At 39.7% G+C, this 72089-nt stretch overlaps 3 protein-coding genes across 11 annotated transcripts in view; 2 read left to right on the forward strand and 1 right to left on the reverse strand.

Moving 5' to 3' along the window:
• Window positions 1-23804: 23804 nt before the first annotated feature.
• On the forward strand, window positions 23805-36467 carry LOC100588561 (spindlin-2B). Of its 9 annotated transcripts, none has more exons than XM_012498737.2 (3): window positions 34217-34915; window positions 35523-35749; window positions 36053-36467. In XM_012498737.2, the coding sequence occupies exons 2-3, from the start codon at window positions 35525-35527 to the stop codon at window positions 36299-36301; spliced, it is 474 nt and encodes a 157-aa protein (XP_012354191.1). In that variant the 5' UTR covers window positions 34217-34915; window positions 35523-35524; the 3' UTR covers window positions 36302-36467. The 9 variants fall into 9 exon arrangements, with proteins under 9 accessions (XP_030663134.1, XP_012354191.1, XP_012354192.1 ...); XM_012498738.2 differs by having other exon boundaries at window positions 34217-34860; XM_030807275.1 differs by lacking the exon at window positions 34217-34915 and adding an exon at window positions 34928-35072 and having other exon boundaries at window positions 35520-35749.
• Window positions 28681-34769, reverse strand: LOC101176053. Its single transcript, XM_004092572.2, has 2 exons — window positions 34194-34769; window positions 28681-29263 (listed from the first exon to the last, which is right to left on the reverse strand). Exons 1-2 carry the CDS (start codon window positions 34761-34763, stop codon window positions 29153-29155), a joined length of 681 nt encoding a protein of 226 aa, XP_004092620.2. The 5' UTR covers window positions 34764-34769; the 3' UTR covers window positions 28681-29152.
• A 35596-nt stretch (window positions 36468-72063) lies between the features above and the next one.
• The window catches only part of LOC100598964 (spindlin-2-like), a 2296-nt gene continuing 2270 nt past the window's right edge, over window positions 72064-72089 (forward strand). The window contains 1 exon segment of the mRNA XM_012498586.2: window positions 72064-72089. This exon segment is cut by the window's right edge and continues 222 nt beyond it. Within this exon segment, the coding sequence (XP_012354040.1) occupies window positions 72084-72089 (6 nt within the window). The 5' untranslated portion in view covers window positions 72064-72083.

The raw sequence follows: 72089 nt of genomic DNA on the forward strand, positions 1-72089 counted from the left end.
TAGGGTGGGTGTGTATTACAGTGCACTCTTTCAGTTTTTCTGTCTGCAGGTGGCTTGTGTTCATCAGCTCAGTTAAACTGTCTGCCTTATCACAAGGACAGAAGGCTTTCTGTATCCCAGGTTCTTGTCTTAGTGTATCAGAAAAATCGGATTCCACATGGGCTTGGAGAAGGAGTGCATAGTTTTATTGAGTGAAGGTAGCTCTCAGCAGAAGGATGGAAAGCCAGAGGGTGGATGGAGTGGGAAGGTGGTGTTTCTCTGGGGACAGGCCGCTCAGAGGCTGTACTCTCCTCTGACCACCCCCAGCTGAATTCCACATCATCCCACTGTTGATGGCCTGTCGGTGGTTGCTGGTGCCTGTTGGTGTGCTCTTCCATTACTCTGCTTCTCTCAACAACCAGCCACCTGTGTGTTCTTCCACTTTTGTGTTCCTCTCAACATCCAGCCACTTGTGTCTGCTAGAGTCTTGGGATTTTTTATAGGCACAGGATGGAGGGCATGGCAGGCCAAGGTGGTCTTGGAAAATGCAACATTTGGGTGTGAAAACAGGAGTGCCTGTCCTCACCTAGGTCTGCAGGCACAGGCCCAAAGGTGGAGCCCTTGCCAGGGACCCCACATTTTTCTACCCAGCCCTTCCCTGTCCCCCTCCCATATTACCATCATACATGCTCAGCTTGAAGAACTTAATATGAATTTCTTAACAGATGTATGGTCAAATTAACAAATGGAAAACGAAACAAATGCTGTGGAATTCTGATGATTTCCTGGTAAATATTAGGTATAATAACTATTTTAGCCTGAAACTTGTGGGCGATAGGGGCTCAAAGGATGGTAATGGCAAGATGTGATTGTCAATTTAAGGCTAAATAAGGCCAGAAGAAAACAGAATCTGAACAATATACCTGACCTTAAAACCCTTATGATTTGGAGAAGGCACAAGCTTGGATCAGTAAAAACAGTTGGGAAAAATAGTCCCTCAGTGATCAGTGTTTAAGGGACATTCTGTGGGTACTGCATAGTTTCTAGATGTCATGGTACTAGGAGATAAACTTTGTAAGACAACATTAAAGTCCTTCCTGTAGGTGCCCAATGGGCCTATTATAAAATTCTTTCTGCATCACCTTAATTCCCAAAAAAGGTACATAGATTAGGACTCCAGATTCCAGTTGGAGACAGTGACCCTCAACAAAATGTATTCATAAAGCTGTTTTAGTAGAGAAGATCTCTGTGTGTTTATAAGTAAAATATGAACTTTGATGTGATGGACGTTTAATGTGCTAGTATAGCCCTGGTAGTTACCATTATGGGATGAGACCATTTAAAATTGTGAATATGAAATGGTAAGTGTAAAGAAGGCTGGTCCAATTCCCTGTAAAAGGCTTTCATAAATGGACCTCAAACAGAATATGCCAATGCACCAACAATTTGAAATAATTTAGAAATAAACAAGTTTGAAAGAGGTACATTGATATAGCCTAGTCAAAGAAATATGAGCAAATATGCATTTTGCAGTGGCATTTCCGGGACTGTATTAAAGAAACATGCATTTTGTAAAAATAATAACAATGCTTAGATTGACTTTCAAAATAATAAGCTAAAATTGTTGTGGACATTATAGATTACCTCACTAGTTTCCATTTTAATCCTTTTTATATTTTATAGTACTCACACCATTTTTGTGAAATTAACACCATCCCCAAATTCGGGTTGGGCATTCGTTATCATAAGCATAATAGCCATATGGATCTACTCTGTGTATGTGATTGATTCTGAAATGTGTACATAAAATGGAAATAAAATAATTGGGCATAGCATTTTCTTTAGCCAAACTATGAGGGCAGGCAAATAACTTATGATGGTCTAATTAAAAAAAAAAAGCAAAATAATTTTGATTGAAAGTTGCTTTAAAAAAAAACTGGGGTGGAGCCAAGACGGCCAAATAGGAAGAGCTCCAGTCTACAGCTCCCAGCGTGAGCGATGCTGAAGAGGGGTGATTTCTGCATTTCCAACTGAGGTACTGGGTTCATCTCACTGGGGAGTGTCAGACAGTGGGTGCAGAACAGTGGGTGCAGTGCAACGTGTGAGCTGAAGCAGGGCAAGGCATCACTTTGCCTGGGAAGCACAAGGGGTCAGGGAATTCCCTTTCCTAGTCAAAGAAAGGGGTGACATATGGCACCTTGAAAATCAGGTCACTCCCACCATAATACTGCACTTTTTCAAGGGTGTTAGCAAAGTGCACACCAGGAGATTATATCCTGCACCTGGCTTGGAGGGTCCTACGCCCACGGAGCCTTGCTCATTGCTCACACAGCAGTCTGCGATCAAACTCCAAGGCGGCAGCAAGGCTGGGGAAGGGGCGCCCGCCATTGCCGAGGCTTGAGTACGTAAACAAAGTGGCCAGGAAGCCCAAACTGGGGGGAGCCCACCACAGCTAAAGGAGGCCTGCCTGCCTTTCTAGACTTCACCTCCGGGGGCAGGGCATAGCCAAAAAAAAGGCAGCAGAAACCTCTGCAGACTTAAATGTCCCTGTCTGACAGCTTTGAAGAGAGTAGTGGTTCTCCCAGCATGCAGCTGGAGATCTGAGAATGGGCAGACTGCCCCCTCAAGGACCCTGAGAAGCCTAACTGGGAGGCACCCCCCAGTAGCAGCACACTGACACCTCACACGGCCAGGTACTCCTCTGAGACAAAACTTCCAGAGGAATGATCAGGCAGTAACATTTGCTGTTCACCAATATCCACTGTTCTGCAGCCTCTGCTGCTGATACCCAGGCAAACAGGATCTGGAGTGGACTTCCAGTAAACTCTAACAGACCTGCAGCTAAGGATCCTAACTGTTAGAAGGAAAACTAACAAACAGAAAGGACACCCACACCAAAACCCCATCTATACGTCACCATCATCAAAGACCAAAGGTAGATAAAACCACAAAGATGGGGAAAAAACAGAGCAGAAAAACTGGAAACTCTAAAAATCAGACGACTTCTCCTCCTCCAAAGAAACGCAGCTCCTCACCAGCAACGGAACAAAGCTGGACAGAGAATGACTTTGAAGAGTTGAGAGAAGAAGGCTTCAGATGATCAAACTACTCTGAGCTAAAGGAGGAAGTTCAAACCCATGGCAACGAAGTTAAAAACCTTGAAAAAAGATTAGATGAATGAATGGCTAACTAGAATAACCAATGCAGAGAAGTCCTTAAAGGACCTTATGGACCTGAAAACCATGGCACGAGAACTACGTGACAAATGCACAAGCCTCAGTAGCCGATTCGATCAACTGGAAGAAAGTGATGGAAGACCAAATGAATGAAATGAAGTGAGAAGAGAAGTTTAGAGAAAAAAGAATAAAAAGACATGAACAAAGCCTCCAAGAAACATGGGACTATGTGAAAAGACCAAATCTACATCTGATTGGTGTACCTGAAAGTGATGGGGAGAATAGAACCAAGTTGGAAAACACTCTGCAGAATATTATCCAGGAGAACTTCCACAATCTAGCAAGGCAGGCCAACATTCAAATTCAGGAAATATAGAGAACGCCACAAAGATACTCCTCGAGAAGAGCAACTCCAAGACACATAATTGTCAGATTCACCAAAGTTGAAATGAAGGAAAAAATGTTAAGGGCAGCCAGAGAGAAAGGTCGGGTTACCCACAAAGGGAAGCCCATCAGACTAATAGCTAATCTCTCAGCAGAAACTCTACAAGCCAGAAGAGAGTGGGGGCCAATAAACAACATTCTTAAAGAAAAGAATTTTCAACCCAGAATTTCATATCCAGCCAAACTATACTTCATAAGTGAAGGAGAAATAAAATACTTTACAGACAAGCAAATGCTGAGAGATTTTGTCACCACCAGGCCTGCCCTAAAAGAGCTCCTGAAGGAAGCACTAAACATGGAAAGGAACAACCGGTACCAGCCACTGCAAAAACATGCCAAATTGTAAAGACCATCAAGGCTAGGAAGAAACTGCATCAACTAACGAGCAAAATAACCAGCTACACATCATAATGACAGGATCAAATTCACACATAACAATATTAATCTTAAATGTAAATGGGTTAAATGCTCCAATTAAAAGACACAGACTGGCAAATTGGATAAAGAGTCACGACCCATCAGTGTGCTGTATACAGGAGACCCATCTCACATGCAGAGACACATATAGGCTCAAAATAAACGGATGGAGGAAGATCTACCAAGCAAATGGAAAACTAAAAAAGGCAGGGGTTGCAATCCTAGTCTCTGATAAAACAGACTTTAAGCCAACAAAGATCAAAAGAGACAAAGAAGGCCATTACATAATGGTAAAGGGATCAATTCAACAAGAAGAGCTAACTATCCTAAATATATATGCACCCAATACAGGAGCACCCAGATTCATAAAGCAAGTCCTTAGAGACCTACAAAGAGACTTAGACCCCCACACAATAATAATGGGAGGCTTTAACACCTCACTGTCAACATTAGACAGATCAACAAGACACAAAGTTAACAAAGATATCCAGGAACTGAACTCAGCTCTGCACCAAGTGGACCTAATAGACATCTACAGAACTGTCCACCCCAAATCAACAGAATATATATTCTTTTCAGCATCACATCACACCTATTCCAAAATTGACCACATAGTGGGAAGTAAAGTACTCCTCAGCAAATGCAAAAGAACAGAAATTATAACAAACTGTCTCTCAGATGACAGTGCAAACAAACTAGAACTCAGGATTAAGAAACTCACCCAAAACAGCTCAACTACATGGAAACTGGAAAACCTGCTCCTGAATGACTACAGGGTACATAACAAAATGAAGGCAGAAATAAAGATGTTCTTTGAAACCAATGAGAAAAAAGACACAACATACCGGAATCTCTGGGACACATTCAAAGCAGTGTGTAGAGGGAAATTTATAGCACTAAATGCCCAGAAGAGAAAGCAGGAAAGATCTAAAATTGACACCCTAACATCCAACCCAAATGTCCAGCAATGACAGACTGGATTAAGAAAATGTGGCACATATACACCATGGAATACTATGCAGCCATAAAAAATGATGAGTTCATGTCCTTTGTAGGGACATGGATGAAACTGGAAATCATCATTCTCAGTAAACTATCACAAGGACAAAAAACCAAACACCACATGTTCTCACTCATAGGTGGGAATTGAACAATGAGAACACATGGACAGAAGAAGGGGAACATCACACTCTGGGGACTGTTGTGGGGTGGGGGGAGGGGGGAGGGATAGCATTAGGAGATACACCTAATGCTAAATAACTAGTTAATAGGTGCAGCACACCAACATGGCACATGGATACATATGAAACAAACCTGCACATTGTGCACATGTACCCTAAAACATAAAGTACGATAATAGAAAAAAAAAAACTAGAGAAGCAAGAGCAAACACATTCAAAAGCTAGCAGAAGGCAAGAAATAACTAAGATCAGAGCAGAACTGAAAGAAATAGAGACACAAAATACCCTTCAAAAAATCAATGAATCCAGGGGCTGGTTTTTTAAAAAGATCAACAAAATTGATAGACTGCTAGCAAGACTATTAAAGAAAAGAGAGAAGAATCAAATAGATGCAATAAAAAATGATAAAGGGGATATCATCACCGATCCCACAGAAATACAAACTACTATCAGATAATACTATAAACACCTCTACACAAATAAACTAGAAAATCTAGAAGAAATGGATAAATTCCTGGACACATACACCCTCCCAAGACTAAACCAGGAAGAAGTTGAATCTCTGAATGGACCAATAACAGGCTCTGAAATTGAGGCAATAATTAATAGCTTACAAACCAAAATAAGTCCAGGACCAGATGGATTCACAGCCGAATTCTACCAGAGGTACAAGGAGGAGCTGGTACCATACCTTCTGAAACTATTCCAATCAATAGAAAAAGAGGGAATCCTCCCTAACTCATTTTATGAAGCCAGCATCATCCTGATACCAAAGCTTGGCAGAGACACAACAAAAAAAACAGAATTTTAGACCAATATCCTTAATGAACATCGATGCAAAAATCCTAAATAAAATACTGGCAAACCGAAGCCAATAGCACATCAAAAGGCTTATCCACCATGTACAAGTGGGCTTCATCCCTGGGATGCAATGCTGGTTCAACATACGCAAATCAATAAACATAATCCAGCATATAAACAGCAACAATGACAAAAATCACATGATTATCTCAATAGATGCAGAAAAGGCCTTTGACAAAATTCAACAACACTTCATGCCAAAGATTCTCAATACATTAGGTATTGATGGGACGTATCTCAAAATAATAAGAGCTATCTATGACAAACTCACAGCCAATATCATACTGAATGGGCAAAAGATGGAAGCATTCCCTTTGAAAACCGGCACAAGACAGGGATGCCCTCTCTCACCACTCCTATTCAACTAGTGTTAGAAGTTCTCGCCAGGGCAATCAGGCAGGAGAAGGAAATAAAGGGTATTCAATTAGGAAAAGAGGAAGTCAAATTGTCCCTGTTTGCAGATGACATGATTGTATATCTAGAAAACCCCATGGTCTCAGCCCAAAATCTCCTTAAGATGATGAGCAACTTCAGCAAAGTCTCAGGATACAAAATCGATGTGCAAAAATCACAAGCATTCTTATACCAATTAGACAAACAGAGAGCCAAATCCTGAGTGAACTCCCATTCACAATTGCTTCAAAGAGAATAAAATATCTAGGAATCCAACTTGCAAGGGATGTGAAGGACCTCTTCAAGGAGAACTACAAACCACTGCTCAATGAAATGAAAGAGGATACAAACAAATGGAAGAACATTCCATGCTCATAGGTAGGAAGAATCAATATCGTGAAAATGGCCATACTGCCCAAGGTATTTTATACATTCAATGCCATCCCCATCAGGCTACCAATGACTTTCTTCACAGAATTAGAAAAAACTACTTTAAAGTTCATATGGAACCAAAAAGATCCCACATCACCAAGTCAATCCTAAGCCAAAAGAACAAAGCTGGAGGCATCATGCTACCTGACTTTAAAGTATACTACAAGGCTACAGTAACCAAAACAGCATGGTACTGGTACCAAAACAGAGATACAGACTAATGGAACAGAACGGAGCCCTCAGAAATAATGCAACACATCTACAACTATGTGATCTTTGACAAACCTGACAAAAACAAGAAATGGGGAAAGGATTCTCTATTTAATAAATGGTACTGGCAAAACTGGCTAGCCATATGTAGAAAGGTGAAACTGGACCCCTTCCTTATACCTTATACAAAAATTAATTCAAGATGGATTAAAGACTTACATTTTAGACCTAAAACCATAAAAACCCTAGAAGAAAACCTAGGCAATACCATTCAGGACATAGGCATGGGCAAGGACTTCATGTCTAAAACACCAAAAGCAATGGCAACAGAAGCCAAAATTGACAAATGGGATCTCATTAAACTCAAGAGCTTCTGCACAGCAAAAGAAAATACCATCAGAGTGAACAGGCAACCTACAGAATGGGAGAAGATTTTTGCAATCTACTCATCTGACAAAGGGCTAATATTCAGAATCTACAATGAACTCAAACAAATTTACAAGAAAAAAAAACCCCATCAAAAAGTGGGTGAAGGATATGAACAGACACTTCTCAAAAGAAGACATTTATGCAGCCAACAGACACATGAGAAAATGCTCATCATCACTGGCCATCAGAGAAATGCAAATGAAAACCACAATGAGATACCATCTCACACCAGTTAGAATGGTGATCATTGAAAAGTCAGGAAACAACAGGTGCTGGAGAGGATGTGGAGAAATAGGAACACTTTTGCACTGTTGATGGGATTGTAAACTAGTCCAACCATTGTGGAAGTAAGTGTGGTGATTCCTCAGGGATCTAGAACTAGAAATACCATTTTGCCCAGCCATCCCATTACTGGATATATGCCCAAATGATTATAAATCATGCTGCTATAAAGACACATGCACATGTATGTTTATTGCGGCACTATTCACAATCGCAAAGACTTGGAACCAACCCAAATGTCCAACAAAGATAGACTGGATTAAGAAAATGTGGCACATATACACCATGGAATACTATGCAGCCATAAAAAATGATGAGTTCATGTCCTTTGTAGGACATGGATGAAGCTGGAAACCATCATTCTCAGCAAACTATCACAGGGACAGAAAACCAAAGACCCTATGTTGTCACTCATAGGTGGGAATTGAACAACAAGAACACTTGGACACAGGAAGAGGAACATCACACACCGGGGCCTGTTGTGGGGTGGGGGAGGGGGAAGGATAGCATTAGGAGATATACCTAATGTTAAATGATGAGTTAATGGGTGCAGCACACCAACATGGCACATGGATACATATGTAACTAACCTGCACAGTGTACACATATACCCTAAAACTTAAAGTATAATAAAAAAAAGAAAGAAGTCGAAGAGAAAAAATATAAAATAAACTGAGCAAGATGGCTTAGTAGAACCCTCCAGCAATTATCCTCCTACCCCCTGCAGAACACCAAAATAAACAACTATTCATGCAAAAAGTACCTTTGTAAGAACCAAAATGTCAGGTTATTGATCACAGTACTTGGTTTTAACATAAATATAAGAAAAAATGCATTCAAGAGGATAGAAAGGACAGTTTCACATTATCTACATGACCCCTCTTCCAATCTAAAACAGGGCAGCCAGAAGAATCTGTGTGTTGGGAGAGAAAGAGTGAAGTTAGTGTGGACATTGCATTGGAACTCAGTGCCACCCTGTCACAGTGGAACACAACACCAGGCAAACTTCTACTGGTGCCCATGGAGGGAGCATTTAGACCAGCCCTGGACCAGAAGGGAATCTGATACTCCAGTGGGAAAAACCCAGGTCCTGGCCCACCTTGCCATTGCCTGAGTAAAGTAGCTCAGGGCCTCGAAAATTTGAGTGGTAACCAGGCCATCATGACTACAGTCATTGGGTGCATTCTGCTGGCCTCAGATGCTGTGGAATGGAAGTTAGATTCAGCACGACACCAGCTGCAGTTTGTGTGGAGGACCTGTGTGATCCCTCTCCCAATTCCAGGTAGCGCAGCTCAGAGAGAGACTCTTTCCACTTGAGCAAAGGAGAAATAAAAGTACAAGGGACTTGGTCTTGCAACCGGGTATCAGCTCAGCCACAGTAAAATAAAGCACCAGATCAAATACTGAAGCTTCCAATTCCAGAATTTTGTTCCTGTACATCATTATTAGACCCACCCTGAGGAAGAAGGCAATCTACTGCCCTGGTGGGATAGACCAAGTTCTGGCTGGATTCACCATCTACAGACTAAAATGTATTTGGACACTGAATAAACATCAGCAGTAGCCAAACAGTGGCAGCTGTGGGCCTTCGGTGAGGCCCAGTACTAGTGTTGGTCTGGAAAGCCCTGGGCTTCAAGTGCAACCCAGCATGGTGACAGCTGCAGTGGCTATAGGAGTGCCTGTGTCACCTCTCCCCCAACTCCAGGAAGCCCAGCACAGAGAGATTCCAACTGATCAGCAGAAAGAGAGGTAACAGAGCAAGAGACTTTGCTTGGAAAGCCAGGGAATTCTCTCTTATCTTTTCCAAGTCCACAAAGGCTGTGTATCTAGGAGACTGCAAGAGTTGCAGCATACCAGGCCTCAGGCTGCCACCTAGTGCTGAAATGGCTACAGTCACCACAGGCTTAGGTAACTTAATACTGTATCCTCTGAATTCTTGGAAAACCATTTCAAGAAGGTTGAGTATGAACAAGGCCAGACTGCAAAGACTGAAATAAATACATAACTCTTCAATGTCCAGATATTGAAGAATATCCACAAGCATTAAGAACATCCAGGAGACATGATATCACTAAATGAACTAAATAAGACACTAGAAACCAATCCTGAAGTGGCAGAGATATAGGACCTCTCAGAGGCAGAATTCAAAATAGCTATTTTGTGGAAGCTCAATGAACTGCAAGATAACACAGAGAAGGTATTCAGAATTCCATCGGAGATTTTACCATAGAAGCTGAAATCATTTTAAAACATCAAACAGATATCTTAGAGCTGAAAAATTCAATTGACAGAATGAAAAATGCATGTGTGTCAATAACATAGTTGATCAAACAGAAGAAAGAATTAGTAAGCTCAAAGATGTGATATGTCAAAACACACTGCCAGAGGATGAAAAAGAATGAAATATGAGAAGGAAGTGAATTGCTCCTGCAAGACCCAGGAGACAGCTCAAATACTGTGAGTGCCCAAACTGTGAAAGTGAGAAAGGGGGATCATGCACCCCTGAACACACACCCTTACAGAGGAACCTGAAGGTCTAGATCACGGGAGAAGGATTTGACCTTGCCTGGAGCTGAGTAAATTTAGAGAGCCGAGTGAAATACAGGGGTAGAGGAGAAGCAGGAAAAGCCCTGTGGGCTCTCTGGGTCCCCAGGGAAGCTATGTCTGACTTGTCTCACAGGTTTCCTTGGGGAGGGCTGCCAGAGGAACTGGGAAAAGACCACAGTAGAAGGAAACCTCCAGCTGAACTTTGTAACAGTTCCAACTGAACCCAAAGTCTCCTGGCCAGAACTCGGGGGACGATGTGAATCTCGTGTGCAGACTCACAGGCAGGGAGCCCTGGTTTTTTCTCAGCCTGAAGGCTGGTAGTAGCCTGGAGCAAGTTCTCAGCCCAGCACGCCCCACTGCCTGGAAACAAACTCAGTGCTGTTGGGGCATGGTGGGAGTGAGACTATCCTTTTTGGTTGCCTGGGAGCTGGATGAGGCCTCTAACTGCCAGCTTCCCCAACTTCCTTGATAACCTGCATGACACAGCAGAGGCAGCCATAATCCTCCTGGGAAAATAACTCATTGACTGGGAATCACACCCCCATCTGCCACAGCAGCCACAGCAAGCTCCACCCAAGGAGAGTCTCACCTCAGACACACCTAACCCTGCCCCACTAGATGGTCCTTCCCTACCCACCTTGGTAGCTGAAGACAAAGGGCATATTCTCTTGGGAGTACTAGGGCCTCACCTACCACCTGATCCTCCATATCTCTTTAAAGTGTCACCTCGTGGCAGGAGGCCAACCAGCACAAAACTAGTGCATCAAACCACCACAACTAAAGACCCTCACAGAGTCCATTTAACTCTCCTGCCATCCCCACAGGAGCAGGTGCTGGTATCCATGGATGAGAAACCTGAAGATAGTAAAGATAGTATACATCACAGGACTCTGGGAAGACACCCCCCAGTACAAGCCTGGAGCCTGGTAGCTCTGCTGGGTGGCTAGACCCAGAAGAGAAAAACGATCACTACGGTTCAGCTCTCAGGAAGCCACAGCCCCAGGAAAAAGAGGAGAGTACTACATAAAAGGAATACCACCTGAGACAAAAAAAAAAATCGGAACAGCAACCTTGAGTCCCAGATCTTCCCTCAGACATAGCCTTAACCAAATGAGAAGAAATTTTTTTAAAAAAATCTGGAAATATAACAAAACAAGGTTGTTTAACACCCCCAAAAACATCACACTAGCTCACCAGCAATGGATCCAAACCAAGAAATTCCTGAATTGTCTGAAAACAATTTAAGAAAGTTGATTTTTAAGCTAATCAATGAGGCACTAGAGAAAGTTGATGTCCAACTTAAAAAAATAAAAATAAAAAGATACAACAAGGCCAGGCATGGTAGCTTATAACCGTAATCCCAACACTTTGGGAGGCCAAGGTGGGCAGATCACCTGAGGTCAGGAGCTCGAGATCAGCCTGGCCAACATGGTGAAACCCTGTCTCTACTAAACATGCAAAAAAAAAAAAATCACCAGGCATGGTCATGGGCACCTGTAGTCCCAGCTACTCAGGAGGCTGAGGCAAGAGAATTGCTTGAACTGGGGAGTGGAGGTTGCAGTGAGCCGAGATCATGTCACTGCACTCCAGCCTGGGTGACAGAGTGAGACTGTCAAAAAAAAAGATACAACATATGAGGGGAGAAATCTTCAGTGAAATAGATAGCATAAATAAAAATAATGACAACTTCAGGAAATAAAGGACACACTTAGGGAAATGCAAAATGTACTAGAAATTGTCAGCAATAAAATAGAACAAGCAGAAGAAGGAACTTCAGAGCTCAAAGACAAGGTTTTGCTTTAATTCAATCCAACAAGGACAAAGAAGAAAAATTTTTAAATGAACAAAGCTTCCAAGAAGTTTGGGATTATCTTAACCCAACCTAAGAATAATTGGAGTTCCTCAGGAAGAAGAGAAATCTAAAAGTTTGGAAAACATATTTGGGGGAATATTCAAGTAAAACATCCCTGGCATTGCTAGAGACCTAGACATCCAAATACAAGAAGCTAAAAGAACACCTGGGAAATTCATCTCAAAAAGATCATTGCCTAGGCAAATTGTCATCAGGTTATCTGAGGTCAAGACAAAGGTAAGAATCTTAAGAGTTGTGAGGCAAAAGTACAAGGTAACCTATAAAGGAAAACAGATTAACAGAAAATTTCTCAGCAGAAACCCTAAGAGCTAGAAGGAATTGGGGCCCGATCTTCAGCCTCATTAAACAAAACAATTATAAGCCAAGAATTTTGTATCCAGCAAAACTAAGATTCATAATTGAAGAAAAGACACTGTTTTTTAGACAAACAAATGCTGAGAGAATTTGCCAATACCAAGACAGCACTACAAGAACTACTAAGGGGAGACTGAAATCTTGAAACAATCCTGGAAACACATCAAAACAAAACCACTTTAAAGCATAAATCTCACAGAACCCATAAAATTAAAATACAATTTAAAAAAGGTATACAGGCAACAAATAATACAATGAATGGAATAGTATCTCACATCTCAATACTAACGTTGAATATAAATGGCCTAAATGTTCCACTTCAAAGATACAGAATTGCAGAATGAATAAGAATTCACCAAGCAAGTATCTGCTGCCTTCGAGAGACTCACCTAACACACAAGGACTCACATAAACTTAAGATAAAGGCATGGAAAAAGATATTCTATGCAAATAGACACCAAAAGCAAGCAGGTGTAGCTATTCTTATAACAGAGAAAACAAACTTTAAATCAAGAGCAGTTTAAAAAGACAAACAGTGACATTATATAATAATAAAAGGCCTTGAGCAACAGGGAAATATCACAATCCTAAATATATATGCACCTAACACTGGAGCTTCCATATTTATAAAATAATTACTACCAGACCTTAAAAATAAGATAGACAGCAAGACAATAATAGTGGGAGATTTCAAAAGTCCACTGACAGCACTAGACAGGTCATCAAGACAGAGGTCAGCAGAGAAATAATGGACTTAAACTATATCCTGGAACAAACGGACTTAACAGATATTTACGAAACATTCTGCCCAACAGCTGCAGAATATACATTCTATTCATCAGCACATGGAAAATTCTATATAATAGGCTATATGGTAGGCCACAAAAGAAGTCTCAACAAATTCTTAAAAATTGAAATTACATCAAGTGCTCTCTCAGACTAGAGTGGAATAAAACTAGAAATCAACTCCAAAAGAAATCTTCAAAACCATGAAAATATATGGAAATCAAATAACCTGCTCCTGAACGATCATTGGGTAAACAATGAAATCAAGATGCAAATTAAAATATTCTGTGAACTGAATGATAATAGTGAAACAACCTGTAAATTTCTGGGATACAGCAAAAGTGGTGCTAAGAGGAAAGCTGATAGCATTAAACTACGTCAAAAAGTGTGAAAGAGCACAAATAGACAATGTTCCTAAGGTCACACCTCAAGGAACTAGAGAAACAAAAACAAACCAAACCAAACACAGCAGAAGAAAAGAAATAACCAAGATCAGAGCAGAATGAAATGTAATTGAATTAAACAAAACATTACAAAAGAAAAATGAAACAAAAAGCTGGTTCTTTTAAAAGATAAATAAAACTGATAAACCACTGGCAACATTAACCCAGAAAAGAAGAGAGAATATCCAAATAAGCTCAATTAGAAATGAAATGGGGGATATTACAACCGACACCACAGAAATACCAAAGATCATTCAAGGCTGCTATGAACTTGTGCATAAACTAGAAAACCTAGAGGAGATGAATAAATGCCTGAAAAGATATAACCCTTGTAGCTTAAATCAGGAAGAATTAGAAACCCTGAACAGACCAATAACAAGCAGCAAGATTGAAATGGCAATTTGAAAATTACCAACAAGAAAAAAAGTTCAGGATGGGACAAATTCACAGCTGAATTCTATCAGACATTGAAAGAACATAGGTACCAATCCTATTGACACTATTCCACAAGATAGAGAGAATACTTCCTAAATCATTCTGTGAAGTGAGTATCACCCTAACCCAAAAACCAGGAAAAGACATAACCAAGAGAGGAAACTACAGACCAATATCCCTGATTAATATAGATGCAAAAATCCTTAACAAAATGCTAGCTAACCAAGTCCAACAGCATATCAAAAACATAATCCAACATGATCAAGTGGGCTTCATACTAGGGAAGCAGGGATGGTTTAGCATAAGCAAGTCAATAAATGTGATACACCCCATAAACAGAATTAAAAACAAAAATCACATGATTATCTCAATAGATGAAGAAAAAGCATTTGACAAAAGCCAGCAGTGCTTTATGATTGAAATCCTCAGCAAAATCAGCATACAAGAGACCTACCTGAATGTAATAAAAGCCATCTATGGCAAACACACAGCCAACATTATACTGAATGGGGAAAAGTTGAAAGCATTTCCTCTGAGAACTGGAACAAGACAAGGATGCCCACTCTCACCACTTCTGTTCAACATAGTACTGGAAGTCCTAGCAAGAGCAATCAGACAAGACAAAGAAATAAATGCCATCCATATTGGTAAAGAGGGAGTCAAACTGCCACTATTTGCTGATGATATTATCAGATACCTAGAAAACCCTAAAAACTTTCAAAAAGCTCCAAGAACTGATAAATGAATTCAGCAAAGTTTCAGGATACAAAATTAATGTACACAAATCAGTAGCTCTGCTATACACCAACAGTGACCAAGCTGAGAATCAAATCAAGAACTCAATCCCTTTCACAATAGCCACAAAGTAAATAAAATACTTACAAATATACATAACTAAGGGGGTGAAAGACCTTTACAAGGAAAACTACAAAACACTGCTGAAAAAAGTCACAGATAACACAAACAAATGGAAACACATCCCATCCTCATGGATGGGGAAAATCAATATTGTGAAAAAGACCATACTGTCAAAAGCAACCTACAAATGTAATGCAATTCTCATCAAAACGACACCATCATTCTTCACAGAACTAGAAAAACAACCCTAAAATTCATATGGAACCAAAAAAAGAGCCTGCATAACCAAAAGAAGACTAAGCAAAAAAAAAAAAAAAAAAATCTGGAGACACCACATTACCCAACTTCAAACTACACTATAAGGCCATAGTCACCAAAACAGCATGATACTGGTATAAAAACAGGCACATAGACCAATGGAACAGAATAGAGAACCCAGAAATAAACCCAAATGCCTACAGCCAACTGATCTTCAACAAAGCAAACAAAAACATAAAATGGGGAAAGGACAGCCTATTCAACAAATGGTGCTGGCATAATTGGCAAGCCACATGTAGGAGAATGAAACTAGATCCTCATCTCTCACTTTATACAAAAATCAAGTCAAGGTGTATCAAGGACTTAAATCCAAGACCTGAAACTGCAAAAATTACAGAAGATAATATTGGAGAAATCCTTCTAGACATTGGCTTAGGCAAAGACTTCATGACCAAGAACCCAAAAGTGAATGCAACTGAAACAAAGATAAATAAGTGGGACTTAATTAAACTAAAATGCTTCTGCACAACAAAAGGAACAGTCATCAGAGTAAACAGGCAATGCACAGATTGGGAGAAAATATTTGCAATCTATCCATCCAACAGAGGACTAATATCCGGAATCTCCTGGGAACTCAAACAAATTAGCAAGAAAAAACAAATAATCTCATCAAAAAGCGGGGTAAGGACATAAATACACAATTCTCAAAAGAAGATATACAAATGGCCAACAAACAAAAAATGATCAACATCACCAATGATCAGGGAAATGCTAAACAAAACCACAATGTAATACCACCTTACCCCCCCCCCAAAGAATGGTCATAATCAAAAAATCAAAAGCTAATAGATGCTGGCATGGATGTGGTGAAAAGGGAACACTTCTACACTGCTGGTGGGAATGTAAACTAGTACAACCACTAGAAAAAACAGTGTGGAGATTCCTTAGGGAACTAAAAGTAGAACTAACATTTGATCCAGCAATCCCACCACTGGGTACCTACCCAGAGAAAAAGTCATTACGCAAAAAGATATCTGCACATGCATGTTTATAGCAGCACAATTCGCAATTGCAAAAATGTGGAACCAGCCCAAATGTTCATCAATCAATGAGTGGATAAAGAAATTGTGGTGTGTGTGTGTGTGTGTGTGTGTGTATACACACATACATATACATACATATATATAGTAGAATATATATATATAGTGGAATATATATAGTGGAATACTACTCAGTCATAAAAAGGAATGAATTAACGGCATTTGCAGCAACGTGGATGGAATTGGAGACTATCATTCTAAGTGAAGTAACTCAGGAATAAAAAACCCAAACATTGTATGTTCTCACTCATAAGTGGGAGCTAAGCTCTGAGGATGCAAAGGCATCAGAATGATACAACGGACTTTGGGAACCCTTGGAAAGGATGAGAGGGAGGGCTGAGGGATAAACGACTGAAAATTGGGTTCAGTGTATACTGCTCTGGTGATAGGTGCACCAAAATCTCACAGATCACCACTAAAGAACTTACTCATGTAACCAAATACCACCTGTTCCCCCAAAAACCAATGGAAATTTTAAAAATTATTTTAAAAAAAATGAAGTGTGCTTATGAGATCCAGAAAATTGCCTCAAGTGGGGGGAAAAAAAACACAGTTACTTGCTTCAAAGAGGATGTAGAGAGATCAGGGTAGAATGTTTATTCAAATAAATAATAACAAAAAAAGTTTCAAACCTCGAGAAAAAATATAAATATCCAAATACAAGAATGTTAAAGAACACCAAGAAGACTCAAACTAAATAAGATGACTGCAAGGCATATAATAATCAAGCTCACAAAGGTCAAGGACAAATAAAGGATCCTAAAGTCAGCAAAAGAAAAAAACCAAATAACATGTAAAGGACCTCTGATAACATCTGTCAGCAGACTTCTTAGCAGAAACCTTACAAGCCAGTAAAGAATAGGATGACATATTGAAAGTGCAGAAGGAAAAAACTGAAAGCTGAGAATACTGCCAGCAAAGTTATCTTTAACTTGAGAATATCCAGCAAAGTTATCCTTAAAACATGAAGTACAGATAGACTTTCACAGAGAAAAGCTGATGAAATTCATCACCAGATCTGTCTTTCAAGTAATACTGTGTTCTTCAATCTGAAAGGAAATGACACAAAAAGGCAAGAAATCATCTGGAGATCTAAGACTCACTGATAAATGTAGACACATAGACAAATTTGGAATATTATAGTACTGTACTTGTATATAAACCACTTATATCTTTACTGTGAAGACAAAAAGACAAAGCTATCAAAAATAATAACAGGCTAGGCATGGTAGCTTATGCCTATAATCCTAGCATTTTGGGAAACCAAGATGAGTCAATCACCTGAGGTCAGGAGTTCAAGACCAGCCCAGGCAACATGGAGAAACCCCCTCTCTACCAAAAATAAAAAAAAAAAGCTTAGCATGGTGGTGCATTCCTATGGTTCTAGCTACTCAGGAGGCTGAGGTAAAAGGATCACTTGAGCCTGGGGGGCAGAGGTTGCAGTGAGCCAAGATTATGTCACTGTACTCCAACTTGGGTGATAGAGTGAGATCCTATCTCAATAATAATAATAATAATAATAATAATAATAATACAAGCAATTTTAAGAGACAGACAATATAAAAAGATATATAGAAACAACAAAAAGTCATAAGGGGGGATGGAGTTAAAGTGTAGCATTTTTTCAGTTTTCTCGTTTTTTCTCCATCATCATCAGAGTTGTCTTTAGTTTAAAACAATTTGTTAGAATAGTCTTGCAAGTCTCCTTGTATCCATGAAGCAAAAGCCTGTAACAAATATACAAAAAAATATAAAGCAAGGAATTAAGATATACTACCAGAAAAAAATCACTTATACACAAAGGACAGAAATAAAGAAAAAAAGGACTTAGAAAACAAGCAGGAAGCAAATAACACAATGAAAGTTGTAAGTCCTTACCTATCCATAGTAATATTGGCAGTAAATGGAATAAATGATCTACTCAAAAGACCTAGAGTGGCTGAATGAATCAAAAAATAAGACCCAAAGTAGATTCTGTGTACAAAAAACTAATTTTACTGATAAAGACATACAACAGACCTAAAATTAAGGAATGGAAAAAAGATATTCTATGCAAATGGAAACCAAAAAAGAGTAGGAATAACTATACTTATATCAGATAAAGTAGATGTCAAGCCAAAAACTGTAAAAAGAAACAAAGAAGGTCATTATATAATGATAAAGGGGTCAATTCAGCAGAGGATATAATAATTGTAAATATATATGTACCCAGCACCAGTGCATGGCGATATATTTAAAAATATTAGTACAACTAAAGAGAGAGGTAGATCACAAAACGATAACAAGTGTGGACTATAACACCCCACTTTCAACATGGTAAAGATCATCTAGACAAAAAAATTAACAAAGAAATGTCAGACTTAATCTGCACCATAAACTTGGAGGACCTATTACACACTCATAAAGCATTTCATCCAAAAGGAGCAGAATACACATTCTTCTCCTCAGCACATGGAACATTCTCCAAGACAGTCCATATGTTAGGCCACAGAATAAATCTCAACAAATTTTTAAAAAATTAAAATTATATCAAGTATCTTTTCTAACTACAATGGAATAAAACAATAGGAATAAATAACCAGAATGTGAAAACTATACAAATACATGAATATTAAACAACATGCTTCTGAATGACTAATGGGTCAAGGAAGAAATTAAGAAGGAAATTTTTAAAGTTTCTTGAAACAAATGAAAATGAAAGCACAACATACTAAAACCTATAGGACACAGCAAAAGCAATACTAAGAGGAAAGATTGTAGCAATAAATGCCTAAGTCAAAAAAGCATAAAAACTTCAAATAAACAACCTAAAAATGCACCTTAAAGTAGAAAATGAAGAACAAATCAAACCTTGAATTAGTAGAAGGAAAGAAATAATAAAAATCAGAGCAGAAATAAAATTGAAACTGAAAGACAATTCAAAAGATCAATTAAACAAAAAGCTGGCTTTTTGAAAACATGACAAAAATCTACAAACCTTCAGCTAGATTAAGAGAAGACTCAAATAAATAAAATGACAGATGAAAAATTAGACTGGGGTGTGGGGAGCAAGGGAAGGGAGAGCATTAGGACAAATAGCTAATGCATGTGGAACTTAAAACCTAGATGATGGGTTGACAGGTACAGCAAACCACCATGACACACATATACCTATGTAACAAACCTACACGTTCTGCAGTTGTATCCTGGAAGTTAAAGTAACATTAAAAAAAAAGAAAAAGAAAAATGAGACATTACAAGTAATAACACAGAAAATAAAAAAAACATTACATATGATTACGAGCAGTGCCAATACATTTAAAAACCTAGAAGAAATGGGTAAATTCCTAGACACATACAACCTACCAAGATTGAACCATAAAGAAATAGAAAACCTGAACGGACCAATAATAGGTAATGAGATAGCAATGGTAATAAAATATCTCCCATCAATGAAAAGCCCATGATCTTGTGGCTGCACTGCTGAATTCTACCAAAAATTTAAGGAAGAACTAATACAAATCCTACTCAAACCATTCCAAAAAATCAAATAGGAGGGAATGCTTCCAAACTCATTCTGGAAGGCCAGCCTTATTCAGATGCCATAACCAAAGACACCCCAAAAAAGAAAATTATAGGCCAATATTACCAATAAATATACATGCAAAAATCCTCAACTGAATCCAACAACAAATTTCAAAGATCATTCACATGATCAAGTAGGATTAATCTTAGGGATGCAATGATGATTCAACATACACAAATCAATAAATGTGATATATCACATAAATAGAATAAAATGCCAAAACCATATGGGCATTTCAATAGATGCCAAAAAACATCAATGAAATTTAACATCATTTCATGAAAAAAACTCTCAACAAAATGGATATAGAAGGAGCATATCTCAAAAGAATAGAGGTCATATATGACAAACACAGCTAGCATCATATTAAATGGGAAAAAAACCTGAAAGCCTTTTGTCTATGACCTGGAACAAGACAAAATGACTGCTTTTACCACACACAAAAAAATTAGTTTCATGGGGTACATGTGTGGGCTTGTTACATAAATACACCGCATAATGCTGGGGTTTGGGCTTCTACTGAACCCATCACCCAAATAGCTAACACAGTACTCAGTAGGTAGTTTTTCAATCATTCTTCTCTTCCTCCCTCTTTTTGGAAATCCTAGTGTCTATTATTTACATCTTTATGCCCATATGCACCCATTTTTTGCCTCCCATTTATAAGTGAGAACATGCAGTATTTGATTTTCTTTTCCTGCATTCATTCACGTAGGATAATAGCCTTCAGCTGCATCCATGATACTGAAAAGGGCATGATTTTATTCTTTTTTGTGGCTGTGTAGTATTCCATGGTGCTTTCACCACTTTTTTTTTTTTTTTTTGAGACGGAGTCTCGCTCTGTCGCCCAGGCTGGATGGAGTGCTGTGGCACGAGCTCGGCTCACTGCAAGCTCTGCCTCCTGGGTTCATGCCATTCTCCTGCTTCAGCCTCCCGAGTAGCTGGGACTACAGGCATCTGCCACCACGCCCAGCTAATTTTTTTTTTTTTTTTTTTTTTTTTTTTGTAGAGATGGGGTTTCACTGTGTTAGCCAGCTTTCACCACTTTTATTCAACATAGTACTGGAAATTCTAACAAGAGCAATTAGGTAAGAGAAAGAAACAACACCCAAATTGGGAAGGAAGAAGTTAAATTCTCTTTATTTGCAGATAATATGATTTTATATTTAGAAAAAATCTAAAGACCCCACCAAAAATGAACTGGAACTAAGAAACTGATTTTATTTATAAAATCAACATACAAAAATCAGTAGCACAAATGCCAACTGTGAAAAATGTAAAAAAGAAATCAAGAAAGCAATCTTTTTTACAATGACTACAAAATATAGAAAACCTAGAAATAAACTAAACCAAAGAAATGAAAGATGTCTGCAATAAAAATTATAAAACATTGATAAAAATAAAGACAACACAAAAATAGAAAAATATCCATGTTCATGACTTGGACTAATTAATATTGCTAAAATGTCCATACTACTCCAAGTTATCTACATACACATAAACACAATCTCTGTCAAAATACCAAAGACATTCTTTAGGGAAACAGAAAATAAACAGTCCTAAAATTCACATGGAGCTACAAAAGGATTAGAACGGCCAAAGCAATCCTGAAGAAAAAGAACTAAGCTGGGGCATCAAATTACCTGACTTCAAATTATACTATAAACCTATGGGGCCGGGCGCGGTGGCTCACGCCTGTAATCCCAGCATTTTGGGAGGCCGAGGTGGGCGGATCACGAGGTCAGGAGATCGAGACCATCCTGGCTAACATGGTGAAAACCCGTCTCTACTAAAAATACAAAAAAAATTAGCTGGGTGTGGTGGAGGGCGCCTGTGGTCCCAGCTACTCGGGAGGCTGAGGCAGGAGAATGGCGTGAACCCAGGAGGAGGAGCTTGCAGTGAGCCAAGATTGCACCACTACACTCCAGCTGAGCAAGACTCTGTCTCAAAAAAAAAAAAAACCTATGGTAACCAAAACAGCATGGTACTGGCATATGAATAGACATCACAAAATAGAGAACTCATAAATAAATCTATTCATTTATAGTCAACTTATTTTCAACAAAGGAGCCAAAAACACACACTATAGAAAGGACAGTCTCTGTAATAAATGTTGTTGGGAAAACTGGGCATCCATACACAGAAGAATGAAACTAGACACATCTATCTCTCACCATATACAACACTCAAATCAAAATTGATTAAAGACATAAATCTAAGACCTGAAATTGTGAAGCTACTAGAAGAAAACTTTGAGAAAAAGCTTCAGGACATTGGTCTGAGCAACGATTTCTTGAGTAAGACCTCAAAGCACAGGCAACCAAAGGAAAAATGGGCAAGTGAAATCACATCAGCTAAAAAGCTTCTGCACAGCAAAGGAAACAATCATAAAATGAAGAGACAACCTAGGTAACAAGAGAAAATATTTGCAAAGTATTCAACTGACAGGAGATTAATAATAAAAATATGTAAGAAATTCCAACAACCCAATAGTAAAAAATCAAATAATCTGGTTTAAAAATGGGCAAAAGAGCTGAGTAGACATTTCTCAAACTAAGACGTACAAATGGACAACAGATATATAAAAAGTATTCTAAATCGCTAATCATCAGGTAATCGTATATCAAAATAGCAATGAGATATCATCTTACCCCAGTTAAAATGGCTATTATCAAAAAGACAGAAAATAAAAACTCTTGGTAAGGAAGTGAAGAAAGGGGTATCCTTGTACATTGCTGGTGGGGATATAAATTAGCATAGCCATTATGAAAAACAGTGTGGTACTTCCTCAAAAAACTAAAACTACAAATTCCACAAGATCCAGCAACCTCACTATTGGGTATATATCCAAAAGAAAGGAAATCAGCATATCAACGAGCTATCTGCACTCACATATTTATTCGCAGCACTGATCACAATAGACAAGATATGGAATCAACTTAACTGTCCATCAATAAATAAATGGATAAAAAATGTGATATATATATATATAAAATAAAATATTATTCCACCATAGATTAAGATTAACCTAACACCTATTTAACTTTTCAGATGTTAGCCAATATATTGTTTTTATTGTACACCCATTTGGTTTGTTGTCCTAAAACATGTAACTGAAAACATCTTACTTGATATAGCAATCTAATATTGTTGATCATTTTCAGAATTATAGGATACTGTGAAAAACTGTAACTCACAAAAAAACACACAAAAATTAAAAATGACTTCATTTTATGCGAAATAGATAAGGTTTGTTAAGTATTGTAATCACATTCAAAAATAACTCTTTAAGCTTAAAATAAGCCAATACTTCTTCAAAGCAAGGTCTCCAAATCTAAAATATGCCTACACAATGCTTTGGAGAAACACTTAATATATGTATTCGCGAGTGTGTATGCATATACAGAGAATTATATCTGCGAGTTATGTGATTGGATAGAGGTGTGTATTTGGAATTAAGAATCTATGGATAAGAATTTCTGGAACTGTACATAGAATTCATAGTTTTATATATGTGCATGTGCTTGGAGATATATACATATATAAACATTTGCATATGGTCGTAATGGATTCATGTCTCCATAAATGTATACACATGGTATTTCTATGTTAATTTGTATGTTTGCAAAGAATGTGAGAAATGTCTGAAAGATGGAAAACAGATGGAGCAAGAGAGCTGAGGGGAGGGGCTAGAGAGCTTGAAGGATCCAGTGAGCAGAGAAAGGAAGAGAGAAAAGGCCACCTACAGGTTCCACTGTTGTGAATTGTGGAAAGGGAAGGAGGAGCCCAGGAGGGGCCCCAGGAAAAGAAAGGCAGACCTGCTCTGTGTTTGGAATGGAAGACATCAGTACTAAGAGGAAACTAACACTGTAGTCTTGTGCAGAAAAAGGGCAGAGACTACAGCCACTGCAGCAGGGACTGGTGGCAGCCCAACGTGGCTGAGGGGCGGCCGCCTCCAACAGGGAGGAAGACGGCCAGCGAGCAAAGCGCTGGGGACACCGCTGCAGTGCTCTTTGCCTGTCTCGCCGCGCTCCTACACACGCTCCTCATCTATGGATCCTACCCTCCCCGCTCTTGCAAGCACTCACTCAGCCAGTCGCCTGTTGACCCTCCTTCGCCACAGGCTCACAGCAGAGGCAGCAGCGAGGTGTTCGATTTGGGCACGGAGGCCCGTGATCCCCAGCGGTGGACGCCAGGCAGGGCAAGGCCATTGGTGGGCGTCAGAATGGAGAGGGGGATGGGAAGGAATCCAGCAGGAGACATGGGGTGGAGGTGGGCGCCAGGCAAAGGTGGGGTGGGGGAGTGCGGTGGACAACAGGGAAAGGGCGTAGGAATAGGAGCCAGACAAGGATTTGAAGGGGATCCCCAGGAAGCAAGGGAGGTAGGTACCAGGGAAGTGGTTAGGATAGGCAGTGGGGGTTATGGACAGCAGCAGGGGCACTCAGGGCAGGAGGGTAGTGGGTACTGGTCAAGGCCGCTTTGCAGGGGATTGGGAGAGGATGCTAGTGGCAGTAAGTGGTAAGGGGAGGGCATTGCGCTCTGAGCTAGGAGGAGGTGACCCAGCAACTTCTGCAGAGTTCCTAACCCCAGACAGCTCTACTGCACCACCCCAGCCCTTCCCCACAGCCCACTGCGGAATTCAAAAGTTTTTCTTTCCTCTCAGAGATTACAGTACATTCCCTAATAACTCATTTCCTATATTTATTTTTGGTAAGTAATGATTGGTTCAAGCATATCTGTAACATTTTTGCTTTCTCTTTCAGATTGAAATTGTACCACATCTCAAGATAACTTTACAGTTATGTTACAGTTAATGGTTCAGAGGACTAAGAATGAAAAATCTTCTTTACTCTTTGCAAGTTTGTAACCATTTGAGAGAACAGCACCATAATGACACAATTGGAAGTCAAAATATCCCCTTTGTATTTAATAAAAGCTGAACTGGAGGACATGGTTAGATAGGGGGCTTCAAAGACTTCCTAATATTTCACCCAAACACAAGCACAACTGGATAACTATGGACATCTCTGGTACAGCCACAAAGCTTATCCTGTGTTTGAGAATGAATTTCTGTCCAAAAGAGATAGACCCAAGAGATAAATCAAACGGTTTTTCACATGTCCAACTCCTCTCACACTCACCAATTAGAAAAGTCTTTGAGAGATATGCAGCCAGGGGAATTAGGGTGCTATTTGGCAAATGCTATACACAGTACTTCATAGAAACAAAATGGGATTTTTTAATTTTATGCAGTTAATATGTTGTACAATATACCTGAGAATAATTTGCAATGTACTGTAGTTAGAGGTTAGATATTTTCAGTGTGGCTTTAATGTCCTTTTAAAAATCAATTTTGGAGGCATCTGAGATAAACTATGAGCTGCTGAGCTCACTTGTTTAAATAAGTAATAGCACATATTAAAGAGGGGCCTCACAAAGTGGGAGCATGATTCCACTGACTCCCCCAAAATCTTCTTGCCTCTGTCTTGAAGGAAGTAAATTATACCATTGATTGACCACAGGAGTGGCTAGGTAAAACCACTAGTTTAAAAGACACTAAACAGTGGGCACATGAAAACTCTTTCACTAAAAATCACTAAACTTTAAAATGTTGAATAAAATATGACAGACCTCCTTTTAAATGTATAGCTGAGCTTTAAATAGTGTGAGGGAAGTCCACAGGGACCAACAATTAAGAGAGAACTGCAAACAACAGTAGTAAGCACATAACCTGATGCTTTGGCAACATGGAAGGAGAGGGGTGCTGTCTCAGTTTAACTAAAGAGTTTTAAAAAGAAGACAAGGCCTTAAGTTCGATAAATTTGGCTGTTGGTAACTAAGATCTTCTCACCTGCCTTTCAACTCTCCATATAATAGCCCGAACTATCTTTTAAAAATGTAAACCAGATTATGCCACTCTCCTGCTTAGAATGCTCCAAAGGCTTCTTATTGCAGATGATATACAAAACAATCTTCATGCCTTATTCTGCATGTGCCAGATCATGCATTCTCAAACATATTGCCCCCAAAAGGGGGAAATATGATTGTTGGTGTGAGAGTTGGAAAGATATGAAGTTTTACAATGATTTGTGTCCTCCAAAGCTCAACTGTATTTAACAAAATCTTACACTTTAGAACCTAATCACTCTTGTTTTCTTGGATATCACAGAAGCATTGCCATTGAACTCATGGAAGATACATGAAATGTATGCAAGACCAGCACTACAAAATCATAGCAAATAGATGACTTTGATTGTAGGACTTTTCAATCTATTGCTCATTCTTGAAGTCATATGTCAAGAAGTGGCCTTTGTGTACCTACTGGCTGCCACTGACTGACTATGTTTGATCCTCGGTGTCTTGTGTGTGACTTGGGCTTTGAGAATTAAATAAAAATAGTTAATATTTAACTTTACAGAAGTTATTTAGCCCATCATTATTTCTGTCAAGTACTAAAAAGAAAAAATTATAATGTATTAATATCTAGCTGCTAGTTACAACTGATTTTGTCATATGAAAGAAAAGTGAAAAGTTAAATTCACAAAAATAACTTTGAAGAAATTAATTTAATGTTTTCCATTGTTTCACCTTTGCTAAAAAAAGTTGTGAATAATTTTTTAAATGTGATTACGTTACTATTATGTATTTATATAAATTGCCAATTTGCATACATACTTTGACTCATTATAATTTATGTAAGTAAATAAATTCCATTAAAAGTCACTTAGCAAATACAGTTATGCAGTTAAGTTAGATATTGCTAGCTTTCCAATTTTTAATTTAACTATTACCTTCAAATTTTATTCATACTTAATCCTGCATACAGGTTGATTATGTATAAAATACAGATATACATGCATTTATTCAAATCTCATGAGGGGACAATTAGGAAAAAGAAAAAAATCCTTATAAACTCATCTAGTGGGGAGGGGATAATAATGAAATAAGAATGAAGAAGCAGTGCACTATCTGATCTCACTCTTTTCTGATTCAAATATGGTCTCTGTTTTCACTATATATTACAGCCATACTAACATTTTTCTATACTCAAAGGCAACAAGTTTGTTTCCACTTCAAAGTCGTTATGCTAGAGTTATTTCTTACTCCCAGAGCTTTTCATAACTTTTCATAACTGGTTGCTTCTCATATTCAGGTCTTGACTCAAATATCACCTGTTCAGAGACTCTCTCCTTCTACCCCATAACCTTGGTTTTTCTTGCTCTGCAGTACTTATCACTATGTGAACTTCTCTTTCAGATTGTTTCTTTATTTTCTGTCTTACTCCACTAGAATATAAACTTTGAATGCAGGAATCTTGTCTATCTAATTCATTCTAGTACTGTACTGCCTAGGAAAGGGTCTGGAACATAGGAGACACTCTATAAATACTTGTTTAGTAAGTGAATTATTGCATGACAATTTTATATTTTCAAATAACTTATTATAAATCCCCTTTGCATTTGTTGGTCCTTTTTCCTGTATTGCCAGTTTTCTTTCCTATTGTTTTATTTTTTCACAAAACTTAGACATAGGTTTTGCTATATTCTCTACTAATTTTCTGTTTTTTCACTTCATCAGTCTCTGCATATTTTAGTTATTTCCTTTAAGTTTCCATGGCTATCTATAATGATAATTTCTAGCTAATTTTTAAGGGAAATAGTCATTACTATAAAATTGTCTTTGAATAGAGTGCTGGCTGTAACTGGCACATTTTAATATGTTGTGTCCTCATTGCTATCATTTCTCAAGTTCTCTGTTGTTAATTTTTTAAAATTTTCTTTTTGATTCAATAACTTCTTGGAAGATTGCTAAAAATTTATGAATACTGGGGGAAGGCCAGACAAAGCACATACATATTCTTAAATAAAAGATAGTCTTCTTTATCTGGAAAGGTTCTTTTATATCAGCACAGGTAACGTTAAGAAGGAAGAATGTGGCAACATTTAGAAAAGACAAAGATACCTACCTCGTCAGGAAAATAGGCACCGTCAACCCTCAAAATAGATGGAATGAGAAATGTCACAATTGGATTGCACTCGCTTGTTATCGCAGCATTGTTTGAAATCGCAAAAATAGCTGGGGGAAAATCTTGAATGTCTATCAATACCAGAACTGTTGAATACATTGTGTTTATGTATCATTTGAAATATTATACAATTATAAAGAAGATGTTTTAGAAATATATATAGATGTGTCGTTGCACACAAATGTAAAGAGTATGATCCCACTTATGTCAAAAAGTGAGAAGGACTTCCAAATTCCTATATTTACGTTTATATTTATATATTGTTGTAATAACATAGAAAATGGTTTGGAAGAATACATACCAGGGATTTAACATTGGCTAAGTGTGATTGAAGGTGGACTGTGAGAACACTGGGACATACTGAGAGGTGGCAAGGCAAAAAAGGAAATGAGATAGAGAAAGGTCTATTTCACTCATCATAGATCTTTCATTGTTATAAAGATCGCAGTAAACCATATTAATTTTTGGTAATTTTGAAAGATGGTCCTAACTAATATTAATGCATGAAATTTAAAAATAAGTGATTAGAATGTTATTTTTTATTCTCATAAGATTGAATATCAGGATCACCTCTTTAAGATACAGAAATCTAATGTATATGGAAAATAGATGTGAGGTGGAGAGACTGGAGTCCGGAAGCCTACCTCTTCCTATGAGGAAAATATAAGAGGCTCATCACTTTGTTGACAGCATTTATTTAGGGAGTTATTTGCTAATCCTGGTATATTTTTTCTTATAGTGCAAATTAGAATGGTGCCTTTTTACCTCATGCTTGTTTTTTAGATAGGTCCTTATTCCTTATCTGCAACTGAATACTGGATTTTTTAATTCTGGAAGTAATGTCCCATTTCCTGATATGGGAGCTGGTTGTATGAATGAGTGCCTGAGAATGTATTTCATATAACTTAAAAGTATAAAGGTATCGTCTAGGGATACTATATCATTTAAGTCTGGGAATGCTAAGCCATTTAAGATGCCTTCAACTGCAAGTAACAGAAAACCCAGACTCAAATTGCTTTAACTATAAAGAAATTTGTTACCTCATAACTTGGAGTCAGAAGTAGGACTCCAGGGATGGTATGATCAGCAGCTAAACGATAAGATCAAAGTGCACAGAGTATTCCTATTCTCTCTTCTTCCATCTTCATTACATAAGTATTGCCCTCAGGATGATTACAGATATTCCAAAGGTCATATAAAGATATAGCATCATCCTAAAAAAGAAAAGGGAACATTATTTCCTGTTGCTCTTTCTTAAGAGTAAAGAAATTTTTTTCAGAAGTCTTCCAGCAGACATACTATGATGCTTAATTGACCAGGATTAAATCACACGCCCAATGACAAATCAATCACTTTCAGGAAGAATGGCATCACCATGACTAGCTTAGACTATCCTTTTAAAGTGAGATGAATATTCAAAAGTCAGTCAGTGGCCATGACCACCTACATGTACAAAATGTGTCACTAGGACAGTCTCTCTCTTTTTGCATAGCCTGGCTCCATTCTCTTCTTTGGGGTGCCTTCATTCTCAGTCTATTGATGATAGTAAGATGAATACAGCAGTTTAATCCTCATATCCTTTCAGGTTCACTCTCCTCCAATAGAAACTGCCTCATGCCTAGCAGTTTGAGTCTCATTGGCTCTGACTAGGTTGAATGCTTATTCCTAAACTAATCATTGTAACAGTAATTCCATACTCTGAAAAGTCAGGCTTATGTTGTTCCCAAGAGGAAAATTGTGGCACTATTACCAGAAGAATGGTGATAAGATGTTAGGCTGCAGTATCAATTGATGTCTATTACAATTAAATATATTTTGCAGCTCAGCATCTATATAAACCTTTCCAGCCATACATACATGTCCAAAGATCTCTCTAATTTTTACTTTGGCCAACTACTGATAGAGTATGAATTGTTGTCTATTTGGAAAATATCTTTGCAAGAATAATTGCTACTTTAACTTTTTAGACAACAGATTAGTTAATGATTGTTTATAAACTTTAAATAAATTGAATAGAATAATGTGTGCCCCTTTGTTGTCTGGCTTCTTTTTTCAACATATTTGAGAGATTCATTTATGTTTTTGCATGTAGTTGTAGCTTGAACATTCTCACTACTGCATGATATTCCAATGTATGAATATACCACAACATATACAGTATACTGTTGATGGAAAAGTAGGTGTTTTTTAGTTTGAAGTCATTACAAATATTTGAACACATTTTTTTTCAAACCACTATTGAGGTATGATTTACATACACAAAGCTGTACCTATTTAATATATACAACCTAATGATGAACACATGTATTTTATAATAAAAAATAGAGTTTGAGATTTCAGTAATAGGACACTAAACAATTCAAAACAACTTTCCCTAAAATCTGAACAAATTAAGTAAATCTGAACAAATTAAGTAAATCTGAACAAATATAGTAAAAAAAAAAAATCCGCTCTCAATGGCATCTAAAAGCCAAGAAATACAAAATAATTACCTAGCTGAGATAGGAGGAGAACAGGTCCAAGAGGCAAACAGGGCATTTGGTGGATGTTTTTCTACCGGGAAAGTTTACCTATTCTAGAGAGAACCACTGAAAGACTAAGATGCTCAGCAGAACTTGTGACTGCTTGTTAAATCTATGAATACAGAATCTGGAGTCCAGAACCTTGGTAACCCTCCAACCCCTTAGTTTTTATTGAAATTCCAGGGTTGAAATCCCAGGAGTAACAGTTAACCATAGCTTTAAAAAAGCCCTCACTGAGCTTAATCCCTGGGACGCAAGGCTGGTTCAACATATGCAAATCAATAAATGTAATCCAGCATATAAACAGAAACAAAGACAAAAACCACATGATTATCTCGACAGATGCAGAAAAGGCCTTTGACAAAATTCAACAGCCCTTCGTGCTAAAAACGCTCAAAAAATTAGGTATTGATGGGATGTGTCTCAAAATAATAAGAGCTATTTATGACAAACCCACAGCCAATATCATACTGAATGGGCAAAAACAGGAAGCATTCCCGTTGAAAACTGGCACAAGACAGGGATGCCCTCTCTCACCACTCCTATTCAACATAGTGTTGGAAGTTCTGGCCAGGGCAATCAGGAAGGAGAAGGAAATAAAGGGTATTCAATTAGGAAAAGAGGAAGTCAAATTGTCCCTGTTTGCAGATGACATGATTGTACATCTAAAAAACCCCAGCCTCTCAGCCCAAAATCTCTTTAAGCTGATAAGCAACTTCAGCAAAGTCTCAGGATACAAAATCAATGTGCAAAAATCACAACCATTCTTATACACCAATAACAGACAAACAGAGAGCCAAATCATGAGTGAATTCCCATTCACAACTGCTTCAAAGAGAATAAAATACCTAGGAATCCAACTTACAAGAGATGTGAAGGGCCTCTTCAAGGAGAAGTACAAACCATTGCTCAGTGAAATAAAAGAGGATACAAACAAATGGAAGAACATTCCATGCTCATGGGTAGGAAGAATCAATATCGTGAAAATAGCCATACTGCCCAAGGTACTTTATAGATTCAATGCCTTCCCCATTAAGCTACCAATGACATTCTTCACAGAATTGGAAAAAACTGCTTTAAAGTTCATATGGAACCAAAAAAGAGCCCGCATTGCCAAGTCAATCCTAAGACAAAAGAACAAAGCTGGAGGCATCACACTACCTGACTTCAAACTATACTACAAGGCTACAGTGACCAAAACAGCATGGTACTGGTACCAAAACAGAGATACAGACCAATGGAACAGAACAGAGCCCTCAGAAATAACACCACACATCTACAACTACCTGATCTTTGACAAACCTGACAAAAACAAGCAATGGGAAAAGGATTCCCTATTTAATAAATGGTGCTGGGAAAACTGGCTAGCCATATGTAGAAAGCTGGAACTGGATCCCTTCCTTACACCTTATACAAAAATTAATTCAAGATGGATTAAAGACTTACATGTTAGACCTAAAACCTTAAAAACCCTAGAAGAAAACCTAGGCAATACCATTCAGGACATAGGCATGGGCAAGGACTTCATGTCTAAAACACCAAAAGCAATGGCAACAAAAGCCAAAATTGACAAATGGGATCTAATTAAACTAAAGAGCTTCTGCACAGCAAAAGAAACTACCATCAGAGTGAACAGGCAACCTACAGAATAGGAGAATATTTTTGCAATCTACTCACCTAACAAAGGGCTAATATCCAGAATCTACAATGAACTCAAACAAATTTACAAGAAAAAAACAAAAAACCCCATCAACAAGTGGGTGAAGGATATGAACAGACACTTCTCAAAAGAAGACATTTATGCAGCCAACAGACACATGTATAAATGCTCTTCATCACTGGCCATCAGAGAAATGCAAATCAAAACCACAATGAGATACCATCTCACACCAGTTAGAACGGTGATCATTAAAAAGTCAGGAAACAACGGGTGCTGGAGAGGATGTAGAGAAACAGGAACACTTTTACACTGTTGGTGGGATTGTAAACTAGTTCAACCATTGAGGAAGTCAGTGTGGTGATTCCTCAGGGATCTGGAATTAGAAATATCATTTGACCGAGCCATCCCATTACTGGGTATATACCCAAAGGATTATAAGTCATGCTGCTATAAAGACACATGCACACGTATGTTTATTGTGGCACTACTCACAATAGCAAAGACTTGGAACCAACCCAAATGTCCAACAATGATAGACTGGATTAAGAAAATGTGGCACCTATGCACCATGGAATACTATGCAGCCATAAAAAAGGATGAGTTCATGTCCTTTGTAGGGACATGGTTGAAGCTGGAAACCATCATTCTCAGCAAACTATCACAAGGGCAAAAAACCAAACACCACATGTTCTCACTCATAGGTGGGAATCGAACAATGAGAACACTTGGACACAAGAAGGGGAACATCACACACTGGAGCCTGTGGTGGGGTGGGGGTAGGGGAGAGGGATAGCATTAGGAGATACACCTAATGTAAATGAGGAGTTAATGGGTGCAGCACACCAACATGACACATGTACACATATGTAACAAACCTGCACATTGTGCACATGTACGCTAGAACTTAAAATATAATTTAAAAAAATAAAAATAAAAATAAAAAATAAAAAAGCCCTCACTGAAACTACATCATATCTGCAAATTGCTTCCCATAAAAATTGTGTAAACTCTCACTTGCATCAGCACTAGATATGAAGCTCTTTTTTCATGATCAATGACATTAAGTAATATTTTAATGTTCTTTCATACTTTGATTGTTGAATCAAGATTACTATTACTTCTATTTTTCCTTGTAGATGTTATTTTATTAAGTATAGTTGTTCTGTTAACATCTGACTCATCCCCTCATTCAAATACCATAAGTATCTGAATAAGAAAGATACCATTAAGAATTGTTTTGTTTACAGAGTTTTTGGTTGGTTCATTTGCTTTCTGTTCAATTTTATTTTTACCTTTTAATAAATCAAATACTGATATTGGTACAACATTAGTATACAACCTTTGTCAAAATATTTAAAGAATCATTTCAACATTCCTTAAAGAATACCCAATGCTTCTCCACTGATTTATAAAACTATAACTTTTATCTAATTATTTCTTATAAAGTTATTTTTTGCAAAGCTTTCTATTCTGATACATAGATCTGATTAGTGGTATTGTAGAAATATTATGTCAAATGTCCAGTGGTGGGAGAAAAGCGAAATTATAAATCACTTTAAAATTGAGTTTTATGGACCAAGCGCAAGATATGTAACAGGTGCTCAATAAATATTTGTTGAAGGAAAAAATCGATTAGAAAACATCTAATTTCCTGGAAAAATTAATAGACATGAATTGCAGATAAAAAACAAATCCCAGTTTTGCAAAAGTTTAGGAAAAAGGAAAAAAAAGCTATGAGCATTAATATTTTGCTGTGAGGCCCTCAAAAACGGGAGATGGCACTGCAGTTGATGATTTTCCTCGTAATATTAATTTCCTAAAATGTAGATAGTGTTCACATTGTACATGCAATTATCTTGCAATAAAGAAAAGGAAAAAAATCCCTCGAAAACAAAACAAAAAAGCCAGGAAATATCAGTCAGGAAAAATTACGTAGAGATTGGGTCAAAATGGCAGACTTACCATAGTGAATTTCTCTGTTCCAACTCCAAATCCTTTCAAAAAGAGGAAAGATATATTTACGTGTAAAGAATAAATCCATAAGGGCACGAGATCGGGCGGGGGCGGGGGAGGGCGCGGGGCGGTGGCAAGGCGAATTCCAAGAAGATGGAAAGCAGATAGGGCAGGCGGACTAAGAAGGTGGAGGTGGGAACCAAGTGGCCCTGAAACGGGTGAGGAAGGGGCCACGGGGTTCCGAGGACGACTGTGGCACCAACTACTCCGGATTTGGAAAGAGGCGGAGTCAGAGCCTATACCTCCGCCTGGGCTCCAGGCTGTGTGGTGGGCGTGGGAGCCTGGTGGAGAGGAGAGCGGGGTGTTTGACAGGAAGAGGAGGCCTCTCTCTGGGCAGGAAGCCGCGCTACGGAAAGAGGGAGGAGACTGCCGCGGCGACAGCAGGGACTGGTGGAATCCCGATGTGGCTGAGGGGCCGCCACCGCCAGCAGGGAGGCGGAGGGCTAGCCAGCTAAGCGGTGCGGACGCCGCTGCCGTCCTCTTTGCCTGCCTTGCCGCCCTCCTAGACACGCTTCTCATCTACGGATCCTACTCTCCCAGCTCTTGCAAGCATTCACTCGGCCGGTCGCCTGCTGACCCTCCTTCGCCACAGGCTGATAGCGGAGGCAGCAGCGAGGTGTCCGATTTGGGCACGTGAGGCCCGCGATCCGCGGCGGTGGACGCCAGGCAGGGCAAGGCCATTAGTGGGCGCCAGAATGGAGAGGGGGATGGGAAGGAATCCAGCAGGAGACATGGGGTGGAGGTGGGCGCCAGGCAAGGGTGGGGTGGTGGAGTGCGGTGAGCAACATGAAAAGGGGGTAGGAACGGGAGCCAGACAAGGATTTGAAGGTGAGCGCCGGGAAGCAAGGGCGGTGGGTACCACGGAAATGGTTAGGGTAGGCGGGGGTGTTGTGGACAGCAGCTGGGGGACGCTCAGGGAAGGAGGGCAGTGGGTGCCGGTCAAAGCCGCTTTGCAAGGGGATTGGGGGTGGACGCCAGTGGCAGCAAGGGGTTCCCGGAGGGCAGTGGGCTGTGAGCTAGGAGGAGGTGGCCCAGCCACTTCTGCAGAGTTCCTAACCCCAGACAGCTCTACTGCACCACTCCAGCCTTTCCCCATAGCCCAAAGGAACTTAAGAGGGAGAGCACTGCAGGCATGCAGCCAAGATTTCCAGCATTGCTTCCAGGCTCCTGGGGGAAACTTAGGCACTAGCGCAGAGTACATCCAGACATGGCTATAGGGAAAAGTTTGCCTTGTGGCACACTGGATGTGTCTCTCTATCCTCTCTCCTCCCCCAGCAGGCATGAAGACCCCCAACGCACAGGAAGCCGAAGGGCAACAAACCAGGGCAGCTGCAGGACGGGCCACTGGGTCTGCAAACATGACAAAGAAAAAAGTCTCCCAAAAGAAGCAGAGAGGCAGACCTTCATCCCAGCCCCGCAGGAACATCGTGGGTTGCAGAATTTCTCATGGATGGAAGGAAGGAGATGAGCCCATCACCCAGTGGAAAGGAACCGTTCTGGATCAGGTGCCTATAAATCCCTCTCTTTATCTGGTGAAATATGATGGAATTGACTGTGTCTATGGACTGGAACTTCACAGAGATGAAAGGGTTTTGTCTCTTAAAATTCTTTCTGACAGGGTGGCATCATCTCACGTTAGTGATGCCAACCTTGCAAATACCATAATTGGCAAAGCAGTGGAACACATGTTTGAGGGAGAGCATGGTTCTAAGGATGAATGGAGGGGGATGGTCTTAGCTCAAGCACCTATCATGAAAGCCTGGTTTTATATTACCTATGAGAAAGATCCTGTCTTGTACATGTACCAGCTTCTAGATGATTATAAGGAAGGTGACCTCCGCATCATGCCAGAATCCAGTGAGTCTCCTCCAACAGAGAGGGAGCCAGGAGGAGTTGTAGATGGCCTAATAGGTAAGCATGTGGAATATACCAAAGAAGATGGCTCCAAAAGGATCGGCATGGTCATTCACCAAGTGGAAGCCAAACCCTCTGTGTATTTCATCAAGTTTGATGATGATTTCCATATCTATGTCTATGATTTGGTGAAAAAGTCCTAACTGTTAGGGTAAAATTTGGCACATATGTGGAAACAAATGTATAATTTGTAGACATGCAAAAAATGTTGCCTTTCAGTGTATTGAAAGCTTATGGAATCGCTGATAACATCTTTGCCAGCATTAACTATTGTTTTGCTCTAAAAAATACAAACTTGTGTGTACATGACATGCTGTGTGTAAGCCCTTTGTCTTGTTGAAAAGATCGGGTGTGTTTGGTGAATGGGGCATGAAAGGAAGGAACAGCTGTCAGAGAGCTGTGGCTTAAAGGAAAATACACAGAATAAATCGAGTAGAGAGGAACATAAAGAAGCTTAGAAGAGGTCCAGAGTAAAGAGGAGAAGGATCAACCTGACAGGGTCTGCGGAGAGGATAAAGGATACTCAACGGAAGAGGCTTTGTGGGTTAGAGTGTTGGAGAGGTTAGAAGAAGCGGGCCACTGAGGAAGGAGGAGTTCAAAGAAGAAAGACTGACAGAGGGAGTGGGAATACAGGAACAGAGTTGTGGGGTGTGGGGCCCATGAGAGATCAGAAGGCCCAGGAAAATGTTGGACTTCTGGTAGTGTCCACATTGCTCTTCCTGGCTCTATGCACAAAGGAAGTGGCATGTGTCAAAGATGCCAGATACATTGGAGGTTCCCTAGAAGGGCATTCTGACAAGGATGACTCAGTAAGGTTAATCAGGAGCAAAATTTATACCCATAAGGCTTTTCCTGTTTCAGGGAGTTCAGGATGCTCCTGCCCAGCAGAACCCCAACCCTCAGCCTAGACACACTAACATGGTGCCCCACATGTGCTGGGCTGTGGGCTGCCTCCTCACATTTGTCCTGCACTAGATAAACAATCTTGGCAGAGGATGGGTTAGTGGGTCAGAACTTAAGAGATGTGCCATCTTGCATTTGGAAAGTACTTTATCCAGAAAAAAATGGAAACTTACTGAACTCAGGTACAGCAGTCTCATCACACCGGTTCTTTCTGCTGGAATGTTTGTTTTCTATCTAGAGATGAGGGGCATCAGAGGATTGAGCCTAGTGTTTCTCTCTAGGTTTTGGGGAGTGCCTGACTGTCCACGCTTCTTTCAGCAGCTGCCTGAAACCACAGGTGGTTCCGACCAATAATCCACTAAAAGAGGCCTGCTGTCACAAGAATCCACATTCTGGTTAGACCTTCCCCACAAAGCTGGGGTCTGCAGACCCCTCACAGGCACCTGTTGGCCAGTCTTGCCTACCCCAGCTCACAGAGACCTGTGATAGAATTATGGTCAGCTCTTTGTTTCCAGGTGAGGCAGATGCCATGGGGCAGTTGGGCTGGGAGTTGTGACTTGGCATAACTAACTCATTCAGCTGTATAATGTCACAAGGAAGCATCAAGGTTGGTGGGGAGAGGGAGCAGCAACCCACAAAAAGTCCCTCAAAACTATGGTGTCTGATGCAAAGATAGATCTGTGTCTTTCTCTTCCTCCCCTCCTTGCATTTCCCAAGTCTTTCTCCTATAGCCCATCTGAAAACCCTCTCACTGGTTTCTGCAACCACACCCTTCACTAAATTATACCTCTGACCCCAAGAAAGAGTGCTGGTGACTCCCTGCTGCCCAGGTTACCCTAACTCCATGCATAGTGGGAGATGCAAGGAGCTGCCAGGAGTTGAAAGAAGATGGCAAATAGAGTTTATTCTCTCCACCCAACATGGCCTGAGGCTGACTGCCTCAAGAATTACACAAGGCAAGCCTACCTCACCGTAGCAAGGATTAATTTTCTTGTATACATCACACAATTTCATCCAACAAAATCCAGCAAGCTGCCCAAGAACCAGTCTCAGTCAGCTGCCAGGTTTTTTTCATCTTTATGTTTTTATTGTTTTCTATTTTTAATTAGGTACTTTAGACATTTGAGAGATTTCACACAATGAAAATTTATGTTTCTGGCTTCTCCTAAAATTGAAACAGAACGACAACAACAACAAAAACATGAGGATTAGGGCCCTCATTCCAAAAAGGATACATGCAGCTGGGCCTTAGGTAGGTCTCAGTCCAGTTTAGACTCCGAATACCCTCTCCAGTTGGCCACACCCTCAGCTGGCCTGCTTCACTCTAATAAAATGCACAGTTGTTCCCTGGAAGCGTTTGCACTTGTAACTGGAGCTACACTCTGGAAAAACTGCCCCTTTGACTTGCTTTGATCCCATTTGCTTTTTAATTTACTTGTTTTATCTTTACCCCACAAATACTTACTTCAGGTGGGCTCTCTGCCAGGCACTCTTCTAGACACAGATACTGATGATGTAATAATGAATGAAAGAAGCAAACTAAAATTCTTATCCTCATGGAGCTTTCATTTCAGTGTGGGGGACAGACAGTAGCCAAAATAAATAAGCAATTATAATGTATTTTCATAGTGACTAGTGTTAAATAGAAAAACATAAAGCAAGGAATTGAGATAGAAAATTTCAGGAGGAAGGCTGAAACTAGATAGATAAGGTGTCCAGAGAAGACCTCACTGAGAACTTGGCTTTTGAGTCTCCCCTGAAGGCAATGGGAGAACTGACCCTGTAGCTGTCTGGGGAAGGAGCATTCCAGATGGAGGGACAGCACGTGCTGAGGCCCCAAGACAGGTTTAGGCCTAGCATGTTTGAGGAGCAAGGAGGATGTTATCATGTCTGGAGCTGAGTGAGCAAGGCAGAGAAAAGCAAAAGGTGGTTTTAGAGAGGTAATGGGGATGAGGGAGAGGCAGACAGCTTATAGCCCTGTAGGTTTCAAAATGCAATTTGACTTTTACACTGAATGTGATGGAAAGCCATCCATGTATTTATAATGGAGGGGAGACAAGATTTGTCTTAGTTTTACAGGATCACTCTGACAACTTGGAGAATAGTTTTTATTAGTATATGATGAATAAATGGAGAATAATTAGTAGGCTATTCCAATTATGTAGATAACAGATAATGGTGGGTTTCAGTATCCTGATGGTAGTAGATGTGGTGAAAATTAGTTGGATCTGGCTGTTTTCAGGTATACCCTGCATGTTTTCCTATTTGATAATGCTGTGCAGTGGAAGATAAATATCAGTCAAGTACAGCACCACATTTTCTGGTCCTTTTTTGATTTTCTTAAGAGAAACAAATTCCCAGTGAAAACCATAGATGACAGAGTTGGGCTGTATACTCAATGCCTAGATTGGATATAGAATACTGATGAAGTGATCTCTAGAGAATGAGAAACCAACCCAGAGACTCATTGATAAATTGTTATTATCAGCTTTGCCCCTCTGGATAACTCCCCTAGCTATTATGTAGGACTTTGTTGCCTAATATTGAGAATTGAGTCAGCCAAAAACATTGGAAGTTTAATGTTATGAGACACAAGCAGCCATTATACCACACAGAATTGAAAGTAAATGCTAAGCCTTGCTAATGGTACGGTGCAGCTCTGTCTCTGCTTTGTCAGGCACAGCTGCTCTAAGGAGAAAAATCATTAGAAATGGGGCAAGTGATCTCTGTGCTTAATGGAGATCAAATTCCATATGCATGCATCTTAGTAGGTTGGAGAATTTTCATGAGGGAAAGAATCAAGCTTTTATAGCTCTGTTAGATATGGATGCCCAAGTAAACTCTTCTACTGAACTCCTGGAAGGAGAAAGCATCCGAAATTAGGTAACAGGGTTTGGCCAGGTTTACAGCAGGAGAAAGAAAGAAGCCAATATGACCTTGTGAACAAAACTTTTTAGGCCAATTCTGCATACTGATGCTTCTACCTTCACATCTGAATATCACTGGGAACTGATGCTTGTATTTCCCTGTTTCATAAGTGGCAGATGAAATTTCACCATACACAGATAAGTACTAGTGGGACACATAAATTTATCTGTCACCAGCTTTCCTGTCTCTCCCTGGGTGACCCAACACAAAGTATAGAATTCTAGGAAGAAAAAAGAAAATCTGTGCCCTGAATAAATATTCATACCTATAGGAGGCAGTAGTAAGAGATGCAGGATCTTTACAGAACAGCCTTGTATGCCCAGTGCAAAATCTAACCGGAGCTGAAGGCTGATAGTGGAATATTTTCAAATAAATTCAGTTGTTTCTCCAATGGCCCCAGCTGTTGCAGACATCTTGACTCTATCTGAATCTACTACACAGACTAATAGAACATGGTACACTGTTTTAAATATTGACAACACTTTCTTTCCCATACTAGCATCTGAGGATTAAGATCTGTTCACATTCATGTGACAAGGCCTCTAATACATGTTCGTTGTACTCCGCCAGTGTTACCTAAACTCCAGTGCCATTTGCCAAAATTGAATAGGTTGGAATTTGGTGCAAGTTCTTCTTCATTCAGATTTTCAAAAGTTTCACTATACATGACATCCTGATGGTTGGCAGTCAGAAGCCTCAGTCTTAATAGCCCTACCTAGCTGTGGTATTATCACACATCCTCTAGGAAGAATGACTGAAAGTCTCCAAAAAGAATCAGGATTAATATTGAAAATCACCAGCAAAATTCAGGAGTAATGTTGTTTGCCAGTAATATCTCTTGCTTGCCAGTAATGTTTCCTGGAAGTATGTAGGCAAATTCACAATAAAACCTCAGGCAAAGAAAAACTGTCTCTTCAGCACCCCCACCACCAAAAAGGAGTTTCAGCATCTAACTAGATTCTTTGGATATTGGAAATGTTTTGTGATTGCTTGGACATTCTGCTTGGTCCTTTATATTAGCTAACCCACAAATCAGCATCGTTTGAGTAAAGCCTGAAATGAAGTTCTGCCATGGAAACAGTCCAGTAAGTTATGTCATGTTCTCTACCTTTGGAGCACTACAATTTTAATGATACCTTTGAGCTATGTAAGTATCTGTAACTGATGATTTTCCAATTGCTGTCTCTGGAAAAGGGAAGCAATCTTCACCTGGAGACATGTCTTGGGGTTTTGGACTCCTCTTCTTCCTGAAAAGACTACCAGATACACCACTTTTGAAAAGCAGCTACTATCTGTGATATGTTTTGGCTTTGTGCCCCCACCCGAATCTCACCTTGAATTGTGATCCCCGTAATCCCCATGTGTCAAGGGCAGGACCAGGTGGAGGTAACTGAATCCTGGGGGTGGTTCCCCCCGTGCTGTTATTATGATAATGAGTGAGTCTCATGAGATCTGATGGTTTTATAAGCGTCTGGCATTTCCCCTGCTTGCACTTCTTCCTGCCACCCTGTGAAGACGGTACCTCTCTTCCCCTTCCCCTTCCACCAGTATTGTGAGGCTTTCCCAGCCATGTGGAACTGAGTCAATTAAACCTCTTTTCTTTATAAATTACTCAGACTTGGGTATTCATAGCAGCGTGAGAACTGACTAATACATTTTGCTACTGGGCTCATTTCAGAACTGAACACCTGAACCATGGAGGTCAGCCTTGCACCTCTCCAGCCTGACATTCCTGTTTGGGATGGATCAATTTCAACTTAATACCTCCAATTGTGAGAAGAGCTCAGCAGGCCTTGCTTGTGAAAGGTAAATTGCATATTAAAAAACTTACTTGGCCTCACCCCAGTGGCATATAGGCTTTACCTGAAAAAGTGGCTTTACCCCTTTCAAGGAAACTCTATTCCCTACTCCCCACATGAAGTAAAGCAGCTGGCTAAATGAGGCCCTTGACTCACAGAGGTTCAACTAAATGTGTGGGCCTGGTTCACTGACAGTTTCGATAAGCTGAAACCTGCTGGTGTCCACTGGGCTGCTGCATATGTTCAATCTTACTGCTAGCTATGCAAAACTGAAAGATATGGATGCTCTCCTCAGTGGCCGGAACACAAAGCCATTTTCATAAATCTGGGTTACACTCCCCTAGATGAAGTTTGTTATACTTTTACTGACTCATAGGATATTGACAATGACCTACTTGTTTGAGTTGCCACTTGGAAAACTACAAAATTGCAGACTAAAGACACCTGCGTTTGGGCCTGCACCTAAAGAAACGAATTGTTGCTACTGCTGCTGCTCCTGCTTAATGTATCTGATTTACTCATGTAGATGACGACCACATAAGAGACCATTACCTGATGACACTGAAATCAAGCTCCAGAATGAGCATGAACCACTTAAGTTGCTTCAATTTCTAACTGAATCCATAATTCTACCGGGTTTAGCAACACATCCACCTTCATAAACAGAATCAAAGTACAGGACTGTTTCTGTTGTGGAGGCTACCATTGCATGCCAGAATTCTGGCCTTCCAAATCTTATCTGCCAGTGAGAGTGGCCACATTGCATAAAGTTTTGCTCCTGACACCACTGTACTTGGCACCTTGATGACAATGAATTTTTTATCTCCTCTATGGATTACTGGTTGTGCCTTACCACTGTTGACCATTTTTCAGATTAATAGTGCTGCTGTTCCAATCCAATGATCCAGCACTGACGCAACATTATGGTCCCTGAAGAAACCATGTGTCATGTTTTTATTTTCCTGGACCATTTGCAGTTGGAAATGGTGCATCTTGCATCACAAAAGCCATTCAACAATGGCTTAATAGTGAAGGTATTCATGGACTGTCCATGCTCCCTACCATACAGAAGCACCAGATATTTTAAAAATAGCTTTATTAAGATGTAATTCACATAGAATATGATTCACTAGTTTAAAGTATGCAATTAACCATCGTCATAGTAAATTTAGAACATTTTCATTACCTCATAAAGGAATCCCGAAACTTTAGCTATCATTTCCCCAATGCTGCCATCCTTCTTGCCCTAAGCAACCACTAATTTACTTTCTGTTCCTATATATCTGCCTATTGTGAACATTTTATGTAAATGCAATCATATAATATTTGGTCCTTTATGACGGGTTTCTTTCAATTAGCATGATGTTTTCAAAATTTATCCATATTTGTAGCATGCTCATCATTCATTTTTATGGCTGAGCATATGGATATATAAAATTTTGTTCATTCATTTATCCCTTGATAGATATTTGGGTTGTATTCACCTTTGGACAATTATGACTAATGCTGCTATAAATATTTATGTAAATGTTTTTATTTAGGTTTTTTTAATTTCTTTTGGGTTTATACCAAGGGAGAAATTGCTGGACCATATGGTAATTCCATGTCTGTTTGAGGAATTCCCGAGTGTTTATCAAAGTGACTGTGAAAATTTACATTCCCACATGCAGTATAAGAAGAGTCCAATTTCTTTAAATGTTCAACGATTGTTATTAGACTTTTACGTTCTTACTATTTTAGTGTGTCTGATGTGTTACCTTATTGTGTGTTACTTTGAATTTCCCTGATGACTAATGATGCCAAGCAAAATGTTCTGAACTTATTGGCTATTTGTATATCTTCCTTGGAGAAATATCTGTTCAGATGATTTGCCTATTTTTGTTGAATTATAAGAATTCTTTATATATATTTTATACAAGTCCCATATCAGATACATGAGAGGCAAATACTTTCTCCCTATCTATGGGTTTACCTTTCAGTTTCTTGAGAGTGTGCTTTCAAGCATAAGCGGTTCTAATTTTGATGAAGCTGAATTAATCTTTTTTTTTTATTTGTGGCTCATGCTTTTGTTTTTTTTCTTTTTTTAACTTTTATTTTAGGTTCAGAGGTATATGTGTAAGTTTGTAATATAGGTAAACTATATGTCATAGGGGTTTGGTGTGCAAATTATTTCATCACCCAGGTAATAAGCATAGTACTGAATAGGTACTTTTTCAATCCTCTCCCTCCTCTTACCCTCCACCCTTAAGTATGCCACAGTGTCTATGGTTCCCTTCTTTGTGTCCATCTCTACTCGGTGTTTATCTCCCACTTATAAGGGAGAACATGTAGTATTTGGTTTTCTGTTCCTACATTAGCTTGCTTAGGATAATGGCCTACAGCTCAATCCACATTGCTACAAAGGACATGACCTCATTCCTTTTTATTGCTACATAGTATTGCATGGTTTATATGTCCCCAATATTCGATTTTTCTAGGTGGCCCAAAGTGTGACTTTTAATTTTTTTATAGTTTTTTTATTTTCATAGGTTTTGGGGGAACAGATGGTATTTGGTTACAAGAATAAGTTCTTTAGTGGTGATTTGTGAGATTTTGGTGCACCCATCACCCAAGCAGTAAACACTGAACCCAATTTGTAGTATTTTGTCCTTTATGCCCCACTCCAACCCTTTCCCCCAAGTCCCCAAAGTCCGTTGTATCATTCTTATGCCTTTGCATCCCCATAGGTTAGCTCCCACTTATGAATGAGAACATACAATATTTGGTTTTCCATTCCTGAGTTACTTCACCTAGAATGATGGTCTCCAATTCCATCCAGGTTGCTGCAAATTCCATTAATTCATTCCTTTTTATGGCAGAGTAATATTCCATTGTATATATACACCACAGTTTATTTACCCATTCATTGATAGACATTTGGGCTGGTTTCATATTTTTGCAATTGCAAATTGTGCTGCTATAAACATGCACGTGCAAATAACTTTTTTGTAAAATGACTTTTTTTCCTCTCGGTAGATACCCAGTAGTGGGATTGCTGGATGGAATGTTAGTTCTACTTTAATTTTTTAAGGAATCTCCACACTATTTTCCATAGTGATTGTACTAGTTTACATTCCCACTAGCAGGGTAGAAGTGTTCCCTTTTTACCGCATCCATGCCAACATCTATTATTTTTAAATTTTTTTATAATGACCATTCTCATGGGAGTAAAGTGGCATTGCATTGTGGTTTTGATTTACATTTCCCTGATCGTTAGTGAGGTTGAGCATTTTTATACATTTGTTGGCCATTTGTATATCTTCTCTTGAGAATTGTCTATTCATGTCCTTAGCCCACTTTTTGATGATATTATTTGTTTTTTCTTGATAATTTGAGTTGCTTGTAGATTCTGGATATTAGTCCTTTTTGAATAGATAGATTCTGAAGATTTCCTCCCACTCTGTCCGTTGTCTGTTTATTCTGATGACTGTTCCTTTTGCTGTGCAGAACTCTTTAGTTTAATTAAGTTCCACTTACTTATCTTTGTTTTAGTTTCGTTTGCTTTTGGGTTCTTGGTCATGAAGTCTTTGACTAAGCCAATGCCTAGAAGAGTTTTTCTGATGTTATCGTTTAGAATTTTTACAGTTTCAGGTCTTGGATTTAAGTCCTTGACCCATCTTGAGATGATTTTTGTATAAGGTGAGAGATGAGGATCTAGTTTCATTCTCCTACATGTGGCTTGCCAATTATGCCAGCACCATTTGTTCAATAGAGTGTCCTTTCCCCACTTTATGTTTTTGTTTGCTTTGATGAAAATCAGTTGGCTGTAGGCATTTGGGTTTATTTCTGGGTCCTCTATTCTTTAAGATTGGTCTATGTGCCTGTTTTTATACCAGTGTCATGCAGTTTTGGTGACTATGGACTTCTAGTATAGTTTGAAGTTGGGGAATGTGATGCCTCCAGATTTGTTCTTTTTGCTTAGTCTTCCTTTGGCTATGCAGGCTCTTCTTTCATTCCATGTGAATTTTAGGATTTTTTTTCCAGTTCTGTGAAGAATGATGGTGGCTTTTTTATGAGAATTGCAATGATATTTGTAGATTTCTTTTGGCAGTATTCTTTTTCACAATGTTGATTCTACCCATCCATGAGCATGGGATTTGTTTCCATTTGTTTGTGTCATCTATGGTTTCTTTCAGCAGTGTTTTGTGGTTTTCCTTGTAGAGATCTTTCACCTCCTTGGTTATGTATATTTGTAAGTATTTTGTTTCTTTTGTGGCTATTGTGAAAGGGGTTGAGTTCTTGATTTGATTCTCAGCTTGGTCACTGTTGGTGTATAGCAGAGCTACTGATTTGTGTACATTAATTTTGTATCCTGAAACTTTGCTGAATTCATTTATCAGTTCCTGGAGCGTTTTGGAGAAGTCTTTATGGTTTCTAGGTATACAATCATATCATCAGCAAACAGTTACAGTTTTACTTCCTCTTTACCGATTTGGAGGCCCTTTATTTCTTTCTCTTGTCTGATTGCTCTGGTTAGGACTTCCAGTACTATGTTGAACATAAGTGGTGAGAGTGGGCATACTTTTCTTGTTCCAGTTCTCAGAGGAAATGCTTTCAACTTTTCCCTGTTCAGTATTATGTTGGCTGTGGGTTTGCCATAGGTGGCTTTTATTACATTGAGGTATGTCCTTTGTATGCCAATTTTGCTGAGAGTTTTAATCATGAAGGTATGCTGGCTTTTGTCAGATGCTTTTTCTGCATCTATTGAGATAATCATGTGATTTTTGTTTTTAATTATGTTTGTGGGGTGTATTGCATTTATTGACTTGCATATGTTTAACCATCCCTGCATCCCTTGTATGAAACTTACTTTATCAGGATGGATTATGTTTTTAATATGCTGTTGGATTCCATTAGCTAGTGTTTTGTTAAGGATTTTTGTATCTGTGTTTATCAGGGATATTTGTAACCTGCACAGACTTTGGGGACTGAACAAAGGGGACAAATGCTGGAATGAAAGACAAAGACAAAAGTATGTTTGGAAGAAGGGGTCAGAGGGCACCTTGCCTCTAGTGGACAAGGGCCCTGAGCTTTTTCAGCCCTCCGAATTTATTAGGTAAGAGAGATAACGAGAAGGGGGGGTGATTGTCAGGTAATTGTCACTCAGCCGTTGGGTTCACAGCAGGCTTGTGAGACTGCATCCTTCAAACAATAGGTGCTAGATTTCCCAGTAGATAACTTCAAGGAGCCTGGCACCAGGGAGTGATGGCCCTGAGCAAACTTTTTGGTGGCACACACAGTGTGAGTTTGCCCACATCCTGTATTCATGATAAACAGTTTGCTGTTTGATCATATAGCCTCCAGTGGAATGCTGAGTTGATCACATCCTATGGGCCTTTGGCTCCCTACACATCCCCCTTTGTGTTTACAAATTAATAGAAAGAATGTAAGTCCAGGCTTGGCAGCACCCATTTTCTGATTGGCGGTCCATCTGATTTTACAGACTATGAACAGAAGACAGAGACAAAACAACATTATTCCAAGAACTACATATAAGATGTTAATGTGGTGCCTCAGATAGGTCTAAGGGTTGAGGCTCTCCAAGCCTTGCTGGAATTCAGTCCAGTCTTCTAAAGAAGGCTGAAATTCTTGAGTTCGCCTATTTAAATCAAGAATTTTGTTTTGTAATTCACCAATATCAAAGGTGATGATGGATGTGAAAGCTTCCTATAAATGGGCTTTCACAAGGTCCCGTGGATACTCACTTTTTTTATATTCTAAATTTGTTACACAAATATGAATGTGGTTAAAATGACAATGCAATTGCTGCTGCAACTTTTTCACAAGGTCCCATGGATACTCACTTTTTTTATATTCTAAATTTGTTACACAAATATGAATGTGGTTAAAATGACAATGCAATTGCTGCTGCAACTGCAAGCTTTATACTTGTTCTGCTAACCATAGAAACATGGATTTCAACATTGCCACTTCAGTTTGTAACTCAATGTAGCCATGCTTGATTGGCTGTGCACATCCAGTTCTCCATGTACTGAGCTGTTTGAATAGAACGATGCAAAGCTACAGAGGACATCACAACAGAAGTTATTAGTGTGACCAAGGAAACAATAGCAAAAGTTATCATGCCTAAGGCTCTACGAACACGATGAGTAAGCTGAGTTAGAAGAAGTTTCACAAAATGCAAGGCAAGTGTGACAACCCAAGGTTCGGACAGTTTAACAGGAATCCACAGCCCAGGGATGCAACCTAAAATCAAAGTAGAGCTATTATGTGTTTGCAATGTGCTATGATTAATGCAGTGATACAAATGGCAAGATTTACAGGTCAGTTGGATACTGTTTACCTGGACCTGGTCCTTCTTAGCTGACAAAAAGACATAAGGATTAAAAACACTAACTGTAAATTGAGTGGTGATATTCTTTACAAATGTAACATTAAGACTGCATTGCTTACTATTGCTATTATTGGATAGTATCCCAATCGAGATGCTGTCATTCATAAATCGGAGTGCTGCCTTCCAATTCATCTTTTGAATTGGTCCTTTCCTCCCTAGATAATGCCACTGAGGAAGAGGCAGGCTAAAGCCTGCTCCATGCCAAGCAATCTGGACAGCAGACTGAGACTGGATCCTGGTGTTGTATAAAGAAGAAGTATTAAAAGCTCGCCACCAATGCCAGTGAAGTTTGGGCCATGATTTCTGATTTTCGTCTTTTCCATCTAATTGACCTTTAGGTCCCCAATCCACAATGTCTCCAGTTAACATAGATTGTTTTCTAGCCAGTGGGCCAAGACGCTGGGTCCATGGAGGGGGATAGGAAATATTGAAGGGAATCCATTCCATATAGTCAGCACAATTAGGGCGATTGGGCCTGGAATGGTTGGTTAGCACACCAGTTACATTAATAGAACCAAGACTTAATAAGTACATGATTTTTCTATAGTGACTCAACCATGTTTGAGCTTGAATTGTAAGACAGCTATGGCTGAGTGACATCTTTGTGGTGATACACAAAGGAAGTCCTTCCAGTGGAGCGGTAAAATTAATGACAGTATTCTGGGAGTCTAATTGTTCTATGTCAGGGGGAGTTAGGGGTCCTGGAGCCCACTCTCCCCAATCGTGATAAATCCCAGGAAGAGTGTCACTCCAAAGTATAGGTTGTACTGCTGGGGGATTTGGAACATATGCCCAATATGTTTTTGCCTTTGCACAGGGAAAAAATACCACAGAGGACATTATGGCTAACATGGTCACAAACATGGAATAGGGGGTTTTTGTCTGGCCTTGAAGCTCCAGTAGTTTCTCAGCTTCCTGCATGGTTTTCTTGAGTTGTCCCCAGATTATGGGGGTTGATGTCACCATGACTCTGGTCGTCCTTCTCTCCATCTTTGCACTCAGGCTCAGCTGGACCATGGCTCATACCAGAGGGACCGGGCCCATGGTTGGTCACCCTGGGTTCCTCCAGTCCCCCATTCCACGGCTGCATGCAACTTGAGGACACCCACACCATTTGTCCATCTCCTGTAAAAACACAAGCATACCCTCATCCCCACATCAGTAAATCCACCAGACCTTTCCATTGTCCCTCTTCTGCGGATTTCCATAACACTTTCAGATAAATTTTTCTCTTTGCCTCTAACACTTGTCAATGTCTTTCTGCTGGAGTCTTATCATCTGTACTGGAATCAAAAAATTTAAAGAAAATAAGGCTAAATGTAGTTTTGATTGAGGTGGTAGTTGTCCTCTTATACCCCCTTTTTGTCTTTTCAACATGCGTTGTAATGTCTGATTGTAATGCCTTGTCCTCTAGGATTATAAGGAATTCCTGTTTTATGGGTTATTGTCCAAAGCTGTAAGAAATTTTGAAAAGCATGACAAGTATAAGTGGGTCCATTGTCAGTTTTTAATTGTTTAGGTATCCCCATATGAGCAAATGATGACAGACAATGTTGCCATACATGACCAGCTGTCTCATCTGTTTGGCATGTAGCATGCAGCATATGAGAATAAGTGTCTATAGTCACACGAACATAAACAAATTATGCAGTTTTGGGTCTAGTGGACTTTTAATTGTAGCAGTTTCTACGTGACTGGTTACATTTACAACATAAGCTGAATCACTAGACAATGTTGATAGGATCTGAAGCTGTGAGCTATAAAACCTGAATGATTGCAATTAGCTCTGAGCATTGAGCTGAAACCCCAGAGGTCATTATTGCTTCTGGACTTTTTTGGAATAACAAATACCAGTGAATTCCAGGGGCTAAATGACTTTTCTATATGTCCTGAATCCAAAGGTTCTTTTACCAACAGATGAAGTTGATCTAGCTTCTCCTGTGTTAGGGGCCATTGATCCACCCACACAGGTTTGTCACTAAGCCATTCTAATGGTAAGGCAGTGGGCAGAGGAGAAATATAAATGAACCCCATCAGAAATCCTGACATCTTAGCCCTTTTCTATCTGTTTTTCCAGTTACTGATATCAAGTTAGGGTTTCCTTGTAGGACTTTCCCTAAACCTTTCCCACTTTGATATCCCATGTTCTTCAACATTTTAAATCCTGTATTATCAAAGTTTTCATTTGTAAGTCTCATATCCTATGCTGTAAGTAAGTCTTGACCTCATAAATTGATAGCTATATTTGCAACATAAAGCTGAAAAGTACATGATTGTCCATCTGGACCAAGACAAGATAAAATCTCAGCACTCTTAGTTGCTCCTGCTCCCACTAGGGAAGTAGAAGTTAATTGCAAGGGCCAGGATGGGGGCCAATTGTCTTTAGATATTACTGACACGTCAGCTCCCATATCCATAAGCCCATAAAATTCCTTTCCTTTAATTTGTACTACACAGGTGGGTCTATTAGAGGCTATGGGATGGGATAGATAAATTTTTCACGTAGCTGTGCTCCCAAACCATTTATTTTCTCATTTCTTCTTTTGCAGAGAAGGGTGTAATTTTCAGGGAATAAGCAATAATTGAGCAATATAGTCTCCTGGTTCAAAAACCCAAAGATCTTGTGACATTAAAACTACTTGAATTTCTCCTTCATAATCAGAGTAAACAACTCCTGGGACTACAATAATGCCCTGTAAGTTAAGATGGCTTTTGCCTAAAATTAGTCCCATGTATCCTGTTGGTAAATGTCCCCAAATACCAGTGGGAACTTTGATGGGTTTATCTCCCCAAACTAACATGATTCTTTCTCTGGCGGGTAGATATAATCCTGCACTTCCTGGTGTTCCTGGGGTGAGGCAATCAATGTGTTTCCTGAAACAGCATTGTGGTCTGAACTGAGAATGCCCTCATTGTTTGAGGGGCCTGGGTCAAGGCCCCCATCTCGCTTCCCAATAGAGGGTGCCATTCTGATGAAATTTTGAGCAGCACTGATTAGCCCAGTGATTTCCTTTGTTACAGCAAGGACAAAGTTCTGGCATTTTTTCCACTGGGGGTGGGGGGTAACTGCATTTTAAGGTGCTTTCTGTCCTGAGATCTTGTGGCATTCCTTTTTAAAATGTCCAGTTTTTCCACAGCTGTAACATTTTCACATTTTAGGGTTTGACCATTGGCTCATTTTAGATTTGTCAACTGCTAAATTAGCCATTGCTTGTGCTAACATGGCAGATCAATGATGCTCAGTTCCTACAACCTGACAAGGTCTGAGAAAGTTTCCCAAGTTTTTTGTACACCTCACAGGTGCCAGTGCACATTTACAATCCGCTAGAGTTAAGGTTAGCATTTCTGCAGCCATGGTATGAGGAATCTGACGCTTCACTGCCTCTTGTAATCGTGCAAGAAATTGTGCATAGGGTTCCTGTGACCCTTGCATGATATGTAAAAAGGATTGTACTGGGACTCCCTCTTCAGGAATTGTGACCCAGGTGCATTTAGCGGCCTGTGCACACTGCTGATAAGCAGCATCTGGGAGTGCCATTTGACATTCTAGGTCTGAATAAGGGTCATTACCCAGTAGCATATCCTCTGTAATGTCTGTGTCCAGCAACACGATTCTGTCTAGCCTGATCTGCACACATTTCTTGTTAATTTAAATTCTGTGTCAGATATGCACTAGCAGACAAGCAAGTTCACGTCAAGTGTTTTACATCAAAGGGTAAAAGACAGATAGCACCAAATGTAGATTCTAGCAATCCTAAAATAAATGGGCTCTGTACGCCATTATTTACCACACTTGCTTTTAATTTCTTCAACAACTTAAACTCTAGTGGAGTGTGTTCATGAATAAACTGCTGTGAAGTACTTCGATCAGGCCTTACAGAAATAGGAAAAGTGCAAGGTCCTAAGGGCTCTTCAGCTATGGCAGCAGAGGGTAAAATTCTTTGTATTTTTCATTTCTATTTCTGCTACTGAAGAAGTGGTGCAGATGTTTCTGCAATTGGAGGAGGTGGTATAGGCCAATGTTTATCCTCCCTCTCCTGTTTTTTATTTTCAATTAGTGCCATGGGTGGGACAACAGATTCTTTCAGATTTTTAGACTCAGCATGCTGTCCTGCAGACTAATAAGGAGATAATGGTAGAAGTACAGTACAAACTAAGCTCCAAGTAGAAAACACAGAAGAATCAACTTTAAGACCTTTTTGATGAGCCTGTTTTAATCCATCCCCTGCTCTGTCCCAATTTTCCACATCAAAAGTGCCTGCCTGTGGAAACCATGGGTTATGCATAATAACATTTTGTGGCTTCTGCAGGTGGTTAGTTAGTGTCTGTGAATTCACCTGACCTCCAGACTGTCTCAACAGAACTTTAAGCAACTGCACGTGTTTTTCTTCAACAGACAAATTCTGGCCCAGGTTACCCTGATTCAGAAAACTTCCTGTTCCCAGTATCCAGTACCTCTTTAGGGCACTGATCTCTTCAGAGCACTAACCTCTTCAGAGCACTAACTATATCCACTGCTGGCAGACTCGTCCCAGGGTCCCCATTAGGCTTGTGAATTTCAGTTCCTCTGCTCCAGCAGACCTTGTTTGTTAACATCCTCGAAGTCCCTGTGTTTGTTCGCCACTTGTAACCCGCACGGATGTTGTGGGACTGAACAAACGAGGTGAACATGAGAATACAAGGCAAAGACAAAAGAATATGTTTGGAAGAAGGGGTCAGGGGGCACCTTGCCTCTAGTGGACAAGAGTCCTGAGCTTTTTCAGCCCTCCAAATTTATTAGGTAAAAGAGATAAGAAGAAAGGGGGCGATGATTGTTGGGTAATTGTCACTCGGCCATTTGGTTCAAGCAGGCTTGGGAGACTGCATCCTTTGAGCAATAGGCACTAGATTTCCCAGTAAATAACTTCAAGGAGCCTGGCGCCAGGGAGTGACAGCCATCAGCAAACCTTTTGGCATCAGGCGCAGTGTGAGTTTGCCCACATCCTGCATTCATGATAAACAGTTTGCTACTTGATCACATAGCCTCCAGTGGAATGCTGAGTTGGTCACATCCCATGGGCCTTCAGCTCCCTGCAGATATTGGTCTGTAGTTTCTTTTTTCGGTTATGTCCTCTCCTTAGTGATACTCCCTTCATAGAATGATTTAGGGAGGATTCTCTTTTCCTCTATCTTGTGGAATAATGTCAATAGGATTGGTACTTACTTTTTTTTTAATGCCTGATAGAATTAAAGAGTGAATCAATCTCGTCCTAAATTTTTTTATTGTTGGTAATTTTTTTATTATTATTTCAATCTTGCTGCTTGTTATTGGTCTGTTCAGGGTTTCTAATTCTTTCTGTTTTAAGCTAGGAGGGTTGTATCTTTCCAGGAATTTATCCGTCTCCTCTAGGTTTTCTAGTTTATGTGCATATTTGTAGTAGCCTTGAATAATCTTTTGTATTTTGGTGCTGTCGGTTGTAATATTTCCTGTTTCATTTCTAATTGAGCTTATTTCGATATTCTCTCTCTTTTTTTGGTTAATTTTGCTAATGGTTTATCAATTTTATTTGTCTTTTAAAATAACCAGCCTTTTGTTTTATTTATGTTTTATATTTTTATATTCAATTTTATTTTATTTTGCTATAACCTTTGCTATTTCTTTTTTGTTTGTTTTCATAAAGCTATTTCTTTTTTTTAATTTATTATTATACTTTAGGTTTTAGGGTACATGTGCACAATGTGCAGGTTTGTTACATATGTATCCATGTGCCATGTTGGTTTGTTGCACCCATTAACTCGTCATTTAGCATTAGGTATATCTCCTAATGCTGTCCCTCTCCCCTCCCCCACCCCACAACAGTCCCCAGAGTGTGATGTTCCCCTTCCTGTGTCCATGAGTTCTCATCATTCAATTCCCACCTATGCGTGAGAACATGCGGTGTTTATAACCTTTGCTATTTCTTTTCTTCTGCTGGGTTTGGGGTTTGGTTTGCTCTTCTCTAGTTTCTTGAGGTGTGACCTTAGATTATCTATTTGTGATCTTTCAGATTTATTGAAGTAGGCATTTAAGATTATCAACTTTCCTCTTAACACTGACTTTGCTGTATCACAGATGTTTAGATAGGTCATGTCACTATTGTTGTTCAATTCACAGAATATTTTAATTTCCATCTTGATTTCATTGATTACCCAGTGACCATTCAGGAACAGGTTATTTAATTTGTATGTGTTTTATGGTTTTGAAAGTTCCTTTTGGAGTTGATTTCCACTTTTATTCCACTGTGGTCTGAGGAAGTAGTTGATGTAATCAATTTTCTTAAATTTGTTGAGACTTGTTTTGTGGCCTATCATATGGTCTATCTTGGAGAAAGTTTTATGCACTGATGAATAAAATGTATATTCTGTGGTTGTTGGGTAGAATGGCTGTACATATCTGTTAAATCTATTTTTTCTAAGGTATAGTTTAAGTCCATTGTTTCTTTTTTGACTTTCTGTCTTGATGAACTGTCTATTGCTGTCAGTGAAGTATTGAAGTTTCCCCACTATTATCACATTGTTGTTTTTCTCATTTATTACATCTAGAAGTAATTGTTTTATGAATTTGGGAACTCCAGTGTTATATGCATTTATATTTAGGATTGTAACATTTTCCCATTGGATAAGGCCTTTTATTATTATATAATGTCCCTCTTTGTCATTTCAAACTGCTGTTGCTTTAAAGATTGTTGTGTCTGACATAAGAATAGCTGCTCCTATTCAATTTTGGTGTCTGTTTGCATGAAATATCTTTTTCTATGCTTTACCTTAAGTTTATGTGAGTCCTTATGTGTTAGGTGAGTCTCTTAGAGGCAGCAGATACTTGGTTGGTAAATTCTTACCTACTCTGCAATTCTATATCTTTTACGTGAGGCATTTAGGTCACTTACATTCAACATTAGTATTGAGATGTGAGATACTATTCCATTCATCATGCTATTTGTTGCCTAAGTATCCTGGTTTTTATTTATTATATTTTTATTTTATAGGTACTGTGAGATTTATGCTTTAAAGAGGTTCTATTTGATGTGTTTCCAGGATTTGTATCAAGATTTCAAGCTGCTTTAGCAGTTATTCTACAGCTGGTTTGATAGTGTCAAATTCTCTCAGTATTTGTTTGTCTGGCAAAGACTGTATCTTTCCTTCATTTATGAAGCTTAGTTTTGCTGGATACAAAATTTTTGGTTAACAATTGTTTTGTTTAATGAGACTGAAGATACGGCCCAAATTCCTTCTAGCTTGTAGGGTTTCTGCTGAGAAATCTGCCGTTTATCTGATAGATTTTCCTTTACAGGTTTCCTGCTGCTTTTGCCACACAACTCTTAAGATTCTTTCATTCATCTTGTCTTCAGATAACTTGATGACAATGTGCCTAGGTGATGATCTTGTTTTAATGAAATCCCCAGGTGTTCTTTGAGATTCTTATATTTGGATGTCTAGATCTCTACCAATGCCAGAAAAGTTTTCCTCAATTATTTCCCCAAATATGTTCTTCAAACTTTTAGATATATCTTCTTCCTCATGAATGCCAATTATTCTTAAGTTTGGCTATTCAATATAATCTTAAACTTATTTGAGGCTTTATTCATTTTTTAAAATTATACTTTAAGTTCTGACGTACATGTGCAGAACGTGCAGTTGTTACATGGGTATACATGTGCCATGGTGGTTTGCTGCACCCATCAATGCATCATCTACATTAGGCATTTCTCCTAATGCTATCCCTCCCCTAGCCCCCCACCCCCTGACAGCCCCAAGTGTGTGATGTTCCCCTACCTTTGTCCATGTGTTCACATTTTTCAACTCCCACTTATGAGTGAGAACATGCAGTGTTTGGTTTTCTGTTCCTGTCATAGTTTGCTGAGAATGATGGTTTCCAGCTTCATCCATGTCCCTGCAAAGGACAGGAACTCATCCATTTTTATGGCTGCATAGTATTTCATGGTGTATATGTGCCACATTTACTTTATCCAGCCTATTATTGATGAACATTTGGGTTGGTTTGAAGTCTTTGCTATTGTAACTAGTGCCACAATAAACATACGTGTGCGTGTGTCTTTATAATAGAATGATTTATAATCCTTTGGGTATATATCCAGTAATGGGATTGCTGGGTCAAATGGTATTTCTAGTTCTAGATCCTTAAGGAATTGCCACACTGTGTTCCACAATGGTTGAACTAATTGACATTCCCACCAACAGTTTAAAAGCATTCCTATTTCTCCACATCCTCTCCAGCATATATTGTTTCCTGACTTTTTAATGTTCACCATTCTAACTGGTGTGAGATGGTACGTCATTGTGGTTTGATTTGCATATCAATAATGACCAGTGATTTTTTTTATTTGCATATCAATAATGACCAGCATTTTTTTCATATGTTTGTTGGTTGCATAAATGTCTTCTTTTGAGAAGTGTCTGTTCATATCTTTCGCCCACTTTTTGTGGAGTCGTTTGTTTTTCTCTTGTAAATTTGTTTAAGTTCTTTGTAGATTCTCGATATTAGCCATTTGTCAGATCTATAGTGCAAAACTTTTCTCCCATTCTGTAGGTTGACTGTTCACTCTGAAGATAGTTTCTTTTGCTGTATAGAAGCTCTTTAGTTTAGTTAGATCCCATTTGTCAATTTTGGCTTTGGTTGCCATTGCTTTTGGTGTTTTAGTCATGAAGTCTTTGCCCATGCCTATGTCCTGAATGGTATTGCTAAGGATTTCTTCTAGGATTTTTATGGTTTTAGATCTTACGTTTAAGTCTTTAATCCATCTTGAGTTGATTTTTATATAAGGTGTAAGGAAGGGGTCCAGTTTCAGTTTTCTGCATATGGCAAGCCAGTTTTCCCAACACTATTTATTAAATAGGGAATACTTTCCACATTGCTTATTTGTGTCAGGTGTGTCAAAGATCAGATGGTTGTATATGTGTGGTGTTAATTCTCAAGCCTCTGTTCTGTTCCATTGGTCTGTATATCTGTTTTGGTTCCAGTACCATGCTGTTTTGGTTACTGTAGCCTTGTAGTATAGTTTGAAGTCAGGCAGCATGATGTCTCCAGCTTTGTTCTTTTTGCTAAGGATTGTTTTGCCTATGTGGATTCTTTTTTGGTTTCATATGAAGTTTGAAGTAGTTTTTTCAAATTCTTTGAAGAAAGCCAGTGGTAGCTTGACGGGGATAGCATTGAATCTACAAACTACCTTGGGCAGTATGGCCATTTTCACCATATTGATTTTTTTCTATCCATGAGCATGGGATTTTTTTCCATTTGTTTGTGTTCTCTGTTATTTCCTTGAGTAGTTGTTTGTAGTTCTCCTTGAAGAGGTCATTCACATCCCTTTTAAGTTGTGTTCCTAGGTATTTTATTCTCTTAGCAGCAATTGTGAATGGAAGTTCCCTCATGATTTGACTCTCTGTCTGTTATTGATGTATAGGAATGCTTGTGATTTTTGCATATTGTTTTTGTATCCTGAGACTTTGCTGAAGTTGCTTATCAGCTTAAGGAGGTTTTGGGCTGAGATGATGGGGTTTTGTAAATATACAATCATGTCATCTGCAAACAGAGACAATTTGACTTCTTCTCTTTCTATTTGAATATCATTTATTTCTTTCTCTTGCCTGACTGCCCTGCTCAGAACTTCCAATACTATGTAGAATAGGAGTGGTGAGAGAGGGCATCCTTGTCTTGTGCCGGTCTTTAAAGGGAATGCTTCCAGTTTTTGCCTATTTAGTATGATATTGGCTGTGTCATAAATAGCTCTTATTATTTAGAGATATATTCCATCGATACCTAGTTTATTCAGAGTTTTTAGCATGAAGGGGTGCTGTATTTTGTTGAAGGCCTTTTCTGCATCTATTGAGATAATCATGTGGTTTTTGTTGTTGGTTCCGTTTATGTGATGGATTACATTTATTGATTTGCATATGTTGAACCAGCCTTGCATCTCAGGGATGAAGCTGACTTGATCATGGTGGATAAGCTTTTTGACGTGCTGCTGGATTCGGTTGCCAGTATTTCATTGAGGATATTCACATCAATGTTCATCAAGGATATTGACCTGAAATTTTCTTTTTTTGTTGTGTCTCTGCCAGATATTGGTATCAGGATATTGCTGGCCTCATAAAATGAGTTAGGGAGGATTACCTCTTTATTTGTTGTTTGGAATAGTTTCAGAAGGAATGGTACCAGCTCCTCTTTGTACCTCTGGTAGAATTCAGCTGTGAATCTGTCTGGTCCTGGACTTTTTTTGGTTGGTAGGCTATTAATTACTGCCTCAATTTCAGAACTTGTTATTGGTCTATTCAGGGATTAAACTTCTTACTGGTTTAGACTTTTCAATGTGTATATGTCTAGGAATTTCTCCATTTCTTCTATATTTTCAAGTTTATTTGTGTAGAGATGTTTATGGTATTCTCTCATGGTAGTTTGTATTTTTGTGAGATCAGTGGCGATATTCCCTGTATCATTTTTATTGCATCTATTTGATTCTTCTCTCTTTTCTTTTTTATGAATCTAGCTTGTGGTCTATCCATTTTGTTGATCATTTCAAAAAACCAGCTCCTGGATTCATTGATTTATTTTTTGAAGAGTTTTTCATGTCTATCTCCTTCAGTTCTGCTCTGATCTTAATTATTTCTTGTCTTCTGCTGGCTTTTGTATTTGTTTGCTATTGCTTCTCTTGTTTTTTAATTTTGATGTTGGGGTGTCAATTTGAGATCTTTCCTGCTTTCTCTTGTGGGCATTTAGTGCTATAAATTTTCCTCTATACACTGCCTTCAATGTGTCCCAGAGATTCTGGTACCTTGTATCTTCGTCCTCATTGGTTTCAAAGAACATCTTTATTTCTTCCTTCATTTATTTACTTACCCAGTAGTCATTCAGAAGCAGGTTGTTCAGTTTCCATGTAGTTGTGTGGTTTTGAGTGAGTTTCTTAATCCTGACTTCTAATTTGATTGCCCTGTGGTCTGCGAGACTGTTATGATTTCCATTCTTTTGCATTTGCTGAGGAGTGCTTTACTTCCAATTATGTGGTCAATTTTAGAATAAGTGTAATGTGGTGCTGAGAAGAATGCATATTCTGTCTATTTTCAGTAAAGAGTTCTGTAGATGTCTGTTAGGTCCACTTGGTCCAGAGCTGAGTTCAAGTTCTTAATTTTCTGTCTCATTGATCTGTCTAATATTGACAGTGAGGTGTTAAAGTCTACCACTGTTATTGTGTGGGAGTCTAAGTCTCTTTGTAGGTCTGTAAGGACTTGCTTTATGAATCTGGGTGCTCCTGTATTGGGTGCATATATATTTAGGAGAGTTAGCTCTTCTTGCTGCATTGATCCCTTTACCATTATGTAATGGCCTTCTTTGTCTCTTTTGATCTTTGTTGGTTTAAAGTCTGTTTTATTAGAGACCAGGATTGCAACTCCAGCTATTTTTTGCTTTCCATTTGCTTGGTAGATCTTTCTCCATCCCTTTATTTTGAGCCTATGTGTGTCTTTGCATGTGAGATGGGTCTCCTGAATACAGCACACTGATGGGTCTTGAGTCTTTATCCAATTTGCCAGTGTCTGTCTCTTAATTGGGGCATTTAGCCCATTTACATTTAAGGTTAATATTGTTAAGTGTGAATTTGATCCTGTCATTATGATGCTAGCTGGTTGTTTTCCTCATTAGTTGATGCAGTTTTTTCATAGGGTTGATATTTTTTATAATTTGGTATGCTTTTGCAGTGGATGCTACCAGTTGTTCCTTTCCATGTTTAGTGCTTCCTTCAGGAGCTCTTGTAAGGCAGGCCTGGTGGTGACAAAATCTCTCAGCATTTGCTTGTCTGTAAAGGATTTTATTTCTGCTTTGCTTATGAAGCTTAGTTTGGCTGGATATGAAATTCTGGGTTGAAAATTCTTTTCTTTAAGAATGTTGAATATTGCCCCCAATCTCTTAGAGATCCACTGTTAGTCTGATGGGCTTCCCTTTGTCGGTAACCTGACTTTTCTCTCTGACTGCCCTTAACATTTTTTCCTTCATTTCAACTTTGGTGAATCTGACAATTATATGTCTTGGGTTGCTCTTTTCAAGGAGTATCTTTGTGGTATTCTCTGTATTTTCTGAATTTGAATGTTGGCCTGTCTTGTTAGGTTGGAGAAGATCTCCTGGATAATATCCTGAAGAGTGTTTTCCAACTTGGTTCCATTCGCTCCATCACTTTCAGGTACACCAATCAAATGTAGATTTCGTCTTTTCACATAGTCCCATATTTCTTGGATGCTTTGTTCATTCCTTTTTATTCTTTTTTCTCTAATCTTGTCTTGTTGACCTATTTCATTAAGTTGTTTTTCAATCACTGATATCCGTTCTTCTGCTTGATCGATTCAGCTATTGATACTTGTGTATGCTTCATGAAGTTCTTGTGCTGTATTTTTCAGCTCCATCAGGTCATTTATGTTTTTCTCTAAACTGGTTATTCTAGTTAGCAATTTGTCTGACCTTTTTTCAAAGTTTTTAGTTTCCGTCCATTGGGTTAGAACATGCTCCTTCAACTCAGAGGAGTTTGTTATTGCCCATCTTCTGAATCTTACTTCTGTCAATTCGTCAAACTCATTCTCCATCCAGTTTTGTTCCTTTGCTGGCAAGGAGTTATCATCCTTTGGAGGAGGAGAGGCATTCTGGTTTTTGGAATTTTAAGCCTTTTTGCGCTGGCTTCTCCCAATCTTTGTGGATTTATCTACCTTTAGTCTTTGATGTTGGTGACCTTTGGATGGGGTCTTTGAGTGGACCTCCTATTCCTTTCCGTATGTTAGTTTTCCTTCTAACAGTCTGGCCCCTCTGCTGCAGGTCTGCTGGAGTTTGCTGAAGGTCCACTCCCGACCCTGCTTTCCTGGGTATCACCAGCAGAGGCTGCAGAATAGCAAAGATTGCTGCCTGTTCTTTCTTCTTGAAGCTTCATCCCAGAGGGTCACCTGCCAGATGCCAGCCAGATCTCTTCTGTAAGAGGTAACTGTTGGCCTCTACTGGGAGGTGTCTCCCAGTCAGGATACTTGGGGGTTAGGGACCAACTTTAAGAGGCAGTCTGTCCCTTAGCAGAGATCAAATGCTGTGCTGTAAGGTCCCCTACTCTCTTCAGAGCCATCAACTAGGGACGTGTAAGTCCTCTGAAGCTGTTCCCACAGCCACCCCTTCCCCCAGGTGTTCTGTCCCAGGGAAATGGGGGTTTTATCTTTAAGTCCCTGGCTGGGGCTGCTGCCTTTTTTTCAGAGATGCCCTGCCCAAGGAGGAGAAATCTGGCAGTCTGGCCACAGCATTCTTGCTGAGCTGCAGTGGGCTCCACCCAGTTTGAACTTCCGGGCGGCTTTGTTTATACTTTGAGCATAAAACCTCCTACTCAATCTCAGCAATGGCAGACACCCTTTCCCCAATCAAGCTGAAGCATCCGAAGTCGATCTCAGCCTGCTGCTGTGCTGGCACTGAGAATTTCTAACCAGTGGATCTTAATTTGTTGGGCTCCATGGGGTTGGGACCTGCTGAGCCTGACCACTTGGCTCCCTGGCTTCAGCACCCCTTTCCAGGGGAGTGAATGGTTCTGTCTCACTGGCATTCCAGGTGCCACTGGGATATGGAAAAAAAAAAAAAAACCTCCTGCAGCTCCTTTGATATCTGCCCAATAGCTACCCAGTTTTGTGCTTGAAACTCAGGGTCCTGATGGGGTAGGCCCCCCAGGGAATCTCCTGGTCTGTGGGTTGTGAAGACCGGGGGACCACCACAATACCTGAGCCAGAGTGCACAGTTCCTCAGGCTTAGTCCCTCCTGGCTTCCCTTGGGTAGGGGAGAAAATTTCCTGACCCCTTGCTCTTCCCAGGTGAGGTGATGCCCCATCCTGCTTTGGCTCAATCTCCATGGGCTGCACCCACTGTCCAACCAGTCCCAATTAGATGAACCAACTCTCAGTTGGAAATGCAGAAATCACCCATCTTCTGCATCAATCTCACTGGGAGCTGCAGACTGGAGCTCTTCCTATTGGCCTTCTTGTCAGCAATCTCCAGCTTTGTTCATTTTAAAAAATTATTTTCTCTTTGTCTTTGTTGGGTCGAGTTAATTCAAAAACCTTGTTTTTGAGTTTGAAGTTCTTTCATCTGCTTGTTCGATTCTATTACTGAGACTTTCCAGTACATTTTGCATTTCCCTAACTGTGTCCCTTATTTCCTGAAGTTGTCATTATATTTTTTATGCTATATATTTCATTGAAGATTTCTCCACTTATATCTTGTGTCTTTTTTTCATTTCCTTAATTTGGACTCACCTTTCTCGGTGACTCTTTGATTAGCTTTCTGAATTCCTTTTCAGGCAATTCAGTGATTTCTTCTTGGTTAGGATCTATTTCTAGTAAGCTAATGTGATTTTTGGAGGGTGTTAGAGAGGTTTGTTTTGTCATATGACCTGAATTGTTTTTCTGGTTTCTTATCATTTAGGTAAGCTCTGTTAGAGGGAAGATCTGGGGCTGAAGTCTGCTGTTCAGGTTCTTTGTCCCTTGGGTTGCTCCCTTGATGTGGTAATCTCCCCTTTTCCTAAGGATGTGGCTTCCTGAGAGATGAACTGCAGTGATTGTTATTTCTCTTCTGGATCTAGCCACCAAGCATGGCTATCAGGCTCTGGGCTGGTACTGGGGTGTGTCTGCACATAGTCCTTTGATATGAAGTCTACCAGCCATGGATACTAGTGCCTGCTCCTGTGGAGATGGCCGGGGAGTTAAATGAACTCTGTGAGGGTCCTTAGTTGTAATTGTTTAATGCACTAGTTTTGTGCTGCTTGGCCTCCTGAGAGAAGGTGGTGCTTTCAAGAGTGCATCAGCTGTGGTAGTATACAGAAGATCAGGCAGTGGCCAGGACCCTAGAGCTCCCAAGAGAATGTGACCCTTGTTTTTGGTTACCAGGGTGGGTAGGGAAGATCCATCAGGTGGGGGCAAGGTTAGGCATGTCTAAGTTCAGACCATCCTTGGGCAGTGCTTGCTGTGGCAGCTGTTGGGGATGGGGGTGTGGTTCCCAGGTCAATGGAGTTGTTTCCAGAATGATTATGGCTGCCTCCGCTGTGTCATGCAGGTTGCCAGAGAAGTTGGGGAAATCTGGCTGCCACAAGCCTTAGCCAGCTCCCATGCAACCCAAAAGGCTGGTCTTGCTCCCATCATGCTCCTCCCCTCTACTGACAGAACCGAGTTTGTTTTCACGCAATGGGCAAGCAGGGTTGAAGACTTGCCCCAGGCTATAAGCCTCCCAGCTGCAACAGTAAGCAGGACTTTTGCACCTCCCCACCTGTCAAGTCTGCACACAAGATTCACACCCTCCCCCAAGTTCTGGCCAGGAAATCTCACATTTGGTGGGAATTGTTACAAAGTTCAGGTGGATGTTTTCTTTCTGTGATATTTTCCCAGTTGCTCTGGCAACCCTCCCCAAGGATCCCTGTGAGTCAAATCAGAAATGGCTCCCCTGGGCACCCAGAGAGCCAACAAGTCTTTCCTCACTGCTTCCTCTAACCCTGTATTTCACTCTGCTCTCTAAATTAACTCAGCTTTAGGTAAAGTCCAATCCTCTCATGATCTAGACCTTCAGGTTCCCCAGTGAAGGTGTGTGTTCCAGGGCAGATGATCCGCCTTTCCCACTTTCACAGTTTGGACACTCACAGTATTTGGTCTGTTTCCCAGGTTCTGCAGGAGCAATCTGCTTCCCTCAAAGGGACTGTGGATTCTCTTGGCTTTTCTGGTATATTCCTGCAGTAGTTCTTGGAGGAAAAGTTCATGATCCAAGTCTCCACATGCTGCTCTCTCTGTTCAATTAGGAGCTACAATTTAGTCCTGCCCCCTATTCACCATTTTTCCTCTGCTTCAAAATCCCCGGGTCTCTTTATCCAGTCTACCATTGATGGACATTTAGAATAATTATGTCTTTGCTATTGTGAAGAGTACTGCAATGAACATATGCATGCAGGTGTCTTTATGGGTGGAACAATGTATATTACATTGGGTATATACCCAATAATGGGATTGCTGAGTAAAATAGCAATTCCGATTCAAGATCTTTGAGAAATTACCACACTGCTTTCCAAAATGGCTGAACTAATTTGCATTCACACCAGCAGTGTATAAGCATTCCCTTCACCACCTTGCCAGCAGCTGTTATTTTTTGACTCTTTATATAATAGTCATTTGGGGTGGCATGAGATGGTATCTCCTTGTGGTTTTGATTTGCATTTCTCTAATTATTAGTGAGGTTTAGCATTTTTTCATATGCATGTTGGCTGCATGTAGGTCATCTTTGGAAAAGTGTCCATATCCTTTGCCCTCTTTTTAATGGGCTAGGTCTTTATTTTTGGTAATTAATTTGTTTAAGTACCTTATAGATGCTGGAAGTAGACTTTTGTCACATTCATAGTTTGCAAATATTTTCTCTTGTTCAGCTATGTTGTATTTTTTTCCCATGAGTTTCAAATAATTTTTTGATTTCTGCCTTTATTTTATTGTTTAAGCAAAAATTATTGAGGAGCAGGTTGTTTAACTTCCATGTAATTCTGTGACTTTATGTAATCATCTTAGTATTGATTTTGATGTATACTGTGTTGTGATCTGAAAATGTGGTTGATATAATTTCAGTATTGCTTTAATTTGCTGAGAATTGTTTTATGGACAGTCGTGTTCAATTTTAGATTATATGCCATGTGCAAATAAGAATGTATATTCTGAGAGGTGGTTCCAAGATGGCCAAATAGGAACAGCTCCAGTCTACAGCTCCCAGCATGAGCAACACAGAGATGAGTGATTTCTGCATTTCCAAGAGGTATCGGGTTCATCTCACTGGGGCTCATTGGACAGTGGGGGTAGGATGGTGGGTGCAGACCACCGAGCATGAGCCGAAGCAGGGCAAGGCATCAACTCACCTAGGAAGTGCAAGGGGTCAGGGAATTCCCTTTCCTAGCCAAGGGAAGGGGTGACACATGGCACCTGGAAAATTGGGTCACTCCCACCCTACTACTGCACTTTTCCAATGGTCTTAGCAAATGGCACACCAGGAGATGATATCCCGTGCCTGCCTCAGAGGGTCCCATGCCCAAGGGGCCTCACTTGTTGCTAGCACAGCAGTCTGAGATCAAACTGCAAGGCAGCAGCAAGGCTGGGAGAGGGGCGACCACTATGGCTGAGGCTTGAGAAGGTAAACAAAGTGGCCAGGAAGCTCATACTGGGTGGAGCCCACCACAGCTCAAGGAGGCCTGCCTGCCTCTGTAGACTCCACATCTGGGGGCAGGGCATAGTTGAACAAAAGGCAGCAGAAACCTCTGCAGACTTAAATGTCCCTGTCTGGCAGCTTTGAAGAGAGTAGTGGTTCTCCCAGCACAGAGTTTGAGATCTGAGAACGAACAGACTGCCTCCTCAAGTGGGTCCCTGACCCCTGAGTAGCCTAACGGGGAGGCACCCCCCAGTAGGGGCAGAGTGACACCTCACATGGCTGGGTACCCCTCTGAGATGAAGTTTCCAGAGGAATGATCAGGCAGCAACATTTGCTGTTCAGCAATATTTGCTGTTCTGCAGTCTCTGCTGCTGATACCCAGGCAAACAGGGTCTGGAGTGGACCTCCAGCAAACTCCAACAGACCTGCAGCTGAGGATCCTGATTGTCAGAAGGAAACCTAACAAACAGAAAGGACATCCACACCAAAACCCCATCTGTATGTCACCATCATCAAAGACCAAAGGTATATAAAACCACAAAGATGGGGAAAAAACAGAGCAGAAAAGCTGAAAATTCTAAAAATGAGAGCACCTCTTCCCCTCCAAAGCAACGCAGCTCCTCGTCAGCAATGGAACAAAGCTGGACAGAAAATGACTTTGATGAGTTGAGAGAAGAAGGCTTCAGACAATCAAACTTCTCCAAGATAAAGGAGGAAGTTTGAACCCATTGCAAAGAAGCTAAAAATCTTGAAAAAAGATTAGATGAATGGCTAGCTAGAGTAACCAGTGTAGATAAGTCCTTAAATGACCTGATGGAGCAGAAAACCGTGACACAAGAACTGTGTGATGAATGCACAAGCTTCAGTAGCCAATTCGATCAACTGGAAGAAAGGGTATATCAGTGATTGAAGAGGAAATGAATAAAATGAAGTGAGAAGAGAAGTTTACAAATAAAGAGTAAAAAAATGAACAAAGCCTCCAAGAAATATAGGACTATGTGAAAAGGCCAAATCTACGTCTGATTGGTGTACTTGAAAGTGACGGGGAGAATGGAACCAAGTTGGAAAACACACTGCAGGATATTATCCAGGAGAACTTCCCCAATCTGGCAAGGCAGGCCAACATTCAAACTCAGGAAATACAGAGAACACCACAAAGATACTCCTCGAGAAGAGCAACTTGAAGACACATAATTGTCAGATTCACCAAAGTTGGAATGAAGGAAAAAAATGTTAAGGGCAGCCAGAGAGAAAGATCAGGTTACCCACAAAGGGAAGCCCATCAGACTAACAGCTGATCTCTCGGCAGAAACTCTACAAGCCAGAAGAGACTGGGGGCCCATATTCAACATTCTTAAAGAAAGGAATTTTCAACCCAGAATTTCATATCCAGCCAAACTAAGCTTCATAAGTGAAGGAGAAATAAAATACTTTACAGACAAGCAAATGCTGAGAGATTTTGTCACCACCAGGCCTGCCCTACAAGAGTTCCCGAAGGAAGCACTAAACATGGAAAGGAACAACTGGTACCAGCCACTGCAAAAACATGCCAAATAGTAAAGACCATCGATGCTCGGAAGAAACTGCATCAACTAACGAGCAAAATAACCAGCTAACATCATAATGACAGGATCAAATTCACACATAACAATATTAACCTTAAATGTAAATGGGCTAAATGCTCCAATTAAAAGACACAGACTGGCAAATTGGATAAAGCGTCAAGACCTGTCAGTGTGCTGTATTCAGGAGACACATCTCATGTGCAGAGACACACATAGGCTCAAAATAAAGGGATGGAGGAAGATCTACCAAAAATATAGAAAACAAAAAAAGGCAGGGGTTGCAAACCTAGTCTCTGATAAAATAGCCTTTACTAGTATTGATTTTTCTCCCCCTTTCCTTGAGCATTTAGCTAAATTGAATTTCTTAGATCCCCTGTCATTGGGTTGGGACTTTTGTGTCTTATTTTTGGCCAGATGGAATTTTGGCAGAAATGACAGGTGTCATGTATAGGCCTATCTCATAAAATGGCTAGAGCTATACTGCCCAATATAGTAGTCACTAGATACATATGGCTATTGATCACTTAAAAGATGATTGTTATAAATTGAGATGTGCTATAAGTGTAAAACATATACTAGATTTTGAAGATCTTGTATTTAAAAATAACTTTAAATACATCATTAATAATCTGATATTGATTGAATGTTTAAATTATAGTAGTTTGGGCATATTGAGTTAAATAAAATATATTATTAAAATTAATATTACCTGTTTCTTTTTGCCTTTTTAAAATGTGACAATTGATACATTTTAAATTATATATATATATATTACTCATCTTAATGTTTCTATTGGACATCACTGCTCTAGAAAACTTCCTGTCTGTCTCTCTTTCTCTCTCTCACTCTTGCTGTCTTCAATTTTTGGCCAGCTGGATAGACAGGATCTGGCAGAGGACTATGAAGTCACAGAAAATGGTCAATCTTTGACTACATGGAAGACAGATACTGTTTTTCCTGAATTACCAATTGCAAAAACAGCTGCCTAATGAACAGGAACACCTACATTTAACTGTTTTATGTGTGGGAAATAATTTTTTTGTATGTCAAGCCACTAAGATGTGTATGGTGTTTGTAACAGAAGTAATTACACACTGACTAATACAAATAGTATGGGGAAGAGTTGAGCAAGATAAAGATGATCAGAATGTTAAAGTCCTTAAGATAGCCCAATTTGTGAAGATAAGGAGCAGAGACCTGAAGATAGTGAAAAAATAAATTTTAATATAGAAGTAATACAGGACCAAAGGCTCTGAGGTGAGAGACATTTCGCTTGCTCAAGGAACAGCAATGATGTCAGTGTAGAAGAAGCACAGTCAGCTGTTAGGATGAACCAAACACTTAGAATTGCTGATATTTGACCATTTTTGACCTATGAATACAGAAATTTTATATGGTTCAATGTTATGAGTGAAAGTAGTAGAAGATGGAATTTTAAAAGATAAGAGGGTAAAGTCAGGTGGAGTTGATCATACACTATCTTGTAGGCTACTCTTGAGTATTTTATTTCCCTCTGAGTGAAATGGGAAGCCACTGTAGTTTTTGAGTGGTATTTAAGTATAGACAATAAAAGAACAAGAGCAAAAGCAGTCTAGTAAAGAGGCCATTGCAATAAACGAGCTATGGAATAAAGATAGTTCAAATCAGGGTGGTAGCAGTAGAAGTTACAAAAAATGGCCAGACTTTAGATACATTTTGAAGGTAGAGCTAACATAATTTAGTGACAAATTAGATATGAATTGTGAGAAAGAATGATATCACATTTATAGCCTTAGCAAACAGAAAGATGAAGTTGCCATTTACTGAGATGAGGAGGTAGGTGTGCAGTGGAACAAATCTTAGGGGCAATATCAACATCTCAATTTGAATATATTGAGTCTGTTAGATATCCACACGGAAGATGTCAAGTAGGTAGCTGGATTTACAAGCCTGGAGTAAAAAGTGAGGTCAGGCTAGACATACGTTTGAGACCTTTCACCTTACAAATGACATTTAAAGCCATAAGCCTATATGAAGTCACCAAGGGAGACAGTGTAGATAGAAAAGCAGTCTACAGACCGAGCCCTGGGGCATTAAGAGATTGAAGAGATAAAGAGGAACCAATAAAAAAAAAAAAGACTAAAAAGTGGCCAGTGAGTTACCAAGAAAACCTAGAGAGGTTTTCATGGAAAATGGAACGATCAAGGGCTGATGAAATATAAAGACGGAGATTAATAAATGATCACTGAAGATCACTGATGATCTTATTGAATGATCATTGGAGATCATTGATAACCTGAACAGTAGCAATTTTCATGGAGTTTGGGGGGAGCAGGGAGGGAAATCAGACTGGAGTAGGTTTTTGAAACAATGTGATGAATGTAATTGAAGATAATGTACTAGGCAACTATTTGAAGAATTTCTGTTGCAAAGGGAAGTAGAAAAAATGGAGTGGTACAGCCAATTAACACAGCAATTTGGCAGCATTTAAGAAATTCGAAGTGCTTGTACTTACAAGAAATTCTTTCTTCTTCTAGGATGTACTTACAGAAGCTCTGGTACAAGTACACAGAGACATTCATTGCAGCATTGTTTGTGAAAATGAAATATTGTAATAAACCAAAATAGTAATCAACAACAAAATGGATGTTTAAATATATTGTTCCATGGATGCCAAAAATGTCACATGTGTACTCTGAAATAGACTATTTTTGGCAACAGATTTAAAAGGTGACAATGGGTGTTGGAGATAAAATAGAAAGAAAATTTTAAAAATAAAACCTTGAATAAAAAAGGCAAGCTGCAGAAAATTAAAATGTAATAAAATTTATGTTGAAAATAAAGTTCAGGCAAGTAAGATTATGACAAATCTAGAGTTCTATTTCAGGCTTGCTGACAATGTAACTATTAAAATAAAAACAAAACATTTTCTTGAATATCTTTAAGAGTGTATTTATCTAGTTAGAAAAAGAAATTCTAAATCATAAAGACCCAGAGCCACCTCCCAGAAATCTCAGGTGCGGGCCATGGAAAAGAAGTAATCTTTTTTTCTCACAGTATGAAGGAATTATTCTTCATAATGTACATTTAAAAATACATACGAGATATGAAATACATAGTTTCCACTTGTAACTATAAATATTATTCATTTTTTGTACCCTAAAAATCTGTGAACTCCTATAAATTATTATTGGTATTTACAGAAATACAAAGATTTATAGGATACAAAAAAAATGAATGATGGGGTTAGCATTAGAGAGGTGGGAGGGAACAGGATCCGTGCTAGTGGATAAGAGAATTACATTTTATTGGTAATATTTTATTTCTACTTTTAAAAGCCTAAATACAAATGAGTAATGTTAATTCCAAATGAAGAGTATTTGGTACTTCTAATATTGCTACCTACTACACTCTGTAATTCTCAAAATATCATCTAAAAATGGTTTTACAAAGAATTTTTAACAACTAAGTTTGCAAAAATAATGCAAGCTTTTTAAGAGCTTAGAAAAAAGGCAAAGGAGAGGTAATAAGTGCTACTATTTTGCTTGGAGCCCAGGGGAATGGAAACGGGGCTTGCAGTTGATTATTTTCTTCTTCAAGTCTATTTTCTGAATTTTACACAGTGTCCACATTGTGCATGCAATTCTTCTGCAATCAGGGAAATCAAAAAAATAAGAAAAAGAAACAAAAAATCTCCTCAAGAAGTAAAGTTCAGGAATGACCAGTCAGGAAAAATTACAAAGATTAGGTCAAATGGCAGACTGAGCACTAAGCACTAGCGCATTTCTCTTGTCCTACCAAAAATCCTCTCCAATGACAAGAAAGGCAGGTTTTTGTATATAAAGAATAATTCCGTAAGGGCACTGGGAAAAGGAAGTCTTGAAAGATGGAAAGCAGATGAGGCAGGGCCGCTGAGGGGTTGAAGGTGGAGGTAGGGGTGAGGAGTCTGGGACGGCGGTCGGGGGAGGTAAAATGAAGGCGTTGAACCTAGAAGGAGAGGGAGAGGGGGTTTTGGGCCGGGTACCTGTGGATTTGGGAGAAGGCGCGGTTGGGCGTGGGGGGCAGAAGCCCAGGAGCATCTCTAGGGCCCAGGGCGGTGGTGCGGGATTCACTGGGGTGGGGGGGCTGGGCGGCGTTTGGCAGGAAGCAGAGGCCTCCGTCCTACCGGGAAGCTAGGAAAAGAGTGAGGAAATTGCAGCAGCAGCAGCGGCTCCTGGAAGTCCAGTGTAGCAGAAGGGCCGCCACCGACAGGAAGGCAGAGGGCTAACAAGCCTAGTGCTGGGGGTGCTGCTGCCTTCCCTTTCGCCTGCCTCACAACCCTTCTAGACGTGTTCCACGCCTACAGATCCTACCCTCCCAGTTTTTGCAAGCGCTCACTCTGTTAGTTGCCTGCTGATCCTCCTTCGCCACAGGCTCCCAGCAGAGGCTACAGTGAGGAGTGTGATTCGGGCAAGGGAGGTCAGTGATCCCCGCGGTGCGGGAGGTGGGCCCTGGGCTGCGGAACCGGAGGATGGGGGTTGGTGGGGGCCAGGCGTGAAAATTGGGGTGGGTGCTGGCATGAGAAATGCAGGAGACTGGGAAGAGTGATTTGAGGGCTGGGGGCATGAGGACCTGAAGAGCACCAGGATGGTATACAAAGGTGGCCAGAAAGGGAAATAGGTTTGTGGTTGGAGCCCAGAAGGAAAATGGAGTTTACCAGGAAGAGACAGCAAAGAGAGGTGAGCACCAGGCGGGAGGCTTAGGGATGGGAATGTACGAGGGATGAATACCACAGAGCCATGGGGAGAGGACATGGAGACTGCATGTACAGAAATGGAAAAATGACGTGGGAGCTGAAAAATGGAGAATGTTGGGAGAGGTGACAGGATGGCGACAGAGGGTCAGGGAAGATGCAAAGTAGCCCACTTCCTTCTGCTGTGCTCTCAACTACCACGGCCACCACACCTACCTGTTCTCTAGCTCTCTTGTGCAGCTAAAGAAGCCTGGAAGGAAGGCATTGCAGGCAGGCATCCAAGAGTGTCTTGATATCTAACACTGCTACTGGACACACGTGAATAACATGGGTGGCAATGTACCTGGTGCACAGGGACTTCATGATACAAGAAAAAAACTCATACATTTAATGTTTTTCCCTGACCTCTCTCCTTCCCCTCCAAGTATGAAG

The sequence above is a fragment of the Nomascus leucogenys genome, chromosome X (genome assembly GCF_006542625.1).
Source record: "Nomascus leucogenys isolate Asia chromosome X, Asia_NLE_v1, whole genome shotgun sequence".
NCBI classification, from domain to species: Eukaryota; Metazoa; Chordata; class Mammalia; order Primates; family Hylobatidae; genus Nomascus; species Nomascus leucogenys.

Coding starts and splice junctions, on each gene's coding strand:
- LOC101176053 (XM_004092572.2), bottom strand. CDS start 34,763: ATGAGAAGCGTGTCTAGGAGGGCGGCAAGGCAGGCAAAGAGGACGGCA. Junction 29,264..34,193: donor GAACAGAGAAATTCACTATG/GTAAGTCTGCCA, acceptor TTTCTTTTTTAG/GATGATGCTATATCTTTATA.
- LOC100588561 (XM_004092396.3), top strand. CDS start 34,940: ATGGAGAGGGGGATGGGAAGGAATCCAGCAGGAGACATGGGGTGGAGG. Junction 35,073..35,519: donor AGCCAGACAAGGATTTGAAG/GTGAGCGCCGGG, acceptor CTCCTCCCCCAG/CAGGCATGAAGACCCCCAAC.